The following is a 53,585-nucleotide window of genomic DNA, read 5'->3' as shown; positions in this document are numbered from 1 at the left end:
TGCTTTTCCAGTAAGCTGACCTGAGAATGAAAAAAGCTGCATGGGAGAAGGAGTATTTAATTAGATTGATACCAGCCAGGGAAGGCAGGAGAGGGGCTGCTAGCTTGGCAAATCCAATTTGGTTTCACTGAATGGAGGAGTCAAGTTAATTCTGTAATCTCTGTTTAGCATTGTTCCAGGAATGCCTCCTTCCCTTCCCATTTGCTTAGGTGAGTAGGACCTAACATAGTGGAGAGTTTTGTGGAGGCTGTACAGCCCAGGCTTTATTTGGACAACATTAAATTCCAGCCAAAGACTAAAATAATGAAAGTCATGAGCTGTAACTGAGACTGCAGTCCCTGGGTAGCAATGAGCAGTATGTAGCTGGGGGAAACATCAGCTTTTCTTTTGGGAAATCTCGGATCTCTTCTGATGTCCTGACCTCTCATTTCAGTGGAATCTTTGTGGGAAGAGGTTGTCTGCTTCCTTATAACACTCAAGGGATCCCATTGCTGGTCCAAAATGAAGAAGACAGCAGAGGACTGAAGCCTCTACTTGGAGGGCTGGCTGGAAAGGCTGGAGAAACTCAGCTTTGATGGGAATCTGTGGATGGAAATATCTGTGGGATGGTAATCTTTGTGTCACACCACATCCATCAGTACCTGACCTGAACTGTCATTGCCCTTTGCACCCTGAACCCACACACTCTGCACCACGTGAGCCAGAAAGATGGACCCAGGGTCTAGCCCAGCACAGGAATGTGGGATTTGGGGGGCAGAGGGAGGGAGTAGGATGGAAGGAGGGGCAAGAGAAAGGCATCCTTGTTGGAACGTGGGGGTCTACTGCTAATAAGCAGCTTGTACTCCTCTGAGGATGGGTTGGAAAGAAGAGTCTATTTCTTTTCTGCAGCAGACAGCATCATCTCTGACTTGATTTCCAAGAAGCTGTATGAACAGTAGGGGGTTTCACTGACTGTATTATTTCCATTTCAATTTCCTTTCAGTTTGCCTCTCATTGCTCCTGAAGCATTTTCCTTTGCTGGGATGCTCACAGACCCCTTGCTGGGCAGGAATGCATCATCCCCACCCTTGGCAGCCCGAGCAGTGCACAGCAGCTCAGCCAGCACACTCACCTCCCACACCCAGCACCCTGATCCAAACCAGGGTCTGGGGAAAACGGGGCACACTGAGGATCCGGGCTGTGGCTTTCTGCAGGGACCCAAACCACCTGTGAAACACCTGCCCAGTGAAGGATGAAATGCTGATGGCTGATGTTGGCTTCCTCAATGTCTCCAGTCAGTGCAAAGCTGAGGGAAGCTGAAGCTGTTCGATGAGGAAAATGATTTCCATTTAACTGTGCATGTATTTGATTTTTTTTTTCTGTAAAGGTGAGGAGCAAAGCCCTACCACAAATCCAAATATTTGGTTTGGTTTTTTGTTCCCTCATCTGTTCATGAAAACCCAAATATTTCATTTCACATCAATACTTTGAGTCTGGCCCAAAGAATGAGGCATTTGTCAGCTGCCCCTCATTTTTGTTTCCAGATCAACAATCTGCACTTTTATACATGTTTTCCCATGTACAGTTTGTTGAAGCCTTTTTGCAAAGCTGGGGGTTTGGCCACAGGCTCCTTATTTTGCTCTTTACTTGGCAATAGTTGCCATTTATTATTTATTATCAATAGCAGCTTAATAAAACAGCATTGCTGGTGTCCTCAGCTGGAGGGTTTCTTGACCCACAGCAGGATCAGGCAATGGTTGTGCAAATGCTTCCAGCCTCAAGGGTCCTACTGAAGCACATTCATTTTTTTTAAAGTTTTTCAAAACACAGGTTTGAGCTCTTCAGCCTTGAACTTCACTGCACAACGCAAAGCTGAAGCCAAAGTCCTTATTTAAAAGTGTTCATTACTTTTTAAAATACTGCCTACCTCTAACTCTTATTTATTCCTCTGAGGAAATAAGCCAAGGCAGACTGGTTGCTGAGTTTGGTACGTGAGCTGCACACACAGCAGCTATCTTCAGTGTGTTGCTTTAATACTAATGCCACTAGGTCCACAGTTCAATATTCTCCTCAAATTTACAGTGTTCCACAGAAAGTCCAGCTGGATGAGTAAAAATTTTTCTGAGCTGTTTTTTGTTTAGTTTGTTTTTCTTCTCATTCAAGCTTAGCTGATTCACCTAAAGCAATTGGAGAAGCTGAACACATTTTAGGCATGCAGCAAGATAGCCACATTCTCTCTGCAGGCTGGGATTTTAGCTGGTTCCAGTCACTTTGAGTTAAATTTTGCAATTCCACTCCTAAGAACCCTAAATCCATTGTGTGTAGTACTTGAGGTGGGGCAGAGCAGCCAAGCTGTGCATCTATGGGGTGGCCCCTGTATCTATAGGGTATTTCAGTAGAGGATTTTGTGGGAAGAACAAAGGCTTAGCTGGTGCAGTCAGAAGAGGAATCCATCATCTCTGCTCCTTTTTCCCCCTTTGCAGGTATGGTATGAAATCAAAATCCCTCTCTGCCAGCACTGAGAGTGCCTGGGGTGACAAGAATACTCAGATGGATGGACACTTATCATCTACATCCTCATGCACAGGTAACAATGAGCTCTTGTGAAAGTCCTTTAAGCTTGAAGGTCTTTTTTTCTCTCCAAACTGGACCTGGTTTCACTGGAATTGTGTGAGATGCTGGATAAATACAGCTAATTAAAATAAGGTGTTACTTCTTGCCTGCTCCTCCTCCTGTGAGAGCATGGGGAGAACCAGGTGTGAGAAGCTCTTCTCAGTGTCCTGACCTTTGCATCTAATCCCCTAAAATCTCGCTGTCTCCATCCCTGCCAAATGGCAGGGTGCTTTCACTTGCAAAATATTTCAAAACATGGGTAGTGTTTCCTCAGGTTAGTTTTATTAAAGATATTATTAGTAAGAAACCAGTTGGCATGATCATAATACCAGGGGACTTTGTTGGTTATCAGCCATGCTGGTGGTTTCCAAAGCCAAGTTGCAAACCATGTTAGAAACCGATGAACATCTCTTTCCTAAAAGCCTGGATCAGTATGCTCCCTGTATGGGGTAGATGGGCTTTGGGTCCTGGGAAGAGAGATGGCCCCAAAAAGTGACCTTCATGCCATGGAGCAGTGCCAGGTGCCTTCGTCCCACGCCAGAGATCAGGCAGCTACCATGGGGCACACGAGGCCACCACTGCCAGGCAGCCATGGTGGGAAACACTGGGAAGAAGAGTCTGAAGGACACGTTCCATGAGGGAGCCCTCAACCTAAGGCGAGGCCTGACTTTTGGCAATGAGGCAAGGACAGATGACAAAGAAACCTGTGGTGTGACTCTGCTCTAGCCTGCAAGGGACTTGGGCAGGTGTTCCCTAAAAATTTAGACTTTTCCATGTCATTACCTAATGAGTTCCTCTCCCATGCTGGGATTCCCCACCTGAGCATGGTCAAGGAGTCCTTGTGGCTTTGCTGTTGCGTTAAGATCTTAACGATACTTTTTCTGAGGTCCAAAGGTGATCCCAGGCTGCTGTCCAGGGAATCCCTGTACTGAGATGCTTCCATGCTACTGTTTAAACACATCAGCTATACAGCATCTCCTTTTTCTTTGCACTCTGGAAAAGCTGGACATTGCTGTGTGATCTCTGTTGTGATCTCTCTGAATGAATTTCCTGAGTAAAACACAACTCAGTTCCTCAGGGGTTTTTTCACCCCCCAGATCAAATATGAACCTTCTCAGGGCAAACATTAAATACTTTAAAAAACCTTTTCTGCTGCTTCTGAGAGCATCTCTAAAGTAATCATTATGTGAATAAAATCGAAATATGTATATAATGATTCAAAGGCAACCTAGAAGTAACTATAAGGGTATCAAAGGAGATAATAATGATTCTAGGAGCACACATGGAGACCAGCTCAATCCCAGGTGCCTAAAATCACTGCAGGTGAATACACAGGTGACATTTAAATCAAATCTACTTCCAGGCTGGGCCATCATTAATATAATGCTCTACCAGTACAGAGACCTTAAACCTCATGGTTTCTCCGTGTGGTTTATTGTAGGAGGAAGATGATGCAGGTTTCTGTTTGTCTTTGTCCTCTGGCTTCTCATTCTGGTGAGGGATACCCACCTGATGGCTGTGAGGAATGAGAAGGTGAGAGAACTCTGCCTGCTGCTGCTCCGCTTTCACAAACCAAGGAGAGTTACCAGCCTCAGAAAATTCCCCTTTCTCCCCTTAAACTCCACTAGTTCTCTGAAGCCTCACATTTCCCTCCAGCACTTCTGCCTTCGTTCGGGGGAGGTTTGAAACTTTAAAGGCCGTTTGCAAGCGGCGCACGGCTCTTCCGAAGCGGGGGCTGCGGGGTCGGGCCGCTCCAGCCCACCTCGACGGCCGAGCTCCATCCCGCCACAACCCACAGCCGAGAGGGATCCGGGCGGGCGGAGGTTGGTAGGACGAGCCCCGGGAAGGGGGAGATTCCCCGCCGGCGACCCCCGTGGGGCCGCCCCCGGGGCGGGGCCGCCGCCCTGAAAGCCGGGCCCGGCGGCGGGGCCGGGGCAGAGGCTGCGCCGCCGAGTGAGGGTGAGGGCCAGGCCAGCAGCAGCAGCACCATGGAGAGCGGCGCCGACGGGCGCCTGGACGCCGCCGCCTTCCTCGGGGCCTGGCGGCGCTTCGACGCCGACGGCAAGTGGGGACAGGCGTGGGGGGAGCCGGCTGAGGGGTGCGGGGGTGCCGGGCCCGCTGGGTGCCGTGCAGGGCACTGTCCGTGCAGGGGGGAGCGCGACCGCCGGGCTGGGTGCGGTGTGGGTGGCTGGGATGCTGCACACGGGGCCGACGTGTCCGAGCTTTACATCCACGAGGTCCTGCAGGTGTTTTCGAGCACTCCCTCTTCCTCCTCACCATGACTATCATAGCTGTCATTTCCACCCCAAAAGTTTTGCTTTTTCATCACTTCCTCGTTTAATCTGCTGCTCTCTCTTTTTGTCTCAGTTTGGGACTTTTTTTGTTTCTGAAAAGTTTTCCGTAAGAAAAACTCCAAAGGGAGCGCTGCAGCCTCACACAGAAGCGACCAGATGAAATTGAATAGATGTGGGGCTCCCCTGAGTGGGCAGGCAGGGCCCCCGGCTGAGATCCTGACCCTGAATCCTTGAGCTGCCTGCATGCAGCCCATGACAGGGACCCTGGAACTCAGGCAGTACCATTAATATATTTGCTCTTTATTTAGACAATGGCTACATAGAAGGGAAGGAGCTTGACGATTTTTTTCATCATCTCCTGGAGAAACTGGGACCAGAAGTAAGTAACTGTGCCGCATTCATTGCCCATCGGGTGCAAGCAGAAAAGTTATGCTGAGAGATGGTTTGTGTTTGCTGTTCCCTGATTGCCAACTTCCTTAGCAGCCCCAAGGTAAAGAGCTTTTCTCTTGGACACGGGGTGGCATTTAAGCAGCAAGTGTACAACAAGTGCAGTCAGCTGAGCAGTTTGATCAGTTGTTTCCGGCCCAACAGATGCTGGTCAGGGGGAGATTGCAGGTGGCACCAGCTGAAGGGGCTGGTTGGCAGCGTGGAGAGAAAGTCATTTACTGCTGCTGAATAGAACCAAGTGAAAAAGCACAGGCACACAGCCTGGCTGGCTGAGGGAAGGGCAATGTTCATGGTTTATTTGTTCAAGCCTGTGCTGATTAGTTTTGTTCATACGATAGGTTTCTTTCCCAGGTCAATTTTTAACAAATATAGTGTCGTTAATTTTAAATGGTGCTTAGGAAGAAGGCTTAGGTCTATATTGCTGCAAATGTCTAAAAGCCAAATGAGCATCGTTTCTGTTGCTTGTGAGACCCAGATCTGTCCCTACAGTGTTTCTGGGCTTCTCCTCTGGTTTCCTTTCCTGGTTTTGGCAGCATTTCCCCTCTCTGCATCTCTGTACAAACAGAAGTTGCACTACAATTTACAGGGGCTGCTTTGCTCAGCTCCAGGTCATATCTTGCCTATGAGTGGCATCAATGAAGGAGAAATCCTGCCACTCAGGCCAGCACTCAGAAGTTTACAAAGGACATAGTAATATTTTCACTACACAGAGTCTGCCCAGATAAGGAAAGGAGGAAACGTCTTCCAAATGGAAGGAGGGGGTGTGCCAAAAACCAGAGATGAAACAATTCCTTTAAGCAAAATTAATTAACAAAGACAGAAAAGGTAGCTGATAAAAGGCATAAATTCATGAGTATCAAGTATAAAATCAGAATTGTACTTGCAAGCCAATTAGTACTCTTAGATCTTTAGGGCTGCAATTAAAAAAAAATAAAAGCTGTGAGTAATTTTTTCAAGCATATTTTTATTTAATTTGCAAGTAAATTTGGATTGAAATATTGTCAGTTTCTACAGAAATGTCTTTCAGAGTATGGATGGTTAGATGAAGAGATAGGCATGTAAAAAGGCTTCAAACGAATAAAAAAAGATTCAGCAACAAGAATATTTAGGGACACAGAAAAGCTGATTTAAAGAGAAATCAGAAAGTTTGTGATTGTTTACCCAGGAACAAAAGATTAAATTGGAAGCTGCTAGGCTTGGGGTACTGAAACAGCAGCAAAAAGCATGCTCAAACAAACTGCATGACAGCAAACATGAGATGTTGAAGGAGATGCTTAAAATGAAGCTGCAGAGCTAAGTGCTGCGGTGGGACCTCCAAGTGGGGCTCTCTGGAGTGAGCTGATGGTGATAAAATCCAGGGATAATCAGAGATCTCATTCTGAAGGGAGCTTCCTAAGGATTTGATTCAAGAGAAGCTCCAAGCCCTGCTGTAGCCCATAGCTGCCCTTGTGCATCCCTCACATGAGGTCCTGGGACAGCTGAGTAGCAAACCCCATGTGTTACAGCAGTTTTTGTGGTCTTACTGATACAAATGTGAACTCCATTACATTGTCATTTAGCAGCATGCAGAACTTGCAAAATGAGAGTGTTCTAGCAATGCACTTCCTGCTTTAAGAAATCAATAATAGTTTTATTGCTTGTTAGAAGTCTCTGCTTGGATGACTCCAGCTTAACTCAGCACCCTGATCCAGTTTGCATCTCCTTTACTTCTGCTAGCTAAGTTTTGCCATTAAAAGAGATAGTTTAACACAAATAGAATGGAGAAAGGACCAACTCCCTCTCCTCCTATTAAATAGAAGAAACAGGCAAATTCTGAAGGACCATGCTCACTAACTTTCAGAGTGCTCAGACAGGCTCTCAAGTGCTTTTGGTTTTTTTCCTCTAGTCTTTTTGCCTATTTTTGGCAGTGTTTCCACTCTGGTAATATTAGTGATAAAATTACATAGCAGGTTGCAGGCAGAGCAGGCTGTCTTTGTGGCAGAAAATCCAAGAGGAGCTTTGTCCTGGGAGGCAGAGAGCAGTCCTCTGTGCATGGTGGTCACCTGGGCACCAAGTTAAACAAAGGTCTTAACTACCTTTGTACAATGAGTTTGTCTTAGAACATTGAGCCATTTTTCTCTTTTTCACGTGATTTATATTGAACAGGCTTGTATTATGGCAGGAGGGGTAAAGGGTCCCCTCTGCATTGGTTTTACCATCCTACAGAAAGTGTCCTCGGTGATAAAAGCAGTGAGCTGGGACTGATCATCTGTCTGCTCTACCACTCATCTTGACCTTTACTCCTTTGGGTTCTTAATGTCTTAGTTTCCTTGCACAGTAAAAGGGGGAGGCAGCAATACACTGGCACAACTTAGAGATGTGTCACAAGGATTAATTAGTGGCTATGTCTGAAGTGCTACCCAAGTGATAAATAATGTTATCAGCACTAGAAGTTGTCTCTGCTTGAATAGAGAATGGCTTCATAATTATATTTTCTCAGCCTGCATTCTCCAAGCTGTTATTTTTCTTAATGACCACTGTGGTCCTTCAGCTCTGTTTTTCTTCCCAGTTACTCTGCAGCATCCCCAGCTGACACTAAATGCCAGGGGATGGGAGCAGCTGGGAAAACAATGCAGAAAAAAAAAAAGCTGAGAGACACAGCTCTTCCTGACAACTCTGAGAGAGGAAAGAAACTTGAAATAGCATCCAGTGATGGAGGCCAATTTCTTGTCTTTTATTGAACCATCAACAATTGTGGGGGGAAAGGAAAACTTTGCAACAAAGGTGGACTTGTAGTAAACAAACCAAATTCTAGATGCTGCTTCCTGTCCCTTCTCCAGCAGTGGGTAGTTGCTGGAGGCATTTGGAAAATGCACTTAACAACACCCTTTAACTTTTGTACAGCCCCAAAGTGGTCAGACAATTGGACTAGATGTTTGCTGTAGGTCCCTTCCAACTGGAATATTCTATTCCATTCCAAGTCCTAAGAAAATCCCGTCAGTTTCCAGGAGTGTGCAATTCATCCTCATGCTAGCATTCCATCTTCTAGCTGCTGCTATCACCCACCTGTTTCTCTTATCACTGCTGTGACTTCTCTCTAACCATTTGAGCCTCCAGTTTCCAAGCTGCTACTGCATGGCTGCCGTGAGCTGCCTGAGCTCTCTTCTGCTCTTTCATAAACCTCTTTCTTCTACATTATGGCAACTCTAATATCCACATATTTTCTAAAAGTTTTTATACTGAGGTGAAAGCCCCGTGGAAAGGACAGTTTCTTTCAGTGTCAAATAAGTAATTTTATTAGAACAGGAACTATAGCTTCTGCATTTCTGTCTTGTATTCCTGTACATCTTTCTTTCTGTATCAAGATTTTCCTTGCTTGCTCTTTTCTGTGGTTTTAATGAAGCTCTATGTATATTCTCATAATAATTAGAGAAGAGTTTTATAGAGGAATGGCTATAAATTTTGGGGTTGGATTACTGAAAGTTTCCATAAAACCAATGATGTCTGGGTGGATATGGAGAGAAATGCACATTGCCATGAGGCTTTCTCGGAAATGATTTTCACTTTGCCTAAATTATACTCAAATTAGATAGAAAACTTTCAGATAAAGGATGGTTGCCTGCACCTAACTGTAAGTCTGTAGAAGACCACAACAATTGTTGAAGTATAGATTTGATCAGACTAGACAGGTATTAGTCTTGTTCAAATCCCTCCTGTCTGTAAACCACATGGATAGTTATGACTGCAAGGAGCTGACGATAATCCTCTGGAGCTCACGCTTTGCAGTTATTAAGGATTTGTCTTTACTTTTTACTCTCAAAAACTAGAAGCCCCCTCCAGCTACTCTTGCACTTCATCCTTGCCTTGAACACTGCATTGTCTGTCTAAATAATGTGTATAATTTAGCATGACCAGGAATGCAACAGCTAGTCAACAAAGTTTAATGGCCAAAATATCAGTCAGCCTCAAAGCCATCCAAGGCAGACTTCCCCTGTGCTTTACCACCCCAAGAGACCTAAGGTCAATGGTGACCAGCAGATGAACAGCAAGAAGATCCCTAGCAGAAAGCAATAGGCTTGCATCCACATTCAGAATATTTCAGAATTCTAACCCCCAGGCAATCCTTGCTCTTTAAATATTAGGACAGAAATCTTTCCTGTCAGGATGGAGAGGCCCTGTGACAGGTTGCCCAAAGAAGCTGTGGATGCCCCATCCCTGGAAGTGTTCATGTTGGATGGAGCTTTGAGCAAGCTGGTCCAGGGGAAGGTGTTGGAAATGGATGATCTTTTAGGTTCCTTTCAATCCAAACCATTCTATCATTCTGATTATTGCCAAATAGAGTTCCTTCTTTAGGTGTGGCTTCCATCAGCCTTGATTACCCTGGCCAGCTCCTAACCCTGTTCCTCCACATTAAGGCATGGAAGTGCCTCGAGGTATTTCTTAATGCTAACTCAACATACCCATGGTAAAAATGACACAATATGTTTTCATCACCCAAATGCGCATCAAACAACTTTCAGCCCAGCAGAGAGGAGAGAACAGAACCTGTCCAAAACCTAACCACAAAACCATGATGGCACAGGGAAAATGTAGCCAGTAGCCTTTGTTGGATGCTGGTGTCTACTATGGGAAAAAAGCTTTCCCACGTTTGTGCTGATGAGAGTTAGAAAAGAAACTAAAAACACAATGTGGGATGGCAGGGTAAGTGCTCACCTGTTGTCACAGGCAGGAGTACAGTAAATCCTAACCAAAGTACAGGGCCAAATTCTCAAGTGATAGCACTGAAGTTAAGGGAGAAAGATTGGCCCAAAGGAGAAATTGGCCGTGGAGGTGTAGGGTGAAAACCCACAATTATGCAGGCAATCCAACCTACAACTACATGGGGGTAACAAAGTCATTCATGGAATTAGTTTTTACAATGAAGAAAAAATTGAAACGTTCTTCTTCTAAAGCCAAAGTGTTCATTACTTTGTAATGTACTTTGATGTCTCTCATCTGGTCCTTGCTGGCCTCATATCTGTACTGTGTAGCTTTTGGCGTGACAATAGTTGTTGATTTTTTTTTCCAGCTCTCCTTCTTGGCAGACACAACTTATTTTCATAGATCTTGTAGGAAATCTCTATCTGTGGGACCCTTGGCCTTTCTATCATATTTGGCTGAAACACTAGAAGACACGTGTTTGAGCCAGCATTTTCAGAAAATTCTCTAGTTTTTTTTCTAGAAAGAGGGTATAATAGTGACTTAAATGTAGTTTCATCTTTTTTTATACCCTAATAAATATAGCAGCTTGCTTCTAAAATCATGTCAAGAAGGAAAAACAAATCAGTTTATTACAGGATTTTCTTGGCCAGCAGGAATTAAATGAGACATCTCATTTCATCGAGTAGGAAAGGTTCTGCTGTGCTCCATACGTTCACTTTTTGCCCTCCAAACCAAGTGACTCATAACTGTGTTTTCATCAAGGCAAAATTCTGCCAAGCACATGAATCCCTTAAGGAACAAAAATTTAATTAGTCAGCATGAGGCAAAAAGTGCAACAATATAAAAGGAATGGATTAACAAAGAAGACAGATTACAGCCAGGTTTCTAAACAATCATAACCAGTCATGACAAAGAAATAAAATGCTGCAGAAATTTAAAAAAAGAGTGATCATGCCCTTTCTGTGATTACAAACACTATTAAAAACCAGATTACCTTTGTGATGCTACAAATACTTCTAAAGGGTTTTCACAAAAGGCAAGACAGAGACTGGACGTGGAAAGGAGAAAGCAGAAAATTCATTTGTTATGATAACTTGAAGCACAGAAGCTTTTCTCTGTTAAACTCTGTGGAAGAACATCTGTAGTAAGAAATTTACTTGTTAACCCTGAAAAATATGTGAACAAAGTCATGGCAATATTTTAAACTGTGTTCTTCTATGAGAATAAAAATTATCTGCCCTTCTCATGGTATGTAGTAAAGATTTCTTTCCTGGCTGCAGTGAGAACATGCAGCAGCCCTTGGAAACCACACATCTTCCAAAAACTCAGGGAGGTGCATGCACCAGGGAAACAAGGAATTACAAGAAAGGCTTCTCTGTACAGAGTGACTGGAAAGGGTGCAACAGCATTCACTTAAACTCTCACAAAAAGAAAAGCTCTGCAAACCTTTGAAACTGGTTAAGGATCTGTTGCTTGAGGCAGACAACATGATTAAGACAGCGTTCTCTGATAAAGATATGCTCAGCTACAGACTTTTACTTGCTGCAAAGCCATTTCTTCCTGTTCCATCTTATGAGACAAGAGGCACATGTTTGCATGCTGCTCTTTGTTACATCATGAATTAACACAGCAGGCAGCCCCACACAGCCACTCACTCACTCACTCACTCACTCACTCACTCACTCACTCACTCACTCACTCACTCACTCACTCCCCAGTGAAATGGGAGAGGGAATCAGAAAAGTAAAGTGGGAAAACTCATGAGTTGAGGTAAAGATGTTTTAATAGGTAAAGCAAAAACCAAGAGCACAAGCCAGGGCAAAATGAAGAATTCATTCACCAATTCCCATGGGCAGGCAGCTGTACAACCGTGTCTGGGAAAGCAAAGTTCCATCATGCTGACTTCAGAAGACAAACACCACACTCCAAACATCTTTTTTTCTCCTTCTTCCCCCAGCTTTATATGCTGAGCACCACACCATATGGTGTGGTATATCTTTTGGGTCAGTTGGGGTCAGCTGCCCTGGCTCTGTCCCCTTCCAAAGGGAAGCCTCAGCCTCCTTGCTCGTGGGATGAGTTGAGTCTTCAGATCATGTCCTTGCTTGGACAAAGGGAACAGATCAGGTACAATATGGAGTTTTTCCAGCCTTTTAAATGTTTTTGGAGTAGAAAGGAAAATAGAGCAAGCTACTTGTTTGCACCACCATTAGGTCAGTCTTGAAAACTTGATCTCCCAACCTTAGTTTCTGTTTGGAATATCTTATTTCATCTGTTGGGGTTTCTTCAGTCTTCTGGGATTTTTTTTTGGTAAAGAGAATGGTCCCCTTTGAAACCTAGTGGTCATAACACAAGGTGAATTGTTCTTAGTGTAAAAATTTTTAATATTGGAATAATTTTGGAATAATTGGAATAATTTTGGAATAATTTTGTCTTGAACATGCATCTTGGGAAAGCCAGTTTGTACTTCATTGTTTTATCCTTTGTGAGTAAAGGCTGGGTTTTGGTAGAACTATTACCAGTTTTGTTTCATAAGTGGAATATTTATGAAGATATAAAGATTGTCCAGATTGATAAACCCCTTGGACTAAAAGCTTTTGGAGCTGTGTAAATATTTTAAATAATCCGGGCATTTACTTGATGTATCATATAGTTTAAATTAGAATATAAAAAGAAGGAGGCTGTCCTATTTTTATGCAGGTAACAGTGTCCCTGCCACAGACAGCTCAGTGAAGTGGTGGTTGATAGCTGATACCAAGTTGAGCAATAAGCATTTTAAGCAATGACTAGTTTTGAAATGCACAGTACACGTTTCATATATCAGCTGTGATTCCAAAATGTGATTATCATTTTGTAAATAACTCATCCTACTGGGCTCGAGGGAGGATCATTTCAGAGTACTTTGCAAGCCTATTGAAGTTTGCAACTCATAGGTTTGCCTAACTCCTGGGGGGTGTCTCAGAGTGTCAAGGGGCTGTCAGAAGGCAATTTGAATAGCATCGGGCTGAGTTACAATGCCAAGGGGAAAGAAAACCTGTGTGTGTTCAGTGATGAGCTGTGCCCTCAACATCCAGGCCCACAGGACTTTCTGGACACCACCATGGGAAAGGAGGATCCTGCAGGCATGCCCTGGGACCTACTCAGCCACTCCTCCTGGGGCCTGGCACCTTGGGTGCATCCCGGTGGGATCACTGCTTGGTGTTCCATCCCCAGACTGGGAGCTGCCACCCTTGGTGTTACACAGCAAGAATGCACCCCAAGGGCTGCACTGTGTGGAGCTGTGCACTGGGTAAATTTGGGAAAGTCACTCATGGCTTTGTGTCACAGTGATAAAAAAGGGAGTGTACAACATAATGGAGCTTCAATAGCAGCTGGAAAGAATTAGAAACTGTGTTAGAAGACCCAGGAAGGAATAGCTGTAGTCCCACATCCACTTGGTTGTAGAGATGATAAAAACTTTGAAGGACTTATATTCAAGGATTGGGAAGAAGGTAATTTATTGTCTTGTAAACATTTCTACAAAGGTATGCCGCAATCCAATGTGGGTTATCCTTCTCCCTTCCTTCCCTTCCCTCCCAGAGAGAGCCAACTCCTACACAACTGGGAGAGGAGCCAGGACCTGCTCAATGTGCGTGGTGAGGGTAACATGGGACTTAATTTCTTGGGAAAGATTAACTAGGTGAGCTTCCCAGCCCAGCCACTAAGCTCATATGACTGGAAGCCTTTTCATGATGTGAGGAAATTGTATTGTGTGTAGTCCTGTCAGAGTGGGTACCCTCGTGGTTTCTGCTAAAGAAACAATGCCTGATGAACCTAAACATAGTATTTCACCTGTCACAGCAATGCCTGTCAAAACACATAACCTGGCAAGTCTGGAGAACTCCTCACTATGTATAAATCGATTATGGGGTTGAGCAGATACAAAGAGAATGTCAATTGCTTGAAATTCTGTGCTATTAACTCAGAAACACTGACAGGACTTGGTGCCAGGGCTTAAATCAGCTGACAGGCAATAATAAGCAACAATCTAGCTCCACTGACACCTTTCAAGGCTGATGATCTAATGAACTGCAGAGATGTCATTCAAGGATGAGGATATCTTCCTGAAAAGCACAAGCTGAAAACAAGCAGAATGGAAACTGCTGAAACACACACTTGAGCAAAACCAAAGCCCAGTGGTATAATGGGAACAGTTGGGTAAAGAAGCAGGGGTCACTGAAATGTTTTGGGGTTTCCAAACACTGATCTTCCAACTGAAAGCTTAGTAGCTGCAAGGATACACATAGGACTGATTTCCAAAAATTCGTCCACAATGGTGTGTCTATGGGTTTTTAAAGGCATAACCCCCAACTGTAAGAGGGCACTTATCCTGGTGATTATTTGTGAGTGAGGAGAGATTTCTCCCAGAAGGATCTTCTGATGCCCTCAGAAATTTTCATGCACTTGTTGTTTTCCCCATGGCAGAGCACCATCACAGAAGAAGAAGTTCAGAGGATGAAGGAGCAATTCATGTCTGTCTATGATGTCACCACAGATGGACGCTTGCAAATCCAGGAGGTATCTCTGCCAAACCCCAGACCAGTATTTCTTTTTTAGAAGGATGGAAAATTAGAACAGATTTTTTTATAGGGTCTGTAGGAATAGGAAAAGGGCTAATGGTTTTAAACTGAAAGGGGGTAGATTAAAAGTAGATTAAGAAAGACTTTTTTTAAATAAGGGTGGTGAAGGACTGGAAGGGGTTGCCCAGGGAGCTGGTTGATGCCCCATCCTTGGAAACATCAAAGGTCAGGTTAGATGGAGCTCTGAACAACCTGATCTAGTTGAAGATGTGCCTGCCATTGCAGGGAAGTTGGATTGGATGACCTTTAAAGGTCCCTTCCAACCATTCTGTGATTAAGACCTGTAGCAGACTTGGGAGATCTGGAAGATAGAGCCTGGGTGCAGAGGAGGTGACTCACAGAGTATTACATTGGCCAGATCCTTTGGTCTGGATTTTATTTCCAAGTTTATTTCCATGCCAAACCTGTATTTCACATTGTATTTTCAGAAGCTACCCAAGTTTTTGGCTTTCCTTACTTTCATGGTGTGGGTTTGCTTTTTGTTGTGGGGATTTTTTAAATGTTTTTCATCCAGCTTGCAAATATGATGTTGCCGGATGATGAGAATTTCCTACTGCTTTTCCGACGGGAAACTCCCTTGGACAACAGCGTGGAATTCATGCGGGTCTGTATCTCCACACTGCCTCCTCCCCTTTGCACACCACCAGCTTCTTCAGCATCAACTCTTCTGTCCCCTGTAAAACACAGCTTAGGAAATAGATGGGTATTGTGGAAGCAAAACATGTCCTGACCTGTTCAGATAGAGAAGGTTTTACATTATTTACACCAGCAAAACAGAGGGGTGGTATGTCGGACTGGACCAAGGTGCCCAGAGAACTCATTACATTTCACAAACACTCTCAAGCCACCTATCAATCATGCCACTACAGACAAAATGTCCCCACCCATCAGTTCACCCCTTCAGCTTCTCACCTGCAATACAGTATAGACCAAGACAGCAGAACAGGTACATTTTAAGCACCATTTTATTCCGAAACATTAGGCTGTTAGGGCATGGAGAGGAAACCTCCATAAGTTGGGTCAACAAGCCCATAGAACTTTGCCCAGTCTTCCTCTGATCTCTGCCCCCTAAGTATCCCAGCGGGGAATTTCAGTTGTTCCAAGATCTCATGTAATTACTTTTATTTCACATACAAGCTGGGGGCTTCTGCAGATCAATGGTCTGTTGTATATGGCCTTGACTCAGGGCAATAAAAGAAGCTGCATATACAAATTAGGTAAGAAATGCAAAACAGTTTCTTAGAATTGTCTTCCTTCTATAGACAATATGTCTGCATTAAACATGTGATAGCAGTATGTAGCATGTACAGCATCCGAGTGTGAGTAAGAGCTATTGTGTGAAAAGTTAATTTTATTTCATCTAAAATTAATTAAATGTTGGCTAATGCAACAATTTGCTCATTATGGAAGTTCTGCTTTGAATCTTTACAATTTTTCACAGAGCAGATGAGTAACTGCAATATTTATGTGCTCACATCAATCTATCCCCGTTCAGATCTGGCGCAGTTACGATGCTGACAGCAGTGGATTTATTTCAGCTGGTGAACTCAAAGTAAGTTATTCTAACAAATCTCTTTGGGCTTGACCTATAGCTCACTGATGTCAATGGGAGCTTTTCCATCAGCTTTACCAATTTGCTGTCTTTTTGTGTGAGTGACAAATGGCATTTCTGGGTTGTTCAGAGTGAGTATGAGGACTTGTGCCTTCTGGCACGATCTCAGGGGCCCTGATGGAGGGAGGATGGTTTGCTGTTGCCCTCCATGTCCTGCTTCCCCCTAACCTTGTCCCATGATCCCAGTTGTCTTGGTGACCTGAGGCATCCAGTGAGCCCCACAAGGCTTTGCACATGTGCATCTCCCAGCTAAAGAGAGCCAAAGCCATTGTGTTTTATTAAGGGAATTTCTTCTCAAGCTCTTCCTGAACCTGCAGGTTTTCTGAACACTGATTTCTCATTAAAGCTCAGGCTATTGAGGCAAGAGCCTGTTCAGAAACCATAACTCAAACACTTTGAGCCAGCAATCACAAAAGTTCATCACTGGGCTGCACATCATGTGCTGAAGTCTCAGTGTGTGGCTTCAGCCTGTGTCCCTGCAAAGATGTAAGAGGAGGCTTGAGTGTTTTACTGAATGGTAAATATTTTGATTTGACATCAATTAGCAAGTATTGCAGGAGTTATGTTGTCTTTTGCTTATTTCGTGAGTCTATTAGGACTCACTCCAGTATACCTGTTCTGGGGAAAGTTAGTTACTTTCTAATTTTTTCAAAAAACCACCATGTTTCAGCTAACACAAGTTGAACTTTGTCAAACTGAAGACACTAGTACTAACCAGGAATGTGAAACTAAATTTATTTAATCCTGCTGAATTTGAATTTAATCTCCTACTGTTATTTCTTGAATTTCCACTACAGAGTAAAATTTCTCTCTTTTCTTACTACAGGATTTCCTGCGAGATCTCTTTCTGCAGCATAACAAGATGGTTGCTGAGGTGAAGCTGGAAGAATATACTGATACTATGGTATGAAAATATAGAATTAATGTCATTTAGATCTGAGTACAGCCTAGAATCTCCTTTAGGGTCAATGTCTAGAGGACCATAAAAGCCCGGCAAGGTGCTTAAAAGGTGTGTCAGAGATCCCTGGGGGGAGTTAGCACACTGCTGCTAACAGTTTTTGCACTGGACATCAGCTGTGAATGCATTTCAAATAGTTTTGCTGAGAGTCAAACTATTTCCTATGAGTAAAGAGCTCCACTTTACACCAAAGCAGGCTGAGCTCTAAACCCCTTTAAATACAGGTGAGGTGCATCCTTCTTCAGGATATGTTCATCCTCAGGCAGATCTCCAGCTCATTCACTTCCTCCTTCCCTCTCTTCCTCCTAGCAAATCCTCTAACTCCCAGGACATGCAGGTATTTGGCTTTTCTGCTCTCAAAGCCCAGCAAGCCTTGCTGGCTCCCTGCTGCTTCCCTGAAAGACTGAGAGGTTGAAAGTTTCAATTCTCCACTTCATTTATCACAATATAGCTTTTATACTGCAATCAACAACATAGTATTTGGTGTGGGTTTAGCGACAGCCGCCTCGATTTCAGAGCAACTTATTATATCTAAACATCTAAAAACAAGAAGGGAAAAAAAATCTCATTTCTGGATGTCATTCTCAAGGGTATAATTTGAATTCCACTAGCAGACATCTATCAGTGCAATTTTCTAAATGGTTTTCAGATGGGACTGCATTGTTTCTTGGCACAAAATCTGTGTTTGTACCTAAAAACCAGTTTGGTATGCAAGCAAGCAAGAAGCTGCCCCCATATTTTGCAATACCATGTTATGTATGTGTGATGTGTGTGTGCCCAGAAATGTGACCCTTTAGAGCAATGTGAGAAACTGTGCTGTTACAGAAGAGTGTATATTTTGTTTTTCATATTTATAAGACAGTGAAGAGAGAGGAATGCCAACTGCAGATATTGTTTTCCAACTGGCAGAGTCTGAAAACATAAAAAGCCCAGAAGCTACAGCTAAGACAAAAATATTTCTGGTAGCATTTGCTGATAGCAATGTCTTTTATTCTGCTCCATTAAGGTTTCCATCCCTGGTGCTTAATCTCTGATCAGGTGCTGGGGAATAGATGATCAGAACCTTGTAGACAGTGGGTGGTTCATTTCCTCCAACTCATTTCCCTTCCCTTTAATTTCCCAAGAAAGATCTGTGATTCTGCTACCCCAGTGCAGCTAGGTATCAGTGCAGCCCAGGGCTGAGAGCCAGGAGATCTGGTTTCTATTCCCATGGTTTCATGTAGAAGGGCTTTATATCTCCAGAGAGGCAGTTTAATTTCTATGTTGGAAGATAAGATTTGATATGGGAAAAGGGATGCTTTGTATATCTAGGGAAATCTATGATCTAAAATGTAAATCTGGCTCCTGAGGACAAAGGTTTGCCAAGCTGCAATGCCAAAAGAACCAGGGATGTTAATAGTTATTAGAAAATGAGAATATGGCAGATGATTATTTTTTCCCTTGTAATTCTTTTCTTTAAGCTGAAGATCAAGGATGTTTATAAACACACCTGATCCCAAAAGCTAAGGCAAGGTGTGAAATTATTGCTGGCATAATCTAATCCTATGATTTCCTGGAATAAAATAGAGGATGTGAATTCTGTATATAACAGCAAATTATCCACATGGGCAGTATCCTATAGCATCAGATACACTCCACAAATTATTGCATAGGAAGTTATCTGAAGTAAGAAGGCAAAATTCCAAAGAGGGAAGAAAGATTCAGCCTTGCTGAATCTTTCTGAATTTGCAGGGCTGGATTAAAGAGGGAAAAGTGGCTCAGGGGTTTGATGTCAAGGCCCATGGTAATGGCAACCCTTCACTTCGTCTCTCTCCCTTCCCACATGGAGTGAGGAGCTACTGGAGTGCAGAGTCCCTCTGCCACCAGCACCACAGTTTGGGATAAATGGGTCAGTGGCCCATCCATTTTTTCCCCGACTCTGTTATATCAACCAGCAGCAGTGATTCCTTTTCTGCAGATTGGACATGCTTCTATTTCTCTCTCCTATTGCTTTGCTCCCACCCTTTTATCTTTTTAGAGCACCAAGTCCTTGGAAGCAGGACCTGTTTCTGCTGCACACAGCTACAGAGTCTTGCAAGGTGGCCCATCTATTCAGCTCAGGGCTTTCAAGGGCCAGTGTAATTATTATTCAGTTGAAATAAGCTGTGTCCCAAGGAGCTGTAAACCCATCTGTCTCCACAGGAATATACAGATCTCTGCCCTTTTTTCTGTATATGCGCAGCTGGCTGCACACATCTTAAGCAGCTACTGATATCCTGAGTGGACCCTAGGGCCTTCTGGAGATAAAGGGGGAAAGGCAAAAACTATAATTTAAAAGGAGCTAGCCTGGGCTTGAGGAAAAAAATAAAAACAGGATTTTATGGTTCTGTGCTGGGTATTTGCAGTTGGTGAGCAGATATCATATCAACCAACCAGGGCATGTTAAACTCTTGCCCCTTGTGCTGCTATGAATGATCTCATACGGCATAAAAAAAAATGCTGGGAAGAGGGAGAGAGTATTTCTTTTGGAAGAGATTGGTTGTCTCTGGAAAGGAACATCACTTTATCAGGTTGCTTAGCAGCTGCTTCTGAAGAGGCTATTCTGTTTCCTTGTGACCTTGACATCCTTTCTTCAGAGAACACTGGTATAGATCAGGGCTTTGGTGAACAAATGGTGAACTTCTATAAAGACAACAGGTAGTGAATACATCAGCATTGCACAAACTCTGTGAGTCTGCTAAATCAAATCTTAAAGAGCACTAAAGCCACATTTGAATTCTCAGGACTCTTCATGGGGGAGCTGAAGTGACAATGCTGTGTGAGGAAGACCCTCTGTAGGGGCTTTTTCTCCATGTTTTTTCTTCCATGCCTACATAGATACATATTTGTATTAATAGTCATTAACTGAGTGTGTATTAATAATTATCTACATGCACCCACTTGCAGTTCTTAGTCTTTGAACACAATCTGTAGGTTTGTTGCCTTCCCACAGGCAGTGACCAAGAGCTGCTGGCAGGGAGCAAGTGCGTGGAGGTTGATGTGAAGCCTGGTATTGCTCTGAACTTCCTGAGAAGAGGCCCCAGGCATCCTGCAGTGTGTGTTTTGGGAGACAGAGTGAGCATAGCTGAAAATGGATGGAGGGTTTAAATAGCATGCTGAGAATCTTCTGCCTTCCTGAATTAAAAAAACTGGAGAGATGAAGACTGGGCCCCTTGATACTTCATCATGAGGATACTGTGTATGATGACAGAACAACCTTTTCAATCCCTCCCATATCCCCTCACCCCCAAGATCAAGCTGTTAGTAGGTTTCTGGGTCCTGGTGAAGTTTCAGCTCAGAAATACCCATCTCATATATGCATTTGACAGCAATTTTTAAGAGTGACAGATTCCATTATCTGTGTGTGCTCACAGCTGTGCACATAAGCAGAATATTGTAAATGCCAGGATATGAACTAGATTTGAGATATGGTTTCTGATAGTCTGCAGCTTCCCAGATAGCAGCATGTTACTTCCAGTTTGTAATCCAAAAGTCTACAAGCTGCATGCAAGGCAAGCTCATTTCTGAGTCAAACTTCAGCAATTTAAGTTGTTTATTCAGTTGAAACACTCACACGTGCAACACGGACATTCACTTTTTTCATTGTCTTATGTCACATGAAGCATAAAAAATTCCTTTAATATGAGCATTGTTATAGTCTCAGTAAAGTGCAAAGGACAGTTCTTGTCCAGCCTGCAGGCCATCTTTGCCCACTACAGGTTGATATTCTAGAGGGGCAATAATGTAAATGCAGTGACTAATAACAAGCATTGGTCATGAACTACAGCATTTGAAAACTTATAGATGGTGATGACTAAGGATGAAATCTTAACCCCAGAGAAGTCAGAATAGATATTTTTCCCAGCTGTAATGACACTAGGGTTTTGCTGGGTTTATTTGCAAAGATTCTCCTGGGCACTGAGCTATGTGCCCTGAGGGCCCAAGCCCACAGCTGAGGGCTCCTCATCTTCTCAGTGCAAAGAGAAAAAGGTTGCCTTCTCCCTGAGGATGATCTGTGTCCACGAGTAGGCACTGTGGACTACCTTTATTGTACAGTGGGGGGATTTCCTGTGCTTTTGTGGCTTCTGCCTGTCCCTTCTGCAAGGATAGTGCAGAGTTTCACTGTGGTCCGTTCCATGTGAAAGTCTGTCTGTGTTCAGTGCTAATACCAGTGTGCTCATGTGAGTAAATAAAAGCCAAAGCACAGAAAATTCAGGTGATTTAGACCCTTAACATTAGGTAGCATATCTTTGTTAACAAGTCTCTTATGACCACCAAACAAAAGGTGTAATAATGGAAAGACAAATAGTTATTGTATTGAAAAAAGCCTAAACAGAATTTATTATGTTTGTCAAGACACCAAGCAAACTTCCCAAAGCTCTAGAAATACCATAGGAGTCAAGTGTAGCCTACAAGATTGGTTCCCAAAGTGCAGTCTTTGGTCATCCCTTCTCCTCCTGGTAGTGATCCGTGCCAGCCTCTCTCCCAGGAGACTGAAAGGACCCACACAGCTGATGAACACAAATCTGCCTCCTGTGTCCCTTCTCAATTTAATGCCAGAGGGTGCTGTCACCTCCAGTTTTCTACCACACTTGCTGTGGCAAAAGCCAAGGGAAGCAGAAAATCCTGTTTAAGCTCAAACATAATTTCTGAAGATCAGAACCAAAAGAACTCAGGAGCTTGCAGGCTTCTGAACACCCCAACAGATAATGCCTTGGTCTCTTAGGAATCAAAAGACTCTTGGAAATCCTGTACTAAAGAACTTACTTATGTGACACAGGTGGTCTGGCTGGGCAGGATACTGAGCTTTTTTCCTGAGGGTAACTTGCTGGCCCCCCAGTCACTCTGCAAATGCCTTTGTGACCCCAGCCTTCCCTAAAGAAATCGGCCATAGGCAGTCCTGCAGCTTGGGCTGGTGCCTGTCTTTATGCAGTCTCAATAACCTCTGCACTCCCTGGCCAACTTTTGTTTCAGCTGTTGGGCATAGGTGCCCCTGATATATACATTAAAATATATTTGTGAGAGTAGGAGGTCAAGTAAAACTGACTCTCCCAGTGTCCCACTTAATTACACAAAGAAAGAGAGGCAGAGAAGCTATGGAAGCAGGTTTTATTGAGTCTGCTCATCACAGAACTATTTATTTTGGTTGTTTACTTCTTTCCTTATTTCTGTCATGGAAAATAATTCAGATTTATATTGCTCTTCAAAGAATGTGTGTATTTCTCTATTGTGGTGTTTCAGTGGCCTTTAGAACACTGGACTGAGAAAGCAGAGATATTTCCTTTGCTGAATTAAATACTGATGGCAGTTTTGATTTTGCACTTTTAAAAAATAGAGATGTAACTTTTATTTACAAACCAAGCTCTTACATATTCTCTGTCTGTCTCAGAGTGCCACAGAGTATGTTCAAACAAACAGGGTGTGCCCTTGGTGCACTGCCATTAAAATGTCAGTGAATTAATTTGTACAAACACTTTAAAACATGGGGTAGCTTGACAGTAACAGAAATGCATCATTTTATAAAGCATACTGCAAGATGCAACAGAGCTTTTAGTAAAACTGAGTGCTATTTAAACATGCCAGACCTTGTCCTTAACCACATTGTGATGTTTCATATCAGCCTGGCAGCGTAAATATACCTTACATAAGTGTAAACTGAAAATCCATGAAATTTAACATATCAAGATGATGTGTGAAGGCAAAAGTTTAAATTAGAAACAACCTCATAACCATTGCAATTATCTGCTTCTCCCATTATGTATGCTTTGTCATATGGGGTGGCTACCTCTGTCATTCTTTGTGTACTCATCCACACAATTAGCAGATCAGATCAAACACTCACATGCTTGAAACTTGAAAGTTTGATTAAAAAACCCTTCCCCAGGCTGTTCTCTGAGTAATGCAGCACACGACTGCCATGTAGTGGGTATGCATGAGCTCCACTTGTCCCAGTAACAGGATTAGGTCTATCTTATTAGCTGTGCTACCTGAACTAATTCAGTGAACACTAGCCCTTCTTCCCTACACGTTTTCCATCTTTCATGTGTTACTCACTGGGCAAGAATTAGCTTGGTGTAGCTCTACCTGACAGACATTTTTTCTTTCTGTTGACTGGTATGGATGATCAAAATATTGCATGTGTTTGAAAATTGTATTCAGGGTAGTTGTGGCAGAAAAAGGACAAACGGATAGAAAACACAAAGGTTCTCTCTTACAAACCTGAGTGAAAGTCAGGGAGGGGAGTTGGTTAGCTGTAAATAGATGTCACTGAAATTTCAATATCAAGCTGAAAGATAGGGTGCAGGAGAAGAATGTTTCCTTCCATTAAGCAATCCACCAAGGAGTTTATTACCTCTCTACTGAATGTGTTTTACTGGGATCTGCGCTGCTGCAGGAATATTGTAAAGGGTTCAGAAATTGGTAGGATTGAAAACCATACACTCACAAAATTGATAATGAAGCAGAAAGCCTTTCACATCTTAACCACCATCTTTCATCTAGTCTGTTTTATTAAGAGTGCACAAAACTCTCCTGGTTATTTGCAACTTCTGAAACCAAGAAAATATGTTGCACTCACAAAGTAGAGCAGAGGCAGGGCAGGCGGGACACATGAAGTCCCAAGGCAAGGACAGCCATGCTGGGATCCTTATTTATTTATTTCCTGGGAAAGGACATGAGGCTGGAGATGTTTCACTGGAAAAGAAACATGAGACTGGTCCCAGACAAGCCTATGTGAATGAGAATTGTGCCCCAAGTCTGGGTCTTGGACAGGAAACCACCGGTTCAGGCCTGGTTCCATAAGTTCGTATGGAGACCAGGACATGGTGATCACAGAGCTGAACTTCTCCCAGAAGCTCAGTGTTTGCTTTTCTGAGGTATCACAGAGAGAAAAACACATCTGAATTTGAAGGCTAGGCTGAAGCACTGAATTTTAGTTTCAAGACTGAGTTGCAGCAGAAATGCAGCAGAAATGGGAGAAAATAAAACGTGCTTTTAGGAGCTCAGAAACGTGTGGGAGAATCCAAGTACTAAGACTACTAAAGACAGTAAGTTTTAGTGTGTTTTGGTAAGAATACTGTATTTTTGTATGAACCAAAGACCAATGCCTTCAGCCAGAGCTGCCCTGACCTGGCAGCAAAGTTCCTGAGAGCTGGGCTCTGTGTTTCCCACCAAAAGCTGTCCTTTCCCTGCAAATGCTGTTCTGTCCCACCCCACCAGCTGCACTGCTTTGTGGTGACCTACAGACCATGTGGGTAACTAATGCTCCTTGGTGGCCTGAACCAAAGGATTTAGACTGACGTTTTCATAAGCACTGAAGTTACTGTAGAGCCCAAGGACTATGGTATTCCCACCACCCATATGCTGGTACTTTCTCTAGCCAGCTTCATAGGAGTTGTCTCCATTAGCTTCCTTTAGGCAGCATATTTTTCAGCAATGATGTAAGCTGCATGTAGCAACATCACCTGTGGTGGAAAGTGTGCCAAAGTGAAGTAGTAGGGGTATTTCTCCTCAAACAATAGACAAAACCAGGTTAGGCATTGATGTTCCATTTGGAGAGAGGCTTTTAAAATCTTATCTGGGCTTATTTATTTCTAGAAGGAATATTAATAATTTTCTATGATCTGCAGAATAATTCCTTTATTAGCCAAGAACTGAAGGCTCGGGTTTATCTCTCTGATGGCAGAGGGAGGCTGTCATTGCAAGGACATTTCTCCCCTTGGTGGCACCAGCAAAGGCAGCTTCTGCTCTGATCCCTTCCTCTAGCCTTGTCCCACTGCTGCTCCAGCAGAGACGAAGGAAAAGTGCCATATTGCTGTGGGAGATCCAATAGAGCAGAAAGCAGTGTGCAAGAAGTTAGATCAGCTGGAAGGTAACAACTTGGACTGATGCATCCACAGGGAAGTCCTCAGGATGGCCTGGCAGCTTTATTTGTCTCCCCAGCTCTAGAGTCAAGGAAGATTCAGAAGGCTTTCCTCTGTAATTTAGTGGCTCTGCACAGAGAACATGTTTGGCAGAGGCCATTTAAATAGCCATTAAATAGCTTTCTTTGTGCCACCGAACACCCACATGGCTCTTGTGATGCCATTTTCCCAAATATCTCAATTTGGGCCTTCAGTCATTCATGGGACTTTCATGCTGTCTTTCAATGGGAGGAAAAGTGAACCCATACCAAATGCCTCTTCAAAAAATCCACCCAAACCTCCCAAGTGTAAAATACTCAGAATAATTAATGATAATTAATGGTATGGAGTCTGTTGCAGAATCTCAGTCTAAATGTGGTACAATAAAGGGTTACCATGGACTTGCTGTCCTTGCTCCCCCTGAGCAATGGGGAGGGAAGAGGCAGGACTGACAAAAGAGGCAAAATCTCCCTGAGAAATGGTAGCTCTCCAGATGCTCCCTTTTCTCACATGATTATTAGGCTCTGCCCTGGCTCCACTGCTGAGAAGTGCTCAGGACATGCTGCTGGCTCCCATGTGTTCAGGCATAGGGGATAATCCTGTCCATCTGAGCTTTGTCAGATGGGGCTGGTCCAGGCCTACTCCAGCAGCTGTGCCATGCACAAAAGATCTGTAGTGAAGCAATTACTCTGCACAATCACTAAACAAGCAAATGTGATCTGTCAAGGTAAGATTAATGCATATTTGACAAAGGAAGTTAATCTGTCATAGTAAAATATTCATGTTCCTTCCACACACAATGTGGAATATTTTTTTTCTAGAACTTTGAGCCATGAGATATTCAGGTTTGCAACTCATTAAACATCCCCCCCCACCCCTTTCTTTGTAACAGACCAATTTTGTGCCTTGAAGAGAAATGCAGAACAAAATACAGCAAATAAATAAAAAAATAAATTTTGTGATAGCTTATCAAAATTATGCTATTCAGCAAAAGAAAAGAATAAGCTTTGAATTCACATTTCACCTCTTGATGTTGGCAGCCTGACCTTCTTCCAAGTCTTAGTGCATTCTAGCAGCAGGCCTTGAGCCAAGCAAGCCCCACAGCTTTAGTGGTGTAAAATCCTGACCTGAGTGCTGATTAGAAGGTGGCATTTCCACCTCAGCTGCTCAGAAGCCACAGCAATGGTCAAAGGTAAGGATGGAGTCCAGGTGGAAGCGTTTAGAAATTTCTCCCTTTTTCTGGCTTTTTTATTTTTTTCAGGATCAGGACAATGTCAGTATCTAGTTTCTGAGGGTCTTTCCTACAGACCTGCTTTATCCCCATGTAAGGTGGGAAGGGAGCAGTACTGGTATTTGATTGCTTTGGGTTGTTGCTGTCAGATAGCTGGTGGGTTTTGCTATTCCCTTGTGCCACCCTTGCACTTGGTGCTAGCACAGGATGCCACACTGCCCAGGGTTTGGGCAAGCCCCCTGAGCAAGCAGAGGGAAGGGCACAGGGCAGAGCAAAATGTATATTGCCTGGTTTTTTTTGGTATGTGTGTTCTCCTTCTGGCCCATCTGTTTTATCTCTGTCTTCTTGATTTATAGATGAAAATCTTTGACAAAAACAAAGATGGACGACTGGACCTGAATGACCTGGCAAGGTAGGATTTAATAATGTTGGTGGTGTTTCAGCTCACAATGGTCAATCCACACAAGGTGATGCTCTCCCTCTAGGGATGTGCAGTTGAATTCCACCTCCTTTTGAATTAGATCTGCTCTGATCCCACCTCTCCAACACATGATCCCCATTGCAATAATCTGAGAATCTAGAGCCAGGGATAGGAGCAATGCCAGGATCTGTCTGGACAACATCAATGTGCTCTGGCATAATCTGAGGTGCTTCCCAGGAGGTGGCAGAGCAGCCAGTGGCTCTGTTTCTCCAAAAGAAAGATGACAATCCTTTCAGCAGGGTCACAGACATGCATTTATTTTTCATTATTATGTGCAGCAGGGATTGCAGAGAATTTTTATTGCATTTTGAATAATGAAAGTGCCACCACGAAAGTTTGGCAGTAGGAAAGGATTTGGAGAGCCAAGGTGAGATACTTGTGAATGAAGCTGGGATCTCAGTCATGGGCCTCTCTCTCTTTTCTGTCCTTGATACCTCAGAGGCTTTTAGATGATTTTCACTGCCTAGAGGTAGAGAGTATGCCTCTCTCTGTAAAGCTATGTGCATTGGTTGGACAGGACTTTAAATTTTCAGATACAGTCATAAAGGCCAGTTTAGAGGATGAGCGGACAGTGGTGCTGGTTTGCCACCGTTACTCTGTGCTTCGAATCCTGACAAATGCCAGCACAATAACTGCAGTGCATACAGCAGTTCCCTTTGACCATGAAATATCTGAAGAGAATCTGGGGCAGGATGGAGAATATCTAAAGGGGGTTGCTCTTACAATTTTCTCTTAAATATAGTTCCCTTTCGGGAACCAGGCCATCTGAGGCTCTCCTTCAGTCTGAAAACAATTCTCAAACTCCAAATCCCTCTATGTGTGGATATAGCTCAGCAATTCCCTGTGCCATGGGCTCTAAAAATCCCAGGGTTAACAGAGCAGTTGGAGAGAGAAAAGGGTTTATGAATGCTTGACAGCTTTAGGAGATGAAAAGAGAGGAATTCTGCCAGTCTTGGTGTACAGGCCAGTATTACTTTGTCCTTTACTTTTACAACTACCAAGTCCTCCCTCCAGTAGAGAGCCATAAATCACTTTCTTTAATGCAGTACAGCAATCCAGTTACAAGGAATGATTGTCTGTTAGCTCTTACTTCAGAAGCTGACACCCTCTGTTGTGCAGGACCACCCAAAATGCTCTGGGAGAAGCAATGGTGCTAATAGGCACGTCTATGGTGAACTAAAGGGCACCCTCTGTGCCCCATCAGACAGGGAGGAAGGTGTGTATTCCTACAACAGCCCACTGCAAATAACCCCACAGGCAATTTTCTCTTTTATAGGCCTTTAATCTAACATCCCTTTGTTTTGCAAACAAGGAGGGCTCAGAATAGTTGGTGTGCAGATGATAAAGTGAAAAGATCATAATTAAAATCTCTCCATTCAGGATTCTGGCACTCCAGGAAAATTTCCTTCTACAATTCAAGATGGATGTAAGTAGCACTAATTTTTGATACATTGATCCTGTGTCCAGCTAAGATGACCTGGGCCCAAACTTGAAATTTTTGCTTTAAATTTTCATTTGCTTGTCCTCTCTGTATGCAGGCTTCCAGCACAGAAGAAAGGAGGAGAGATTTCGAGAAGATCTTTGCACACTACGACGTTGTGAGTCCCATGAGTCAGTTCATTCCCTGGTGGTTTGTAAATGACAGAGTTAGTTTGTGTTGCTGAGACTTCTTCCTCCTGCTGGGTGCTGATGGAGTCACTGAGGAGCAGCAGCTGTGCCCAAGCCTGTGGCACATGAGCCCAGATTCCAGACTGGGAGGGGTAAAGTGGGACAGAGAGGAGCAACCCTCAGAGATCTTGTGTCAAGGACCCATTTCGACTTAATCCATTGCCATGGCCAGTGCTGCTTAAAACTGTGTTAGCAGTTTTCCTGCAGGAGATGCAAGGGAGGAAGAGGAGGTGGTGGCTTTAGCACTCATAGTCTCTGGCAGTTCAGGACCTGCATCACCACCACATTGAAAAATAAACCCCCTTTCCATACCAAATCCATGGTTGTTTAGGGAGTCTGGCTCAGGACGGATGTAACCATTTAACTGCCTGTTAGACATCAGCAATTCAGTGCTGCTTCTGGCAGCCACACAACTCCCTCAGGATGATGGGAGACATTGCTCCCATTTGGTGGGAAGAGATGGTTTGGGAAAAACAATGGGCTCTTAGATATTAGATATCGGGAAGAAATTCTTTACTGTGAGGGTCTTGAAGCACTGAAACAGGTTTGCTCAGAGAAGCTGTGGATTTTCCAACCCTAGAAGTATTCGAGGCCAGGTTGGATGGGACTTTGAGCAGTGGAAAGTGTCCCTGGTCATGGTGGAATGGTTGGAATTGCATGATCTTTAATGTCCCTTCCAAACAAAACCACTTCATGATTCTGTGAACTTTATGCTAGAAAGCTTGGTGCCCAGGTATTGGTACTCACCAGTAAACACTGTAGTGGCTTTGACTCACTGGGGACTTTTGATGTTTATTCCTTCTTTCAGAGTAAAACAGGAGCACTTGAAGGCCCAGAAGTGGATGGGTTTGTCAAAGACATGATGGAACTGGTCAAGGTATCTTCATGGATCTATTTGTTAGAACTCTGTATTTCTTAAAGATCAGTGCTTGTGGAAAGGCTATATACATAGAGACACTAGTAAAACATAGAGTCAAATTTAGTTTGATCATCAGCAGAAGGCAATCAGATCAGCATCTCACTATATATACTGTACAGCATTTCACTGTATTGCAGAAATTCTGCCTCACAAATTAATACAATTTCCCTCAGCAACTCTATTTTTAAAAGGTCCATTCTAGTTCATACTTTGAATTAGGCAGGTGTTACAGCATGACATGATATGGATGGGTCATCACAATTTCTTTCTTCTGTTTTCCTTGTGGATGTGGTTCTCACCAGAATGACCTCATGGTTCATTAGTTCATCTCAGGGCTACAATTGAAAATTACTTGAGAATCAAGCAATCAAGATACCATACCTGGTGTGTCTCTTCAGCTCCTGATGGACAGAAGAGTCTGTCTTCATTGGATTATCTTAAGTTTCCAGATGCAGTCCAAGATAGAACTTTTGATCCAAACAGAATCTGGTTTTTAGCTTCCTCTAAGCCTGAACTGTTGCCTTTCCACACAGTGTGAGATATCTGTGCTGCCATGTCCATTCAGGAGAGAGCAGAGAATGGCAGCTGTGTGCTGATGGCTGCATGTTTATGTTCTGGCCATGCAGTGTGCAGGGAAGGGTGTGGGGATGGGCAGAAGGTTGGATTTGTGTGCTCTGTGTGTGTGTGTGAAGAAGGGAAATTTGTACTTTGCCTAAGGGCCTTCATCAGCGTTACCCTTGGACCCTGCAAGCTGTGCATGTGAATTTGATCCCCTCCTGAGAATGTGGGAAGCAGGGCAAGCAGTACAGCATTAGGAGCATACAGAAACTGTGTAGCCTGTAAAATGTGTCTTCAACATGAACTTGATCCACAAAAGGTATTTTTACATTGCTGACTAGCCTGTAAAATAGCAGTATGCTGACAGAAATGTCACATTAGTCCTTGCACAGCAGGTTTGAGAGAGGAAACCAGATGAAAGCACAGGTCTGGTAGAGCAGGGATCTGCATTGCACAACTTTCTGAAGTTTTCTTTTATATGGCCTTGACTGAGCACAAAAGTCATGGTGCATTTCCATACAGTCACTTACAGTTCCATGCACCTTCTGCTTTTTCAGGGCACCCTTTCCCATCTTCTATTTGCTTCTCCATGGCATATGAGATGATGTGGGGCCTTTTGGTCACTTATCCTTGGGTGGTTTTCCCAGTTGCTGCATGGTGGGCTGCTTTACTAGCTGGGGAAATCCAGAGCCATTTTCTCTGTCAGCATTCTTTTTCTCTTTGCTTGCAGCCCAGCATTAGTGGGGTAGACCTGGACAAGTTCCGCCAGATCCTGCTCAACCACTGCGATGTGAACAAGGATGGGAAAATTCAGAAATCTGAACTAGCTTTGTGTCTTGGGCTGAAAATTAACCCATAGCTGGGAAAGTGCTTGTGGTTGTGTTTCCCTTGAAAGACTTGCCTGCTGCTCCTCGTAGAAGTATGTTCTGTGCTGCTGTAGGAGTGGTGGGGAGCTGAGGCACCACGCTGCCAGGCTGGAGAGTGGGATTTACATGGCGGCTTCCTCACTCCACCAACTCCTTTGTGATGTTCACTTGCTGCTGCCTCTTGTGGGTCTCCCTAGCAATGTCTGCTCAGAGGACAGGTTGCTGTTATTCTCATGAAACGCTGCCCTGCCCATTCTCCCAGGATAGGAACAAGCATCTCCTCAAAAACATCCCCTCAGTGCTTTCAGAGTGCAGCTACTAGGTGTTTCTGATGGTCACTTTGTATGTGTGAAGTCATTACTTTGGTGAACATTGTGCCATGTGCATTTGAAATATTGGATGGATGACTGTGTATTTGTGCAGAAATAAAATGGCAATTACAGAAATTCAGTAACATCAAAGTTTATGTGTTATGTACAGAAAGACATCTTCCACAGGGGTGCAGATTGTACACAGTAGCTTTTTATGTAACATGCATCAAATGGCAAGAGGTTTTGTGATGCCTATCAGTTGTGGGGTTTAAATCTACAATGAAACATGGTAGATCCTTCCCTTGGGGAAACCACACATGTGTGGTTTGTGTGTCACTCTCAGGATGAAGCCACAGAGTAACATCACTTCTGGAGGACACTTCTCTTCTGACCCAAACTGAAATAACCTACAAGGTTTCAATAAACTGAAAAACTGAAAGCTCAGAAGCCTGATGAGAGCAAAGATCCTACACATGCTTGTTTTTTTGTTTTTTGTTTTTTTTTTTCAAATCTGTTTGAGTTGGTGGATACTTATAACCCTTATTGAATTTAAAGCTTCCTATCACTCCTGGACCATGAGTGTAGTCCCAGAGCCCAATGGCAACAGCATCCTTTGTGCCACATATTTCCTTATCCCGAAGGCTTTGACTGAATATTCAGAATGTGTCATGCCTACACTATCATGCCCAAATAATTCTTTCTTCATTTCCCAAGAAAAAATTGTGGAGGAGGGGTTGTTGGCAAAAACTCCTCACATTTCACAATTTCTGTCTTCTACATATGACAGATCCACACTTGACACTACAAGGTCCTTTCTGGTTATGTTTTCTGCACCAGGAAGCACAATGAAACATTTCCATTATACTCAGTTTTGTAAAGACTAATCGGAGGTTGCCTTCAGTCAGCATGAATAGAGATGTAAACATGGATTACATAAAGCTCTTAAGAACATACTCCACTTATGCATAGTTTCTATTTCCATTGATGATAATCTCACAGACACAACAAGTGCTAAATGCTTGTTTAACCCCAGCACAGAGCTAGGCCCTTAAATTCTGAAACTGCTTTTTATCACCCTGGCAGCAACACAAATCACAACCACAATAACAGAGCTTTACAGTGGTTCAAAAAACCATAAACAAGGAATCAGGCCTTAGCATTAGCTCCTCAAGGCAGCAGGGTTGCAGTTTTACTCATGGATGCTCACAGCCCTCTAAGGAAAGAGCTGTGGTCAGGAGTGCAGGACCACCAGCAGAGAAATCCCCCACACTGCTGTTTATCAGACATGCTTTATCACAGTCTTTGAACAACTTGTAACAAATCCAGCAGAGTAAAACAACTATTGTTTTATTGTACCTCGAATAGAATGTAGAATGTGACTGGTCAGCATAAACAGTTATGCCTTTAAGCATATTCTTCTGTTTCTCTTGCTTTGGTCTATATCATTCTAATTGTTATTGATCTTTTCTTAAACTACAGGTTTTATTCCTTTGGACATAGGAGATATTTAAATACCATCCCCTTTGATATATTTCCACGTATAGTTGTAGGGTTTCTTTGCTCTTTGTATTTCCCAATGATGGCAGGTCTATTTTTTGTTTCCCTTCTGTTTAATCCTACTCATATCTGTATAAATGTTTCTTATTTATTGAAGTATATAATTTGAAGCATATTCTGTCCTGCCTCACCAAAACTACAGCAACTCTTAACCTAAAGAGAAAATTTGTTTCTAAAGACTTGATACAACCACAGGTCTCATTTCAAGAATTATAAAACAGTTCCTCTTTATTAAACCCTGATGCATTTCACATCCTCTACAACCAATAGTTTTTATTCAACAGACACTGAGCAGTTATGATTTTGAGATGTCAGTGTCACAATGTATTTTGTTTCTTTTGTACAAGTCTGGGATTTTTTTTTTAATACTGATTTTGACACAGGCTTCACACAACTAATTTTACTAGTTTTTATAAGTGAGTGTGTAGGCTCCAGTAAGTGAGTTTAAAAGAGCATTTTACAAAACATTAGCAAGAAATAATTTGTAATCATAGATTAAAAGGTTATATATAGAACTAAGAGAATGAGGTTTTATTATTTTTTTAGTTACTTAGTTTTCCATTCCCATGAGAACTTGTTTTTTTATTGTGTCCTGGCCAGAAACCAGAGAGCAGGAAGACAGACATACATACTGTCTTGTTTGCAAGGACCATAGGGGAGCACTGTATCCCAGTGGGACTACAGCCTCGGGGAGCTGTAGATCCCCTCCAAGCAAAACCAAATGTGAGGTGCAATGGGATTTGAGCCCACATTGCAAAGAGCAGCAAGGTAATCACTAGTGAGATATCATTTTATAAACCTATAGCCTCTGAAAGTCAACATAAAGGCAGGACACAGGCATTTTGAGACTTCTTGCGGAGAAGACCTGTTCCTTGCAGAGCTTTTTTTGGTTTTGGGTTTTTTTTTAATTATTATTTTCACTTCAATAATAACTGATCTAGTAGGTCCTTTGGTCTCAGGCTCTGGTTATATCAACCTTTTAGGTTCCTGTAGATATAAAGCTGGGCAATGCATCTGATAATGTATAGCTGTTTTCCATTTTGCAAATTTGAAGGGTACTTCTATGTACTCCTATGAACAAAATACAAGATAATATTTCACATTTAAAGGGTTACACAAAAAATACCTGTTTTGCATTAGATATATGAAAACAGCAACAATTTCCATGGTTATCACTCACTTTTTAGGAGGCTACATTGTGGTAACTAGTATTTGAAAGCAGTGAATAAAAATCTTTGCAGATACAGTTTTCCCTTGGTATTTTCATGTTTTTCATTAGAAAACTGGAGTTAAGGGATTCACAGTTTTCTATCTCCTCATAGTATGCAAATCCACTGAAATAAACTTCTAACTGACACATCATATTTCATAGATGTATTTCCAAAGCACATTTAGCAGCCACAGGTTTAGTGGTCAATATGCAGGGTTCTCCCAAATGTGCATTTTTATGGTTGGTTTTCCTCCTTTACTTGTTTAATGGGCAGACTGCTGAATCTGGAAATCAGCGTGTGAATTTCCTCAGAACAAAGCTGTTCCTTTGCTTCCCTTTTCACTGCGAGTTGTATGAGATCATGCCCTGCACTCCTGTCATGCTCCCTGCTTGTCTTGGCCCTTCTCATTTTTGGTACGTGACATAACTTTCATCTGGATGACTTGACATGACACCTTTGTTCAGGAAGAGCTGGCTCTGACAGCTTCAATTGACTATGTAGAACTGATACCCATGAAAAATTAACATTTATAGGCTTTTAAAGTCAAATCCATCCCTTGCTTAACTTCATTGGTTCTACTGGAAATTAAGGTCTCTTTTCTTCCATCATTTTGAAACTCAACACTGTCTTGGCTTGTCCCAAATCATCATCACAGGGACTTGCCACTGGAAGCCCCCATTTTCCTGAGTCAGCCTCACAACCCCAAATGGCTCATGTGCCAGTTGTGCCTTGGTCTGTGCAATTTTCCTCCAAGAAAATGAACCCACGTATGCATGCTTACCTCATTCCCCAGTCTGAACACAATTCCAGCAATATCACATCACTGACACACAAATTGGAAACAAATGAGATGTTTAGGAATTGTAGCATTTAAATTTCATCAGTGCTTTATTTTCAGATTCTCAAAAAATAATTATCTCTCTTTGTTCTCACAATTTTGCTTTAAATGACAGTGTGAAGCTGCCTGCACATCTTACAAAAACTGCTCTTTATTCCAATTGAAAGCTTAGAATTGAGCATCAGTCCAAAAGAGGGGTTCAAAGGAAAGGAAACCAACACAGTATTTTGATTAATCTCCTTTTCTATTTGTCTGGTAAGAGAATAGTGTCAATATTAATGAAAACAATTGTGATTAATGCAGTCAGCAAGACTATCAGAGAATCTTCCACCACGTTATAATAGGAACCCATCACTAGAAACACCTTAATTACAGCTATTATCTCTTGAAATGTCTGAGTAACTCTTAACATTGATCTGATTTGAAATAGAAAGTTCCCATTATGTAGTGAGATGTTAAACAGGGCTTTGCTGTGTAATTACATGGGGTAAAGTAACTATGAAAGTGGATTTTGTATGAGGGCTACACTGACAGCTAATGAAAAGATCTCATTTTCTGGCACCTGTATTTTCAGTAATTCCATGGAGAATTGAGTCTCATTTTAAGTAACATTTTCACATGGGAAAAGGGGAGTAAAGAATGCAGTTATGACCACTATGAGAGAAAATAAGGGAACCATTTGTTAATGCCAAGAGACATCTACAGGGAGCTCCCACTGAGTCCTAGAGGTAAAAAAATTTCCCTGCCCTCTCCTCCATAGCTTGAAATCACTGATTTTCACAAGCTTTTCCATGGTAAAGCATCCTGCTTGCTGCCTGCCATATGCTTAGCATTTACACTGGCTTCAGGCACTTCAATTTACTCCTTCAAAGTTGTTCTCACCCATAAAAGTACACCCTGCAGGTGTGTACTTTTGTCTTGCGTAGATGATGACAGAACCAGAGTGGATGTCTCTGCTCAGAAAAAATGTTCAGCACAGTAGCACACACAGTGTGGACAAATGTTCAGGCTGCATCTCTGACATCTGGCATCTCTTTAGAAGAGTTGTTTCAGAAAAAAAATTAGTTTGAGTGGATTTTAGGGAGGCACCACAGCCCATGAGATAATATCATTAGGCAACGTCTGGAGAATGGGTGTCTGCTCCAGGCTCAGAGAGACCTGGTTTGGGGTTTCTGCTCTCCCCAGCATCGTGGCTGTGAATCTGAAATGTTTTCAACCTGCTCAGCCTTACCAGAGGAGGGCTTCTGTTGTGGATGATGAGAACACATAACCACATATTCCAAAGGAGTTATTTTGGTTTGGAAGTGTACTTTCAAGGGATATATTCACAAGAACAGCCATCATATTCCAAGTAAAGGAGAGCTGAAGGTTCCAGTGCCCACATGCAGTGTGAGGGACTGCATGGGTTGTGCTTTACTCTGAGCCTCGTCACCCCTTTGAGGTCTTTCTGCATTAGACCCTGGATTCAAAACCCAGGGAAGGATCTCCAGAGGAAATACAGGGAATTTAAGCCCTGAATTAATTTTCAATCTAGCTGCGGCCTGCACAGTAATGTTTGTTCCAACTCTCCCATGGCTCTGTTTTGTAATCAACACTAGAATGTAAAGAGAGAGAAAAGGGTCACTGCTGATGTGGTGTGAAGAAATCATCCTTCCTGCATGTCTCTGTGAGGTGGGAGATGGGCTTTAATGACAGAAGCTGCATGGGACAGCCACAAGCTCCTTCCCCTGGCTGCTGCCATCCTGCAGAGCCTCCTTAGTTCCAATGGAGTAAGACCAGCTCAGGATGGCGGGAGAAATGGCTGTGGCTCTGTTTCCAGACATAGCCTAAAGCTTTTAAATAGGAAGGCTTCTAACTTAAATAGTGACAGTGGTACAAAGTGGCAGCATGAAGGCTTGCTCAGGTTAACACCTCAGTGAAATACCCCTTGCTCTGAGAGAGGCTGTTGTCTGCTTTACACAGATAGAGGGCTGTTACAGAGTTATCAAGGGGCTTCTAGCAGCTGGTAGAGCTAAGGAGAACACATTCTCAGTTTTTGATTCCCTGCCAAGTCTCATGTAAAATATTATTCCCAATGCCTCATAGAGAGGAGGATAGAGATGTGCTCAGCACTCTTGTTTAGGTGGCTGTTTGAATAGATTGCTATCATCTGTCGCTTTGGCCAGTGTGTCTCTTCACTTTAATAATGTGACCAAGAAGTTTTCATGTATTATTGATAATATGTAGAAAAGGGGTTCATTTGTCCAGCATATTAAAATTAGGAGCCAGGAGACTGCAGGGATGTTCTGTGCCAGGGTCAAGGAGAAGCCTGGAAAAATTTTGATCTTAGAGGAGGATCCAGGCAGCAGCAGCTGGGTGGGAGAGCTTGGAGAAATGTACATTCTCTGGTTTTTAGATGAGCCTTGATTTAGCTGAGAGACAGAGAAAGGGCATCCAGTTGCTGCAGATTAGGGGAAGATCAGTGCCTTTTCAGACACACTAAGCAGATGACTAGGAAACCCACAAAGCACATGAAATTCAGGCCAACCCATTCTTTTTTCAGTTCCTCCTGCAAGCAGAGAAAACACATGCAATGGCTCAGATGATATGCGGAGTTTGCCAAGGTGCCACAATAACTTGATTTTTTGCCTAAGACCTAATTAATGAGATCATTGAAGGCAACTGTTTCTGTCTTCCTGGTACCTAAATGTGCATAGGAGCATGGACATGTGTCTGGGACACTTTCTTGTCACTAAACTGAGAGTAATCTGCTAGAGTTTAGGCTGTATAGGAGATTCTAAATAAATCAATATATACTTCCTATTGATACTGTTATCATAGGGCACGAAATGCTAATATAGGTGGCATATTACAAGGACCTTAAATGATTGATACAATGACAAGATGGCATTTTGAAACTCATTCTAGAATTTCTTTATCCATCTCTGTCTAATACATCTCTGTCTTTACGGTAAGGATTTCTTTTCATATCTAAACAATGGAAGATTCTATGGGCTTGGCATTAACAATGTTCAGAAAGCTATGTTGCAGTTTTTAAGAACTAGAAATTGCCTGATGTTAAAAGGGTCTTGTCAGTGTTATTTTTAGGTTCCAATAAATTATCATGCATATTCTGCCTTCTGACTTTCTGACTAAGAAATTTAGCATATGTTTGCCCTGGCCACCACTTCCACTCTGGCTGACAGGATTCCAAAATGCTGTTACCAACACCAGGCATGAATCAGATTGAGTAGCTGGCTTTAAAACTGTAAAATCTCTAGTATTTCCTCCTGTCATTGCCCCGCTGCATCTTTGCCTTGTTTTTCCTTTTTAAAGGAACCTGTGGGACTCTTTCTATCCTGTCTTCTGTTTCTGAAACCTCTTGGCTGCCACATCCATAAGCTTTGCTCTTCCTTGATTCACAGTTCTGGGAGACAGAGAAGTCCAGTGAGGTAGGTGGAAAGAAGAAAAGAAAGGTGAGAGTATGCCAGTTCAAGGCAGAGGGATATGCCATGCCATCACCAAACATGCATATTTGCATGTTTGAATTCACACCTTTAGGCACCTGAGTCAAAAAGTGGAGTTCTTCCCCTGTACTGAGGAGATGTCTCAGAGCTGCTGGGGTATTGGTTAAATCTCACCAGGCTGCCATCAGAGCTCAAGCTCAATGAAGCAGGGCGCTGTACGGCTTTTCAGTCCTACAGAGAAGGGAGTGAAGGATGGCATCAAGTACACTCCTAACAGATGCCTGAGGCTTTCCCCTCAATTTCTTTCCACTGCCTTTGAGATTGCTGGTGCTGGGGGTGTTGTCTTTTGAAAAAACCTTAAGTATATATGTGACAGTATTCACAGGTCCGAGGATGAGGGAAGAGACGAGGATCTGACTCCATGTTTCAGAAGGCTTGATTTATTATTTTATGATATATGTTAAATTAAAACCATACTAAAAGAATAGAAGAAATGTTCTCAGAAGGCTAGCTAAGCTAAGAATAGAAAGGAATGACAACAAAATCTTGTGTCTCGGACAGAGACTCCAAGCCAGCTGACTGTGACTGGCCATTAACTAGAAACAACCACATGAGACCAATCACAGCTCCACCTGTTGCATTCCACAGCAGCAGATAACAATTGTTTACATTTTGCTCCTGAGGCCTCTCAGATTCTCAGGAGGAAAAATCCTAAAGAAAGGATTTTTCATGAAAAGATGTCTGAGACATATATATTCTGTTGGCCACATTCCTGGTTTTTAAAAGTCCTCCTGATGCTGCTGGGCTATTGGAAGCAGGAGTGAACATTGCTTGGACTCAGTCATGGGAAACCACATTGCTGAGGCTGCTCCTGACCACATGAGATCCCCAAAAGCTATGTGTGAGGAGCTGCAGCATACAAGCTGAGAAAATTCTGTGTACCTCTGGCATTTCAAAGCAATCCAGGGAAAATGCTCCAAGAGTGGGAAAAGCATTGCCTCTCAGCTGGAGAGTACTGGGAAAAGAAAATGCAAAATGCTCATCCCAAAGTACAGAGTCCCCAAGGGCTGCCTGGAAAGATGCTGTCGCCCCAGCTGGAGCAGGTAGCTGAGGATCCAAAAGTCCCTGGCATCTGTCACACAGCTATTCCCTAATACATTTCCTTACAGAGGAGCACCAGTAGTACACAACTGGTGGCCCAACACCAAAACCCTTCAAAGGGAGGAGACAGCTCACATCAGTGGGGTATTTATCCCTTCTTGAACTTCAAGCTTTTCCCTGCATTTCATTTTTTTCATTAAAATGGCAGCAAAAATTCATTCACAACAAGTCTATTTGCTGATGCCATTTTTGCCATTTCATCATAGAATAATCTAGGCTGGAAAAGACCTTTCAGATCATGAAGTCCAACTGCAGCTTTTAATCAAAAAAAAAAAACCATTACAATTCAGCTTTAATGCCATAGCAAACACACACATACATGTATCTCTTTGGCATAGGACAATATCAGTAGTTTTCCCAAAGTGATAAATTTGGGAAGGAAGCAGAAACTGAGACAAAGCCTCATAACTTTGTGGAGACGTTTTAGTGCCAACAGGCAGCACTGAGGCCACACTGTTGTATGTAGCCCCTCTCCCTGGAACCCACTGTTGGAAGGACATCCTTTGGTCAGGGGCACCTGGCAGGGCTGACAAGCCTTAAAGTGTTTGCAGAAGTTCAGAGCTCCTCTGCTCTTGGGACTTTTTATCATTTTACTTGTCCTGTGCCTGTGCCTGGCAGTGCCTCCAGGTGCTGCTCAGCCGTTGCTTTTCCTGCCCCAGCTACATGATGTCTTTCTTTAGCTTTCCAAATAGGCTTTCCTTGTTTTTCTGATCTCTTCCTGCTCTGCTTAAAGAGTCTTAAATCACTGCGTGGCAACTGCGTCTCGGGGGGATTTGGGGTTCAGACATAGGTTACATGTGATAACAGCTCTTCGTGCCAGCCCCAGCAGGCTGACAGCAGCATTGCAGGAAATGTAGGTTATTTCAGGAAACAGCTTGGGAAAAGGACATCTTGCTTTTTCTGTAGATACTGGGACTGTCCAAGTTGCTTCTCAAGGTAGGATGTGCTGAAGGAATCAGCTCCATATGAAATGATGCAGATGGTCCCTGCCAGGCAAGCAGGGACTCTTCCTAGATGTCACATAAACATATCAGGTTCACTAATGACCAACAGTGTCATCAAACTGGCTGATTGATCAAAACCACCATTCACCCTTTAGGTAGCATACTTGGGCATTTCCCAGGTCAAATCCTGTCCTCATGTCAACACATCCAAGCCCATCAATGTTAACTAAGAAGAAATTCAGCCCCAAGTCTGTAAGGGACATCACAAATGCAATAGCCTGGACTATGAACTCCCCTCCTGAGCCATTTAAAGCCACCCAGCAGCATGGGAGTTACACAGGGATCCCCACAGGCTGGAGGAGCACTGAGGAGAGATGAACTCCCTTCCTGTTAGCTTGGTGGGCACTGCTTTTCCTCAGCAGCAATGAACAGTTAAACAAAAACACAGGTCCCCAAAACCATGTCATGTGTGGGTGGAAATGGATCTGAAAAGGCTGATGGTTTAGTCAGTGGCAAAGATGTTTCTTACCTTAGTAGGAGAATAACATAAAGAAATGGCCTGTGTTATCATCCTCTGTGTGTAATCTTCTGCTGCATAATAATGTAATAGTAAGTCAAAATATAGTATATATCTGTACATCATCTCCTTGAGGAGATTGTCTAGTTTTCCTTGTTTTAGAGATCATTTCAGTAAGGATCAATTTCCTACCACAATGTTAGTTTCTCTTGAGTTTCAGTAGGGAAGGAATCACACGATATCTGCCAGCTCCAAATTTCGGCAGGCTCCTCCATCTCTGATTTGAACCACCAGCACAGCTAACTTGGTGTTCACAGAAAAATAATAGGAAACTCAGCTGATTTTAACATGCATAGATAGGCTCCTGAACCACCCAGACATAAAAGACTTTTCACAAATGATTGGTGGTGAATAATTGATGCAATTAAAACATCTACTTTTCCTATCCATGGGAGCAGATCATTCATTTCTGATTGCTTCAGCACTTTCTGGGAAATCTTTGATCAGCTCTATAAAGCACACTGTACATTTCCATTTTCTGCTTCAGATAAGTTTTATCACTGGGCCAAGGGCTTAAGGAATTCATTTAGCCCATGAGTCTGTCAGGCTTAGATTTCAGTGTAGGAAGAAATGGAAATCTCTTACATGTCAAAGCCTTCCCCTTAACAGTCATGTAAGACTGCCCTAGGTGCTCTGCTTTGAAAAATGAGTGCATAAGAAATGCAGCACTTGGGTGCAGAGATAACAAAGCCCATCACTGGGACAAATGCATCAGATATTTGCTTTTATTTATGTAACAGTCCTATTAGAGATTTTAGGCCACACCACTAAATAAGCAGGCATGCATACACTTGTTTCTGTGAGTCTTATGGTAGTAAAGGGAGTTCTTTGAAAGAGCAGGAAATTAGTGTTTCATTAATTTAAATTGCTGCACATTCCACTTGAGAGTTTTGTTAATGATACTCAGTGCGTCCAGGTCTCAATTCTTCTAACATTCCTGTAAATTGCAGTACTAAATCCATATAAACTCATCACAATGCAGAACATCAGCTTTGAAAAATCCAACTAGTTTCAAAAAATCATCTTAGTCTCCCTTTTTTTGAGTTCTCAGTGTAATTTTCCAGTTGGGACTATTTCACAGTCTTAAAATTCACTTACCACAAACCAATGTGAAAGGCAAACTTCAGTTAGTCTCAAGCATACAAAGAAGGAAAGAACAGAGATCTGTGGTCCATGATCATTCAGCCAGTACTTCTGGCTTTCACATTTCTACAGAAAGTTTTGCAGAGGCTAATATTAAGACAAATTACAGCTTTGGGCTGGCTTTTTGTTTGTTTGTTTGTTTGTTTTTTAATGTCAGAGCTGTTTTCTTGGCAGCGCAGAATCTATAGGTCTTTTTTGCTGTACATTAAACAACATGACCAGTGTCCATTTCGCACAGTTCATCCTCTCCCTGCTCCTTTCCAAAGGAAGCAACTATGAGTATAACATTACAGTGTGGTAGGATTTTGTTATTGAAGTAAAGGACTGCAGGAAAGGCAGCCCCAGTTCTCAGGTTAAATCAGTCCTGTGGATATCTGCAACAGATGTGAGCTAATTAAAATTTACATTAAATGAAATTAACTTTAAATGAACTGCATTATATTTGAAAATCCACTTGAATTAAATTACTCCTCTTTCCTTCCCTTTGTTTTTTCTATTACTAATATTGCCATTTAAAGGTCATGCTATTTTCTGAAGCCTTTTCGTGAGGTTTGTTGTTTTGCTGGTGCTTCTCAAATCCCACAGTCCAGATGTGCAGCGGTCTGTGCTTGCGTGGTTGAGCCCCCTTGCCCACAGACATGACTCCTCGTGCAAACAAGCATCTGAAACTACAAATTAGAACATTAGATTCAATTGTCTCATGGCATTCAAGGAAATGGCCATTTCAAGCACAAATTAGGGGTTTTGCCAAAATGAACACACAGAGCAACACAGAGGAATACGGGCTGAAAATGCCACTTGCAGAACCCATGCACACAGCACCCAGGCTGGCTTGTGCAAACTCTTGGACATTTCCTATTTATTGTTGTGTCTGCAGTGGGCTACACAGGCATCCCTTTATGATCTCCAATTACAGTTAAATGCAGTGTATTAACTGCAGTCAGATTTCCAGCCTGTGGGGCTCATGGATCTTTCCATAACTTCCCAAGGATTTTTTTTTCTGGGTTTTTCTTTGAATAATGAAAAGCAGACTTTTTGAGGTGTCAGTCAGAGTGCAGCACTTTCCAAGAAAAGTGTGGCCCATAACATCTTCTAAGTATCAGCTTAAGCTTCTCTTAACCTTTATTTTACAGGCACTGTGCGCTTTTTTGCTAATACCAACCTAGGAAGGTTTCTGTCCAGAGGTGACGTTGGTGTGATTTTGACTACAGTATCAGTTGACACTTATATCTCCAGCCCATGGCACTTGGCTGAATATCTCCCAGTGAGACTCAGCACAAAGCTGGAATCTCACAGGGCCTCGTCAGGCTCTTCCCTCATGTGAGTCCAATATGCCAGTTTCCCACCAGGGAGGGAATCCCTGTATTCCATCTTCTGCCTTATTTCTGAGGACACAGGTTGTTCCTTCTCATCCCATCCTTTTTTTTCCTGTACTTCTCTTCTGTAAGAATAGACACTTTGTTTCCTATTTGTAAATTATTCTGAAGGATAACAAAACTGTGTGTGTTTATGGCAGCTTTGCTTAGCAGCCATAACAAGGGTCTGTTTTATTCATGACCAGAGGAAAAGGAGCAGTGAAAGCCAGGAGATGAGTTCAGGTAATTACAGCAGGTGAAGAATTGGCTCTTGGTCAGGAGGCTTTCATTGCTCCTGTCCCACCTTGCATGAACACTGGGAGCCAGTCTTAAACCAACAGAGAGCTTGAGAAGAATTATCAAGGCTTACTGTTATAACCTGCTTATCCTGCTCCCCACCCATCAAGCTCTTGCCCTGAGTGCTCCCAAACACTGCTTGCCTGACGGGGAAGGGAGGTGCATGGGCACTCAAAAAGGGATTGTGGGTGATGGGGAGCACAGCAGAAGCTTTAGTGCTGCATCCTCAGCTCAGGGGCTGCTCAGCAACTTTTTGGCACAACAGAGTTAAAAATCTTTTATCAGGATGGCCAGAGATCACAGCTCAGTGGCACTGCCTTAAGCTCTTTTCTGAGCTGGGGCTGGAATGTTCACTCAATGCTGCAAATGCCACGTGAATACCTCCCAGGCACTCATAACTGATCGAACTCAGAGTAAATATTTTACAGAAGACACTTAAGCATCCCTGTAGATGAACTCCTAATTTGTAGTCTTGGAGCAAATGTAGAAAAGTTGAGATGTGCTTTACTCCAACTGTGGTGTCAAAGTCAATCATGCACTCCAGAATTTTTCATGGTTTCTTATCTCTCTTATTTAGCCTGTTTTGCTTAAACAGATTAATATTTCTGCTCACATTAGTATGAGGACAGAGCCACAACCTGAAGGTTTGCCAGCCTTGCCTGGCTCAGGAAGACTTTCCAGCAGGTACAGTTTGGGCTGAGAGCACCTTGCCTCTGGCTTGAAGCCCTGTGTACCAAGGAGACATTAGTGCTGGTAACAGCTTTGGTGAGCAACAGGGCTTCACAGACAGGAATCCAAAATGCGGTTGTAACTTGAGTTAGACAATCCCAAATTTCAGAGGGCAACATGTATCAGCCACACATAGCTACACATAGTGGCCATGAATATGCAAACATATTAACAAACATGGACTGATTAAATGCCAGAATTCCTGTTTAGGAACTGAGCATGTGCATGTTTATTTTATTTGGAGGTTGCATGTGCTTTTCAATCGAACAAAAAACAACAGGGATGTCTTATTAGGAAAACCATGATGGAAGCATGCATGGGATGCCAGAGACAGTAAAATTACCCTCTAAGCAATTCAAGTCTTCTGGAGGTTTGCATTACACTGTAATTTAACATTTCTGGTGTAAGCAGCTCAGTCAGACTGACATTTAATTTCGATGGTTTGGAACTGTGGAGCCACTGCAAAGCTGGGAATAGCTGGCTGCCACTGAGTCTGGTCCAGCCTGCTCCAGCAGCCAATTTCTGCTGTTGGCAGGGAAAGAAGGCTTCTGCCCAGCTGCAGGACTAGCCAGCATGCATCTGCCAGCCACGTGGCCAGGGAGCTCCAGAGGGCTGCTAGGTACAGTCCCTGAGTAAACAGAGTGCCTGGCACTAACAGCACCTTTTGGACAAAACAATTGTTAAAGTTATCCTGCATAATGATTAGTGCACAGGTGGTAATTATTGGTAACATGCAATTATTAACTTACACTTGAAAACCTTGTTGTGCCAGCTTCTGAATACATCTGAGGAAGAACGTCCCTGCCCTGAGTTCTTAAAGCCTTGTTTGGTGACTATTCCCTGGGTGTGGCCAGAAGAAAAAAACAAACCACAAAATATGTTTTGAGCTTTATGGTTATGGGGAAGTTCTGTACTAAGAACTTGCAAATACTATGTGCCACTCAGGCACTGGGTATCATGACTCACAAAGGTGAGCTGGTAGAGGAGAAGTTTGCAAAAAGCCTTGCAAAAAAATTTTGAGACAGCATTCCACATTATGACATAGAGTCATAGCACATTTTAGGTTTGAAAAGACCTGTAAGATCATTGAGGCTAACCATTAACCCAGCACTGCCAAATCCACCACTAAATCATGTCCTCAAGTGCCACACCTACACATTTTCTAAATACCTCCAGGGATGGTAACTCCACCACTTCCCTGGACAGCCTGTTCAAATGGCTGACCATCATTCCAGTGAAGAAATTTTTCCTGATATCTGATCTAAAGTTCCCTGGTTCAACTTGAGGCCATTTCCTCTCATCCTGGCACTTGTTACCTGGGATAAGAGGTCAAACCCCACCTTCTGCAACCTCCCTTCAGGATATTGCAGCAAGCAAAAACGTACTGCTCCTGAGCCTCCTTTGCTCCAGGATAAACACCCCCAGCTCCCTTAGCTGTTCCTCAGAAGATCCAGACCCTTCAGCAGCTCTGTTGCAATTCTCTGGACACACTCCAGCACCTCAATGTCCTTTTTGTTGTTAGGGGCCAAAAACTGAGCACCAGATTTGAGTTGAGGCCACACCAGCGCTGAGTACAGAGGGGTGATCCCTCCTCTGGTCCTGCTGAGCTCACTCTTGCTGATACAGCCCAGGATGCCACTGGCCTTCTTGGCCACTTGGGCACATGCTGGCTCATGTTCAGCTGCTGTGGGTCAGCATCCCCAGATTCTTTTCCACCAGAAGCTTTCCAGCCACTCTGCCCCCAGCCTGTAGTGCCGCCTGGGGTTGTTGTGACCCTAGAGCAGGACCTGGCACACTAAGTTGTACATTTGTCCTCAGCCAATTTATCCAGCCTGTCCAGATCCCTCTGCAGAGCCTTCCTGCCCTCCCACTACCCAACTTGGTGTCATCTGCAAAATGACTGAGGGTGTGCTCGATCTTGTCAGGTCATCAATAAAGATATTATACAGGACTGGCCCCAATGCAAAGCCCTGGGGGACACCCCTTGGGACTGACCACAAACTGGATTTAACTCCAGAGGTACCTAACTCCTCCTCTGCCTCAGTGCTTAACAGTAAGACCAGTTTTCCTAGGGGTACACAGCCCCCTGAGCTGGAAGACAAAGATGGGGAGCAGAACGAAGCATCTACAATCCAAGCAGAAATGCTCTACACCACTGAGATACACACAAGTCCTGCACTAGTTTTACAGCAACCCCATGGAGTGCTGCAGACTTGGGAAAGAGTGGCTGGAAAGCTGCCTGGAGAGGGATAAGCACATCCAACATTTTGAAGGAAAGTGTGCAAAGCCTTAAATAGCTGCAAAATATAGCAAGACTAAGTGATGACATATAGATGAAAAGCATCATTTCACTGCCTTTAGCCTGATTGGAATTGTTTCTGTGCAGTTGCAGGGTGGATTAAAGACAGGATTTGGATAACACAGTATAATGGTCCCAGAGGACTAGTTATTCAAATTTATCTTCATATAATCATTGCAGTGTACAGTGTAAAATAGGAAAAGGATTTAAATCTGTTTCTGTCTAGATATGTTTTCTCAGCACAGAAAGCACCACTAGAATTTTTAAGCAAAGAACATATCCTACCACCACTGGGATAGACAGCAGCTCATTTTGGGGCTGGAGTGATCCTCACTCAGGTTGCTGTACTGCTGGCCATTTGCAGAGTGAGTAACCCTTTCCTTTTAGCATCAGGATCTCTTTCTCTTCTGCGTCCTTCATCTCAAGTAAAGATCATAAAAAGGCAAATCCTCTTGAGGTGTGTGTTTGTTGGGCAGTTGTGAAAACCCACCTGAGCAGAAGCAAACCAGACAAATGGGGTCCCAGCAGGTCCCAGTACCCTCTGCCCTGAAGAAACACTTATGTCAGGCTTCTTCCCTTAAAGCTTTCCATTACCTTATGAAATCTACTGTCCTATTTTGCCTGGGATCATTTGTTCATTAAACATCAACATCCTTATTTTCAAAGTAATGACATTTAAAAGGTATTGCCACAGGGAGGCCAAATTAGATTAGGGTCACTGCTGTGCCAGGCACTGTGCATGCACAGAAATAGATGTGTGGTTGGGAGGACCCTTTTTCTCCCAACCTCTTCCTACCAGACCTTCAGACACTTTGTTGAAGCCTGATGATGACTGTGGTAGGTACTGTCAGTGTCTGGCTGACCACAGGGTGGGGAAAATTGCATGGCGCTGTAAGGAGGTAGAAACTCCCTTTGGCCACGTATGGTTCATCACTTTAAAAATTCACCCTTAGCCTGACCAGAGCTACTACCAGGAAGGTTGAATAAACCTGTTTTAAGGGCACAACTAAAGCAGTGCAGACAGCCCTGTCTGCTGGGGAGAGAAGGTGAACCCAAAGTGATGTGCCTAAGATGTGTAAGCTCTGTGCGACAGCATCAGCCACAGCACCAGAAATTCCATCTGTTATGATGAAACCGCTCTTCATAAAATATCAAGCGGAAATTCATTAGGCCAGAGGAAGTGTCCTCTGTCCCTCTATGTTCTTGTCCTCTGAACAAATGCCTTTTTGTACTCCTGATCTTCTTCATGCTACCAAACATGTCAATGCACTGAGGTCCTTTCCCACAGTATTATCGAAGACTGTTACTCCTGAGTTGCTAAGAGAAATTCTTGAGGACATAGGTAGGCATAATTTCTACATCATCCATGGACTAGTCTATTTTCTGTGGTGAGACAGGGAGGCAAGTTGACCTGCTTCCTTCAGTTTGCACTGTGAAGATCTTCCCCTAATATAAAGACATACCCAATGCAGAATACAAAAATCAAAATATTAAATCTCTTCCACTTTATCTGGCCTCTGTCTGTGATAAGAGATTTCCAAAAGCCAGGAATTCACCACAGAGTTTTAATATCTACCCTTTGACTGCTATTAATCCTTATGAGGTAATAGTGGGGAGAACTCCTCATGAACCGTGTAGCTTTGAAGTTAATTCCCTGTAGAAGGATGCCTGGAAAACAGCCCTGACACCCCACTTTCTGCAGAGATTATATAGGGGAAGGAGAGAGCTGTGCAGACAAATTTTATCTACTTGAAAATGGCCCCCAAAGGGTGCCCTGGGTCTAGGTACTCCATGGCAGGTGAGTGGCTCTACAGCATCAAAGTTTAGTTGACAAAATTCGTCTCATCTCTGAATAAAACAGCACTGAGCAGAAAGCTCAGAGGAGGAAAAAGTGACAGATGTTAACAGCAATTACTGTTTTTACAGATAACTGTGGTCACCGGTCCTAAGCCAGATTTTTAGATGGTGTGAGCTTGTCTTCCTTGATAATATTTGTACTTCATCCTAAATCCCAGGTCGTGGTAATGCTCTGAAGTAATTTATTGCTCATTTCAATTCTGTTATTTTTAATTAACTTAGGGATTCACGTATGCACATTATCTCTGTTCTAAGAGGAGCTGAGGTGCTTTTCCTGCTGTGTGGTTTCAGCTGAGAGGACAGGATTGTATTAGGTTTCAGTTACATTTCTCAGTTAAGCCACACTCTGAAACTGCCCTGCTATCAGGAGCATGTTTAGATGTGCAAAGGAAGGGGTGAAATCATATGGGGAAATTCAAGTTCCATCAAAGTCCCTGGCCCTGGCCTTTCATGGGAAGAGCTGTACCCAGGCCTCCTGCAGGAAGGCCCTTGCCCTGACATCCTAGTTCTGGCAACTAAAGTCAGGGCCATGATGAGCTATCCAGGCTACATTTGGTGTTCATAGCAAACAGTTGGCATCCCTATGAGGAGAAAGCCTGTAAGAGAAGGTTTCTGTACTTGGCCATAGCTTTGCTCCTGGAATAAATGGACTTCTGCAGGGCAGGGCACCAGGTCCCTGGGCTCTGTTCTAAGCTCTTCACCTAGCTATGAATTCACAGAGAAAGTTAGTGAAGCCAGTATTGCTTTCCTAACTTCACCTGTTCTGGGCAGTGTCACGGACTGAATGTGCTGCTACAGCTATTGGAAGTCCCCTGAAGGAAGAACAGCAAGAATGGTATTTCAAGGACATCACTTGCATTCAGAGCCATTTTGGTTCCTCGCAGCCAGGTAGCCTTCAAGAACAGAATGCACATGTCAAAACTTGCCAAGCGACCTCACTGAGGCAGATGCCTGTGAGGCCTTTGCCAGGCTGCTTGCCCCAGCACCTGAGCAGAAGCAAACACACCCTTGCTGATAAGTGTAGGTTTGCTGTGTAACCTGGTTACTCTGCTCAGGCTCATTGTGGCTTCCAGACAGCTCCTTTCCCTGGTCCATATGAGCTTTCTCTCTGGTGTTATTAACACACCTTGTATGTAAATGACTGCAATACACCCTTGGAAAGAATTATTTGCTTACTTTTAATGAGGTATACTGATAAATAAGCAGATTATAATGTTGTTGTTGCCTTAATGCCAGTGTTGATGTTTAAGTGTGAGTAACTGGTGTCAGCTGGCTCAAGAAGCTTCCAGTGTCCCTTTTCAAGACAAATATTTTAAGCCAGACACAGGCAGAAAAAGCAGCAGCAATTTAGGCTTGCTTGACTGACTGCTCACACTCATGGGCAGGATAGCTGCTAGGAAAGCCTGCCTGGTCTTGAGACCCTGCAGGGAAGGAGAGCAGGCTGGAGTGTGCCACTTCCCAAGGAGCCCCTTGGTGAGGCTGCAGATGCCACATGGGGTTATCAGCTGAATATTGCTGCTCTAGAAGTCACTAAGCCTCTTAATTTTATTTCTTGACTGTAACCTGGAGATAAGGTTCTTGCTGTGATAAGTGTGTAGGAGATGCATAATTAGGCTTCCAGTGGCACACAGATGATGCAGTTTTCCTTAGTATTTAAGGCTGAGGCTGACAACTCAACCTTTGCCAAACAATATTCTAGCCTAGGGGTATCCTTTAATCATGCCTTGGATGCCACAGTCTTACTGCTGACAACACTGTATTTGTGCTATTGTTTCTCATGTTATGTACACTGAAAACAAGGCATTTCAAACTGCAAAACACAGCTGATGTAAATAAAAAATTACAGTTGTTACCAGGAAACAGCTGATCAATATGCAGTGCCACAGGAGCATATGGAGAGTAGAGCAAACCTAGACTAGAATAAAGGATTGGCAGGAACCATGCCCGGGATATTCTGCACCTGGGAAACAAGAAAAATATCCATGAAAGGAAGGAACAGTTATAGATCAGAGCTTTTTCTACAAAAGTAAGCCTTCAACTCACCTGCAAGAGGTGAAGTTCAAAACAGATTAACTGGATAGCATGGACCTGTCAAGGAGTTTGGAGATTAATCATCAGAAGAGGTCCAGATGTAGCTGGTGGTGATTTAAAGGCTATTGACTTCAAAGTAGCAGGAGGACATCAGGTGTCCTCAACTATATCACATGATAAATATTTACAGTGATAGCAAACAACAAAGCTTGCAGGAATGACCAGTCTAATTATTCCTTTCTGCTCTTCATTTAGTGTCATCAGGAGATCAGCAATTCTCATAGGTTAAAGCAAAGTGATCTTGTTCTGCTGTCTTGTGAAAAGGCTTTTTTGTCTTTACAGCTGTCTCAAAGGTTAGTGAAGGCACTGAACAGCTGGAAGTCATGCTGTTTATCTCCCTGGTTTGTTGTTTTTTTTTTTTCCAGAGTTACTCTTTACAGTCCTTAGGAGTAAAGCAATCTCCTCTCCTTGGGGGATTTTCTTAGTGTTACATGTGTTTATTGCAGGAATGAGAAGAATAATTTTCTGGCAGACTTTTCCCCTTTCCTTGGTTATGTATCTTCTTCCCTTGCTCATCTCTTTCAGATAACTAAGGACCATCTATGTGAGTAAATAGTAGTTATTTGAAAGAATGGAGGTTTGTGTAATATATTTTATGCTTCTTTCATCTTTTATACTTTCTCTAGACTGTGCAATAAGGTATTTTATGGAAACATTAGGCTACAGTTCTAAAAAAAAATCATTTTTTTTAGCACTGTAAAATTCAGTTCCTTGAAAAATTCATTTTGCCTGTAGTTGTGGCACCTAAGTCTGTGCTAATCTTCAAACAGTAAAGTACCCCTATGAAAAGTAAATCTAAGTGAGGTTTGGGGATTTGTTTTAATTTTCTTTTTCATGTATGTTTCCTTGTGATACTTCTTTTATGCTGCTTATGGTGAAAAAACATTTTGATCAACCAGGGGGTTGGTGGAAACTCTTTCTGCTCATATACACTGTACCCCTTGCAGAGAGTGGAAGAGAAGAATCGGGAGAGCAAAATAAAATATTATATTACAACTAACAGACTAATGCACAGGGAGCTCTGCATCTGAGAGGCAGAGAAATTATTCCAAAGAGAAAGAGTGAATTTCAGTGCTTGTAGGGAGTATGTCTTCATTTTATCAATATTCTCTGTTTTGTGCAGACATCTTCACACTAATTAATCTGACAAAAGAGTTGTTGTGCAGAATTTGTAGAAATTTAGTCAATCCTGAGTCTAGAAAAATCACTGTGATCTTTATAATTTTCGCAGTCAATTCTGTGCTGATAGTGGCTTGTATCTCACTGCACAGAACCTTTCTCTTGTATTGCTCAATTCTGCCTGCCATCCGTGAAAGACTAACACCAATAATTCCTTCTAGGTGGAACAACCATCACTTGCTTAAGGTCTGAATCCTGCAAACATGTAAGATTGTATTTGACTGTGCTCTAGATTTCATTCCAATTGACGTTAGGAGAGCTGTTCAGAGAGGGAAAATGAAGTGTTTATGTGCTTTGTAGCAATATTAAGTTTGCCCTTCCTCTTGCTATCAGTCCTGGCTCTCCCAAGTGCCTTTGAAGGCATCAGACTGTCCAAGCACAGATGAGCCATGAAATAAGCTCTGAACAGTTAAAGGGGAAGTCCAGCTGTGCATCTGTGGCCTCTGCTTTCAATGTTGCTTTTAACAGTGTAGCAAGAGCTGTTTAAAACAGCAACATTTTCTTTGAGAGAGAGAATTTGTATCACAAAGTTTGAATAAGTCACCAAAGAGGCAGGAGCAAGCTCAGTTATGGGATGTTTTCAGTCCTCCTTTTCCTCCTGTTGCACAACTGCTGCAGACCCAAAATCACTTTAATGCTGGCTGCTGATGGGAGAAGGTCAAAGCCTTTGGCTCTGGATGGAAAGATCCCAGACACTTCGCCTGCAGCGAAATAGGGAGGCAAAGGCCAGTGAAATGGTTGCTTCTGGCATGATTTATTTGATATAACACAAAACTAGTTGGAAAACACATGACAGTGTGTTATTAACAGGCTATGTTAATAAAAGTGGGGGGAAATAGAGAACTGCAGAGGCTGTCAACCATTGGGGTACCCCTGAGCATGTCTGAAAGCAGATCATGATGCAGCTGGCTTTGCTGTGGTTGGTCTCAGGAGTATTGACAGACTGCCAGAGGGTGAGGTACAGGGAAAAACCTGGAATCAGCTTTTTTTCCACTAGAGAAGGTGGCGCCTGTTAAATTTTGGGGTCCTCTTGTTTTTGTCTTACATCAGCTATTCTGCTAAATCAGATCACACACTGGGCTTCTCTCACTTGGAGGTTTTACTTATCCACTCAGCATGAGCCTCCCCAGAGCAGAAGTCTTCCTCCCTGGGACAAAGGGGCTGAGTCACTGCCCTTCTCTCCAACAAGTGACTACAAATGCCCAGGGCAAGCAAGTGCATTCAGGGCTTTGTGATGGGATGGGGAGCTGGTGTAAAGGGCTGATTTAGGAGCTGAGAGCCAGAGGCAACCTGAGGGCTGTGAGCCTGAAACTTGTGTCCTTATGGTTATGGAAAGGTACAGAGTGGAATCTGGTGACAGGAAGACATGAAACTTTAAAGATGAGGATGGACAACTGATGTCTGATTTTGCTCCCCTTGCTTAGTAGGTGATGTAATGCCACCATCATCAGACTGCCAAAAACAAGTGGCTGGGTAGCTCTGTAGGGTGACACTTGGGCTAGGGCAGCCCAAAACCAAGGCACCTTATCCTCAGCATGAACACACAGTGCCACAGACCAAGCTACTCCCAGACAATATCTTTTTCCCATAGAGTAAAACCACCTTCTAGGAATCAGGAGTAGCTTACCCTGAAGGATTTGGCTTTTGTAGAGCACCAGAAGCATCATTGGCCAACCACAGGGGCAACTTCTGCAGAATTTGGTCACCTTTCGGTCTCATCAGGAAGCACCATACTCAGCCCTGCACAGT

General features: G+C 43.0%; 1 protein-coding gene across 1 annotated transcript; it reads left to right on the top strand.

Moving 5' to 3' along the window:
- The first annotated feature begins 2,494 nt into the window (after window positions 1–2,494).
- On the top strand, window positions 2,495–31,287 carry SCGN (secretagogin, EF-hand calcium binding protein). Its single transcript, XM_063177627.1, has 12 exons — window positions 2,495–2,566; window positions 4,034–4,125; window positions 5,195–5,265; window positions 14,475–14,567; window positions 15,144–15,233; window positions 16,125–16,181; window positions 17,068–17,145; window positions 26,706–26,761; window positions 28,211–28,256; window positions 28,369–28,428; window positions 29,307–29,375; window positions 30,706–31,287. Exons 4-12 carry the CDS (start codon window positions 14,505–14,507, stop codon window positions 30,832–30,834), a joined length of 648 nt encoding a protein of 215 aa, XP_063033697.1. The 5' UTR covers window positions 2,495–2,566; window positions 4,034–4,125; window positions 5,195–5,265; window positions 14,475–14,504; the 3' UTR covers window positions 30,835–31,287.
- The last annotated feature ends 22,298 nt before the right edge of the window (window positions 31,288–53,585 follow it).

Source organism: Melospiza melodia, chromosome 1, assembly GCF_035770615.1.
Source record: "Melospiza melodia melodia isolate bMelMel2 chromosome 1, bMelMel2.pri, whole genome shotgun sequence".
Taxonomy (NCBI): Eukaryota; Metazoa; Chordata; class Aves; order Passeriformes; family Passerellidae; genus Melospiza; species Melospiza melodia.
The sequence above is the reverse complement of the archived record's forward strand: the minus strand, read 5'-3'. Positions and strand labels throughout refer to the sequence as shown.

Bases quoted from the DNA above. Each gene is read 5' to 3' on its own strand.
- SCGN (XM_063177627.1), top strand. From the start codon at position 14,505: ATGAAGGAGCAATTCATGTCTGTCTATGATGTCACCACAGATGGACGC. The intron at 16,182-17,067 runs GTAAGTTATTCT...TTCTTACTACAG, and splicing joins TTTCAGCTGGTGAACTCAAA to GATTTCCTGCGAGATCTCTT. The intron at 17,146-26,705 runs GTATGAAAATAT...CTTGATTTATAG, and splicing joins AAGAATATACTGATACTATG to ATGAAAATCTTTGACAAAAA.